Here is a 72,089-nt window from a genome sequence, read left to right on the forward strand (position 1 = left end):
GAGTCGGTGTCCAAGCGTCCTTTCGATTTAGTACATTCTGATGTATGGGGTCCGGCCCCTTTCGCTTCGAAAGGTGGTCATAAATACTATATTATTTTCATAGATGATTTCTCTCGTTACACATGGCTTTATTTCATGACTTCTCGTTCTGAGGTGTTGTCTATTTATAAGCATTTTGCTGCCATGGTTCATACTCAGTTCTCTTCACCCATTCGTGTTTTTCGTGCTGACTCCGCTGGCGAGTATATCTCTAAGATGTTGCGTGGTGTTCTTGCTGAGCAAGGGACTCTCTCTCAATTCCCTTGTCCTGGTGCTCATGCTCAGAATGGTGAGGCTGAGCAAAAGCATCGACATCTTCTTGAGACGGCTCCTGCCTCATTTTTGGGCTGAGGCCGTCTCCACATCCACCTATCTTATCAATATACAGCCTTCCGCTGCTCTACAGGGTGGTGTTCCTTTCGAGCGACTTTTTGATCGTTCTCCCGATTAGTCGATGCTTTGCTCGTTTGGTTGTGTTTGCTATGTTCTTCTTGCCCCTCGCGAACGCACCAAACTGACCGCTCAGTCTGTTGAGTGTGTCTTCTTAGGCTACAGTGATGAGCATAAGGGCTATCGTTGTTGGGATCCTATCGGTCGTCGGATGCGTATCTCTCGAGACGTGACTTTTGATGAGTCACGTCCCTTCTACCCACGCCCATCTTCCTCGACTTTTTTAGTGTAGGATATCTCTTTCCTCACTTTTCCTGACTCACCTATCACCCCCGTCGAGCCTGTACCTCTCCGTTCCACTTCCTCTCCTTCTCCACCTCTAGTTGATTTGCAGCCACCATCCTCCCCGGTCTCCTCGCCTAGCATGTCACCGGGTTCTCCACCTTCATCTCCGGTGACTTCCTCCCCGGTCTCCTCTCCCAGCATGTCACCGGATTCTACACCTTCATCTCCGGTGACTTCTTCGTCGCCACCCCCCGATTCTACCTTGACGATTCCTCCTTCTATTATTCCATCTTTTCCTCAGCATTACACTCGTCGTCCACGACCAGTCGATGCCTCTGTGGACGAGTCGTCATCTTCCTCTCAGCCTACTTATGGCTTGCGTTCTCGTCCTCGTCCGCCTGTTGATCGCTTTGGATTTCCCACCGCTGGTGCTGCTGTTCTTGAGCCGACTTCTTACCGTCAGGCTGTTGTTCATCCTGAATGGCAGTTTGCGATGGCAGAGGAGATTGCTGCTCTTGAACGCACTGGTACCTGGGATCTTGTTTCTCTTCCTCCCGGAGTCCGTCCAATCACTTGTAAGTGGGTCTACAAGGTTAAGACTCGCTCCGATGGTTCTCTTGAGCGTCACAAAGCTCGTCTTGTGGCTCGTGGTTTTCAGCAGGAGCACGGTCGTGATTATGACGAGACTTTTGCTCCTGTGGCCCATATGACCACTGTTCGTACACTTCTTGCCGTTGCCTCTGCACGCCACTGGTCTATATCTCAGCTTGATGTTAAGAATGCCTTTCTTAATGGTGAGCTGCGTGAGGAGGTGTACATGCAGCCACCACCTGGGTATTTTGTTCCTGATGGCATGGTATGTCGTCTTCGTCGCTCTCTCTATGGCCTTAAGCAAGCCCCCCGCGCCTGGTTTGAGCGCTTTGCCTCTGTGATCACTGCTGCTGGTTTTTCAGCAAGTGCTCATGATCCAGCATTGTTTATTCACCTTTCTCCTCGTGGTCGGACTCTTCTTCTTCTCTATGTTGATGACTGAAGGAAATATGCCGTAGAGGCAATAATAAAGTTATTATTTATTTCCTTATATCATGATAAATGTTTATTATTCATGCTAGAATTGTATTAACCGGAAACATAATACATGTGTGAATACATAGACAAACAGAGTGTCACTAGTATGCCTTTACTTGACTAGCTCGTTAATCAAAGATAGTTATGTTTCCTAACCATGGACAAAGAGTTGTTATTTGATTAACGGGATCACATCATTAGGTGAATGATCTGATTAACATGACCCATTCCATTAGCTTAGCACCCGATTGTTTAGCATGTTGCTATTGCTTTCTTCATGACTTATACATGTTCCTATGACTATGAGATTATGCAACTCCCGTTTGCCGAAAGAACACTTTGTGTGCTACCAAACGTCACAACGTAACTGGGTGATTATAAAGGTGTTCTACAGGTGTCTCCAAAGGTACATGTTGGGTTGGCGTATTTCGAGATTAGGATTTGTCACTCCGATTGTCGGAGAGGTATCTCTGGGCCCTCTCGGTAATGCACATCACATAAGCCTTGCAAGCATTGCAACTAATGAGTTAGTTGTGAGATGATGTATTACGAAACGAGTAAAGAGACTTGCCGGTAACGAGATTAAACTAGGTATTGAGATACCGATGATCGAATCTCGGGCAAGTAACATACCGATGACAAAGGGAACAACGTATGTTGTTATGCGGTCTGGCCGATAAAGATCTTCGTAGAATATGTAGGAACCAATATGAGCATCCAGGTTCCGCTATTGGTTATTGACCGGAGACGTGTCTCGGTCATGTCTACATTGTTCTCGAACCGTAGGGTCCGCACGCTTAACGTTACGATGATAGTTCCATTATGAGTTTATGTATTTTGATGTTCTGAAGCTTGTTCGGAGTCCCAGATGTGATCATGGACATGATGAGGAGTCTCAAAATGGTCGAGACATAAAGATCGATATATTGGAAGCCTATATTTGGATATCGGAATCGTTCCGGGTGAAATCGGGATTTTATCGGAGTACCGGGGGGGGGGGGGGGTTATTGGGCCTACATGGGCCCTAAGGGAGAAGAGGAAAGGAGGCAAGAGGTGGCCGCGCCCCCCTCCCCTTCCTAGTCCGAATAGGACAAGGAGAGGGGGCGGTGCCCCCCCTTCCCTTTCCCTCTTCCTCCTCTTTCCCACTTCTCCTTCTCCAACTAGGAAAGAAGGGAGTCCTACTCCCGGTGGGAGTAGGACTCCCCCTTTGCGCGCCCTCCTTGGCCGGCCGGCCCCTCCCCTTGGATCCTTTATATACGGGGGCAGGGGGAACCATAGAACACATAAGTTGATCTTCGTGATCGTTCCTTAGCCGTGTGCGGTGCCCCCCTCCACCATATTCCACCTCGGTCATATTGTAGCGGTGCTTAGGCGAAGCCCTGCGACGGTTGAACATCAAGATCATCACCACGCCGTCGTGCTGACGGAACTCCTCCCCGAAGCTTCGCTGGATCGAAGCCCGGGGAGTGTCATCGAGTTGAACGTGTGCCAAGAACTCGGAGGTGTCGGAGTAACGGTGCTTGGATCGGTTGGACCGGGAAGACGTGCGACTACTTCCTCTACGTTGCGTCAACACTTCCACTGTCGATCTACAAGGGTACGTAGATCACATTCTCCCCTCGTCTCTATGCATCACCATGATCTTGCGTGTGCGTAGGAAATTTTTTGAAATTACTACGTTCCCCAACAGTGGCATCCGAGCCTAAGTTTTATGGTTTGATGTTATATGCACGAGTAGAACACAAGTGAGTTGTGGGCGATATAAGTCATACTGCTTACCAGCATGTCATACTTTGGTTCGGCGGTATTGTTGGATGAAGCGGCCCGGACCGACATTACGCGTACGCTTACGCGAGACTGGTTCCCCAACTTATTTGTGGCACTGCCGTTTAGGTCATATCGATGTAAAGCGCATGAAGAAACTCCATGCTGATGGGCTTTTGGAATCACTTGATTATGAATCAGTTGATGCTTGCGAACCATGCCTCATGGGTAAGATGACTAAGACTCTGTTCTTCGGAACAATGGAGCGAGTAACAGATTTGTTGGAAATCATACATACTGATGATGTGGTCCGATGAATATTGAGGCTCGCGACAGGTATCATTATTTTCTGATCTTCACAGATGATTTGAGAAGATATGAGTATATCTACTTGATGAAACATAAGTCTGAAACATTTGAAAAGTTCAAAAGAATGAAGTGAAAAATCATCGTAACAAGAAAATAAAGTTTCTACGATCTGATCGTAGAGAAGAGTATTTGAGTTACGAGTTTGGCCTTCAGTTAAAAACAATGTGAAATAGTTTCACTACTCACGCCACCTGGAACACCACAATGTAATGGTGTGTCCGAACGTCATAACCGTACTTTATTAGATATGGTGCGATTTATGATGTCTCTGACCGATCTACCACTATCGTTGTGGGGTTATGCATTAGAGACAGCTGCATTCACGTTAAATAGGGCACCATCAAAATCCGTTGAGACGACGCCTTATGAACTATGGTTTGGCAAGAAACCAAAGTTGTCGTTTCTTAAAGTTTGGGGCTGCAATGCTTATGTGAAAAAAGTTTCAACCTGATAAGCTCAAACCCAAATCGGAGAAGTGCGTCTTCATAGGATACCAAAAAGAAAATGTTGGGTACACCTTCTATCACAGATCCGAAGGCAAGATATTCGTTGCTTTGAATGGATCCTTTCTAGAGAAGGAATTTCTCTCGAAAGAAGTGAGTGGGAGGAAAGTAGAACTTGATGAGGTAACTGTACTTGCTCCCTTATTGGAAAGTAGTTCATCACAGAAATCTGTTCCTGTGACTACTAGACCGATTAGTGAGGAAGCTAATGATGATGATCATGTAACTTCAGATCAAGTTACTACCGAACCTCATAGGTAAAACCAGAGTGATATCCGCACCAAAGTGGTACGGTAATCCAGTTCTGGAGGTCATGTTACTTGACCATGACGAGCCTACGAACTATGAGGAAGCGATGATGAGCCCAGATTCCACGAAATGGCTTAAGGCCATGAAATCTGAGATGAGGTCCATGTATGAGAACAAAGTATGGACTTTGGTTGACTTGCCCGATGTTCGGCAAGTCATTGAAATTAAATGGATATTCAAGAGGAAGACGGACGCTGATAGTAGTGTTACTATCTACAAAGCTAGAATTGTCGCAAAAGGTTTTCGATAACTTCAAGGTGTTGACTACGATAAGAGTTTATCACTCGTATCTATGCTTAAGTCTGTCCGAATCATGTTATCAATTGCCACATTTTATGAAATCTGGCAAATGGATAAACAAAGCTGCATTCCTTAATGAATTTCTTAAAGAAGAGTTGTATATGATGCAACCAGAAGGTTTTGTCAATCCTAAAAGTGTTAACAAAATATGCAAGCTCTAGCGATCCATCTGTGGACTGGTGCAAGCATCTCGGATTTGGAATATACGCTTTGATAAGTTGATCAAAGCATATAGTTTTATACAGACTTGCGGTGAAGCCTGCATTTACAAGAAAGTGAGTGGGAGCACTACAGCATTTCTGATAAGTATATGTGTATGACATATTGTTCATCGAAAATAATGTAGAATTATTCTGCAAAGCATAAAGGAGTGTTTGAAAGGATTTTTTTCAAAGAAAACCTCGGTGAAGCTGCTTACATATTGAGCATCAAGATCTATAGAGATAGATCAAGACGCTTGATAAGTTTTTTCAATGAGTACATACCTTGACAAGATTTTGAAGTAGTTCAAAATGGAACAGTCAAAGAAAGAATTCTTGCCTGTGTTACAAGGTGTGAAGTTGAGTAAGACTCAAAGCCCGACCACGGCAGAAAATAGAATGAGAATGAAAGTCATTCCCTATGCCTTGGCCATAGGTTCTATAATGTATGCCATGTTGTGTACCAGACCTATTGTATACCCTACACTACTTTTGGCAAGGGAGTACAATAGTGATCTAGGAGTAGATCACTGGACAGCGGTCAAAATTATCCTTAGTGGAATAAGGATATGTTTCTCGATTATGGAGGTGACAAAAGGTTCGTCGTAAAGGGTTACGTCGATACAAACTTTGACACTGATCTAGATGATTCTAAGTCTCAATCTGGATGCATATTGAAAGTGGGAGCAATTAGCTAGAGTAGCTCCGTGCAGAGCATTGTTGACATAGATATTTGCAAAATACATACGGATCTGAATATGGTAGACCCGTTGACTAAACTTCTCTCACAGGCAAAACATGATCACACCTTAGTACTCTTTGGGTGTTAATCACATAGCAATGTGAACTAGATTATTGACTCTAGTAAACCCTTTGGGTGTTGGTCACATGACGATGTGAACTATGGGTGTTAATCACATGGTGATGTGAATTATTGATGTTAAATCACATGTCGATGTGAACTAGATTATTGACTCTAGTGCAAGTGGGAGACTGAAGGAAATATGCCCTAGAGGCAATAATAAAGTTATTATTTATTTCCTTATATCATGATAAATGTTTATTATTCATGCTAGAATTGTATTAACCGGAAACATAATACATGTGTGAATACATAGACAAACAAAGTGTCACTAGTATGCCTTTACTTGACTAGCTCGTTAATCAAAGATGGTTATGTTTCCTAACCATGGACAAAGAGTTGTTATTTGATTAACGGGATCACATCATTAGGTGAATGATCTGATTGACATGACCCATTCCATTAGCTTAGCACCCGATCGTTTAGTATGTTGCTATTGCTTTCTTCATGACTTATACATGTTCCTATGACTATGAGATTATGCAACTCCCGTTTGCCGGAAGAACACTTTGTGTGCTACCAAACGTCACAACATAACTGGGTGATTATAAAGGTGTTCTACAGGTGTCTCCAAAGGTACATGTTGGGTTGGCGTATTTCGAGATTAGGATTTGTCACTCCGATTGTCGGAGAGGTATCTCTGGGCCCTCTCGGTAATGCACATCACATAAGCCTTGCAAGCATTGCAACTAATGAGTTAGTTGTGAGATGATGTATTACGAAACGAGTAAAGAGACTTGCCGGTAACGAGATTAAACTAGGTATTGAGATACCGATGATCGAATCTCGGGCAAGTAACATACCGATGACAAAGGGAACAACGTATGTTGTTATGCGGTCTGGCCGATAAAGATCTTCGTAGAATATGTAGGAACCAATATGAGCATCCAGGTTCCGCTATTGGTTATTGACCGGAGACGTGTCTCGGTCATGTCTACATTGTTCTCGAACCGTAGGGTCCGCACGCTTAACGTTACGATGACAGTTTCATTATGAGTTTATGTATTTTGATGTACCGAAGCTTGTTCGGAGTCCCGAATGTGATCATGGACATGACGAGGAGTCTCGAAATGGTCAAGACATAAAGATCGATATATTGGAAGCCTATATTTGGATGTCGGAATCGTTCCGGGTGAAATCAGGATTTTACCGGAGTACCGGGGGTTACCGGAACCCCCCCGGGGATTATTGGGCCTACATGGGCCCTAAGGGAGAAGAGGAAAGGAGGCAAGAGGTGGCCGCGCGCCCCTCCCCTCCCTAGTCTGAATAGGACAAGGAGAGGGGGGCGGCGCCCCCCCCCCCTTTCCTTTCCCTCTTCATCCTCTTTCCCACTTCTCCTTCTCCAACTAGGAAAGAAGGGAGTCCTACTCCCGGTGGGAGTAGGACTCCCCCTTGGCGCGCCCTCCTTGGCCGGCCGCCCCCTCCCCTTGGCTCCTTTATATACGGGGGCAGGGGGCACCCTAGAACACATAAGTTGATCTTCGTGATCGTTTCTTAGCCGTGTGCGGTGCCCCCCTCCACCATATTCCACCTCGGTCATATTGTAGCGGTGCTTAGGCGAAGCCCTGCGATGGTTGAACATCAAGATCGTCACCACGTCGTCGTGCTGACGGAACTCCTCCCCGAAGCTTTACTGGATCGGAGCCCGGGGAGCGTCATCGAGCTGAACGTGTGCCAAAAACTCGGAGGTGCCGGAGTAACGGTGCTTGGATCGGTTGGACCGGGAAGACGTACGACTACTTCCTCTACGTTGCGTCAACACTTCCACTGTCGGTCTACAAGGGTACGTAGATCACACTCTCCCCTCGTTGCTATGCATCACCATGATCTTGCGTGTGCGTAGGAAATTTTTTGAAATTACTACGTTCCCCAACAGTGGCATCGGAGCCTAAGTTTTATGGTTTGATGTTATATGCACGAGTAGAACACAAGTGAGTTGTGGGCGATATAAGTCATACTGCTTACCAGCATGTCATACTTTGGTTCAGCGATATTGTTGGATGAAGCGGCCCGGACCGACATTACGCGTACGCTTACGCGAGACTGGTTCTACCGGTGTGCTTTGCACACAGGTGGCTGGCGGGTGTCAGTTTCTCCAACTTTTGTTGAACCGAGTGTGGCTACGCCCGGTCCTTGCGAAGGTTAAAACAACACCAACTTGACAAACTATCGTTGTGGTTTTGATGCGTAGGTAAGATTGGTTCTTGCTTAATCCCGTAACAGCCACGTAAAACTTGCAACAAACAAAGTAGAGGACGTCTAACTTGTTTTTGCAGGGCATGTTGTGATGTGATATGGTCAAGGCATGATGCTAAATTTTATTGTATGAGATGATCATGTTTTGTAACCAAGTTATCGGCAACTGGCAGGAGCCATATGGTTGTCGCTTTATTGTATGCAATGCAATCGCCCTGTAATGCTTTACTTTATCACTAAGCTGTAGCGATAGTCGTAGAAGCATAAGATTGGCGAGACGACAACGATGCTACGATGGAGATCAAGGTGTCGCGCCGGTGACGATGGTGATCATGACGGTGCTTCGGAGATGGAGATCACAAGCACTAGATGATGATGGCCATATCATATCACTTATATTGATTGCATGTGATGTTTATCTTTTATGCATCTTATCTTGCTTTGATTGACGGTAGCATTATAAGATGATCTCTCACTAAATTTCAAGATAAAAAGTGTTCTCCCTGAGTATGCACCGTTGCCAAAGTTCGTCGTGCCCAGACACCATGTGATGATCGGGTGTGATAAGCTCTACGTCCATCTACAACGGGTGCAAGCCAGTTTTGCACACGCAGAATACTCAGGTTAAACTTGACGAGCCTAGCATATGCAGATATGGCCTCGGAACACTGAGACCGAAAGGTCGAGCGTGAATCATATAGTAGATGTGATCAACATAGCGATGTTCACCATTGAAAACTACTCCATTTCACGTGATGATTGGTTATGGTTTAGTTGATTTGGATCACGTGATCACTTAGAAGATTAGAGGGATGTCTATCTAAGTGGGAGTTCTTAAGTAATATGATTAAATTGAACTTAAATTTATCATGAACTTAGTCCTGGTAGTATTTTGCAAATCATGTTGTAGATCAATAGCTCGCGTTGTTGCTTCTCTGTGTTTATTTTGATATGTTCCTAGAGAAAATTGTGTTGAAAGATGTTAGTAGCAATAATGCGGATTGGATCTGTGATCTGAGGTTTATCATCATTGCTACACAGAAAAATTATGTCCTTGATGCACCGCTAGGTGACAGACCTATTGCAGGAGCAGATGCAGACGTTATGAACGCTTGGCTAGCTCAATATGATGACTACTTGATAGTTTAGTGCACCATGCTTAACGGCTTAGAATCGGGACTTCGAAGACGTTTTGAACGTCATGGACCATATGAGATGTTCCAGGAGTTGAAGTTAATATTTCAAGCAAATACCCGAGTTGAGACATATGAAGTTTCCAACAAGTTCTATGGCTAAAAGATGGAGGAGAATCGCTCAACTAGTGAGCATGTGCTCAGATTGTCTGGGTAGTACAATTACTTGAATCAAGTGGGAGTTAATCTTCCAGATAAAATAGTGATTGACAAAATTCTCTAGTCGCCATCACCAAGTTAGTAGAACTTCTGATGAACTATAATATGCAAGGGATAACAGAAACGATTCCCAAGCTCTTCGTGATGCTGAAATCAACGAAGGTAGAAATCGAGAAAAACATCAAGTGTTGATGGTAGACAAGACCACTAGTTTCAAGAAAATGGCAGAGGGAAGAAGGGGAACTTCAAGAAGAACAGCAAGCAAGTTGCTGCTCAAGTGAAGAAGCCCAAGTCTAGTCCTAAGCCTGAGACTAAGTGCTTCTACTGCAAAGGGACTGGTCACTGGAAGTGGAACTACCCCAAGTATTTGGCGGATAAGAAGGATGGCAAGGTGAACAAAGGTATATGTAATATACATGTTATTGATGTGTACCTTACTAGAGCTCGCAGTAGCACCTGGGTATTTGATACTGGTTCTATTGCTAATATTTGCAACTCGAAACAGGGACTACGGATTAAGCGAACACTGGCAAAGGACGAGGTGACGATGCGCTTGGGAAATGGTTCCAAAGTCGATGTGATCGCGGTCGGCACGCTACCTCTACATCTACCTTCGGGATTAGTATTAGACCTAAAATAATTGTTATTTGGTGCCAGTGTTGAGCATGAACATTATATCCGAGATGGTTATTCATTTAAATCAGAGAATAATGGTTGTTCTATTTATATGAGTAATGTCTTTTATGGTCATGCACCCTTGAAGAGTGGTCTATTTTTGATGAATCTCGATAGTAGTGATACACATATTCATAATGTTGAAGCCAAAAGATGCAGAGTTGATAATGATAGTGCAACTTATTTGTGGCACTGCCGTTTAGGTCATATCGATGTAAAGCGCATGAAGAAACTTCATGCTGATGGGCTTTTGGAATCACTTGATTATGAATCAGTTGATGCTTGCGAACCATGCCTCATGGGCAAGATGACTAAGGCTCTGTTCTTCGGAACAATGGAGCGAGTAACAGATTTGTTGGAAATCATACATACTGATGTATGTGGTCCGGTGAATATTGAGGCTCGCGACAGGTATCATTATTTTCTGATCTTCACAGATGATTTGAGCAGATATGAGCGTATCTACTTGATGAAACATAAGTCTGAAACATTTGAAAAGTTCAAAGAATTTCAGAGTGAAGTGAAAAATCATCGTAACAAGAAAATAAAGTTTCTACGATCTGATCGTAGAGAAGAGTATTTGAGTTACGAGTTTGGCCTTCAGTTAAAAACAATGTGAAATAGTTTCACTACTCACGCCACCTGGAACACCACAATGTAATGGTGTGTCCGAACGTCATAACCGTACTTTATTAGATATGGTGCGATTTATGATGTCTCTGACCGATCTACCACTATCATTGTGGAGTTATGCATTAGAGACAGCTGCATTCACGTTAAATAGGGCACCATCAAAATCCGTTGAGACGACGCCTTATGAACTATGGTTTGGCAAGAAACCAAAGTTGTCGTTTCTTAAAGTTTGGGGCTGCAATGCTTATGTGAAAAAAGTTTCAACCTGATAAGCTCAAACCCAAATCGGAGAAGTGCGTCTTCATAGGATACCAAAAAGAAAATGTTGGGTACACCTTCTATCACAGATCCGAAGGCAAGATATTCGTTGCTTTGAATGGATCCTTTCTAGAGAAGGAATTTCTCTCGAAAGAAGTGAGTGGGAGGAAAGTAGAACTTGATGAGGTAACTGTACCTGCTCCCTTATTGGAAAGTAGTTCATCATAGAAATCTATTCCTATGACTACTAGACCGATTAGTGAGGAAGCTAATGATGATGATCATGTAACTTCAGATCAAGTTACTACCGAACCTCGTAGGTAAAACCAGAGTGATATCCGCACCAGAGTGGTACGGTAATCCAGTTCATGAGGTCATGTTACTTGACCATGACGAGCCTATGAACTATGAGGAAGGATGATGAGCCCAGATTCCGCGAAATGGCTTAAGGCCATGAAATCTGAGATGAGATCCATGTATGAGAACAAAGTATGGACTTTGGTTGACTTGCCCGATGTTCGGCAAGTCATTGAAATTAAATGGATCTTCAAAAGGAAGACGGACGCTGATAGTAGTGTTACTATCTACAAAGCTAGAATTGTCGCAAAAGGTTTTCGACAAGTTCAAGGTATTGACTACGATAAGAGTTTATCACTCGTATCTATGCTTAAGTCTGTCTGAATCATGTTATCAATTGCCGCATTTTATGAAATCTGGCAAATGGATAAACAAAGCTGCATTCCTTAATGGATTTCTTAAAGAAGAGTTATATATGATGCAACCAGAAGGTTTTGTCAATCCTAAAAGTGTTAACAAAATATGCAAGCTCCAGCGATCCATCTGTGGACTGGTGCAAGCATCTCGGATTTGGAATATACGCTTTGATAAGTTGATCAAAGCATATAGTTTTATACAGACTTGCGGTGAAGCCTGCATTTACAAGAAAGTGAGTGGAAGCACTACAGCATTTCTGATAAGTATATGTGTATGACATATTGTTGATCGAAAATAATGTAGAATTATTCTGCAAAGCATAAAGGAGTGTTTGAAAGGATTTTTTTCAAAGAAAACCTCGGTGAAGCTGCTTCATATTGAGCATCAAGATCTATAGAGATAGATCAAGACGCTTGATAAGTTTTTTCAATGAGTACATACCTTGACAAGATTTTGAAGTATTTCAAAATGGAACAGTCAAAGAAAGAATTCTTGCCTGTGTTACAAGGCGTGAAGTTGAGTAAGACTCAAAGCCCGACCACGGCAGAAAATAGAATGAGAATGAAAGTCATTCCCTATGCCTTGGCCATAGGTTCTATAATGTATGCCATGCTGTGTACCAGACCTATTGTATACCCTACACTACTTTTCGCAAGGGAGTACAATAGTGATCTAGGAGTAGATCACGGGACAGCGGTCAAAATTATCCTTAGTGGAATAAGGATATGTTTCTCGATTATGGAGGTGACAAAAGGTTCGTCATAAAGGGTTACGTCGATACAAACTTTGACACTGATCCAGATGATTCTAAGTCTCAATCTGGATGCATATTGAAAGTGGGAGCAATTAGGTAGAGTAGCTCCGTGCAGAGCATTGTTGACATAGATATTTGCAAAATACATACAGATCTGAATATGGTAGACCCGTTGACTAAACTTCTCTCACAGGCAAAACATGATCACACCTTAGTACTCTTTGGGTGTTAATCACATAGCAATGTGAACTAGATTATTGACTCTAGTAAACCCTTTGGGTGTTGGTCACATGACGATGTGAACTATGGGTGTTAATCACATGGTGATGTGAATTATTGATGTTAAATCACATGTCGATGTGAACTAGATTATTGACTCTAGTGCAAGTGGGAGACTGAAGGAAATATGCCCTAGAGGCAATAATAAAGTTATTATTTATTTCCTTATATCATGATAAATGTTTATTATTCATGCTAGAATTGCATTAACCGGAAACATAATACATGTGTGAATACATAGACAAACAGAGTGTCACTAGTATGCCTTTACTTGACTAGCTCGTTAATCAAAGATGGTTATGTATCCTAACCATGGACAAAGAGTTGTTATTTGATTAACGGGATCACATCATTAGGTGAATGATCTGATTGACATGAACCATTCCATTAGCTAGCACCCGATCGTTTAGTATGTTGCTATTGCTTTCTTCATGACTTATACATGTTCCTATGACTATGAGATTATGCAACTCCCGTTTGCCGGAAGAACACTTTGTGTGCTACCAAACGTCACAACGTAACTGGGTGATTATAAAGGTGCTCTACAGGTGTCTCCAAAGGTACATGTTGGGTTGGCGTATTTCGAGATTAGGATTTGTCACTCCGATTGTCGAGAGGTATCTCTGGGCCCTCTCGGTAATGCACATCACATAAGCCTTGCAAGCATTGCAACTAATGAGTTAGTTGTGAGATGATGTATTACAAAACAAGTAAAGAGACTTGCCGATAACGAGATTGAACTAGGTATTGAGATACTGACGATCGAATCTCGGGCAAGTAACATACCAATGACAAAGGGAACAACGTAGGTTGTTATGCGGTCTGACCGATAAAGATCTTCGTAGAATATGTAGGAACCAATATGAGCGTCCAGGTTCCGCTATTGGTTATTGACCGGAGACGTGTCTCGGTCATGTCTACATTGTTCTCGAACCGTAGGGTCCGCACGCTTAACGTTACGATGACAGTTTCATTATGAGTTTATGTATTTTGATGTACCGAAGCTTGTTCGGAGTCCCGGATGTGATCATGGACATGACGAGGAGTCTCGAAATGGTCGAGACATAAAGATCGATATATTGGAAGCCTATATTTGGATATCGGAATCGTTCCGGGTGAAATCGGGATTTTACCGGAGTACCGGGGGGTTACCGGAACCCCCCCGGGGGTTATTGGGCCTACATGGGCCCTAAGGGAGAAGAGGAAAGGAGGCAAGAGGTGTCCGCGCGCGCCTCCCATCCCTAGTCTGAATAGGAAAAGGAGAGGGGGGCGGCGCCCCCCCCTTTCCTTTCCCTCTTCCTCCTCTTTCCCACTTCTCCTTCTCCAACTAGGAAAGAAGGGAGTCCTACTCCCGGTGGGAGTAGGACTCCCCCTTGGCGCGCCCTCCTTGGCCGGCCGCCCCCTCCCCTTGGCTCCTTTATATACGGGGGCAGGGGGCACCCTAGAACACATAAGTTGATCTTCGTGATCGTTCCTTAGCCGTGTGCGGTGCCCCCCTCCACCATATTCCACCTCGGTCATATTGTAGCGGTGCTTAGGCGAAGCCCTGCGATGGTTGAACATCAAGATCGTCACCATGCCGTCGTGTTGACGGAACTCCTCCCCGAAGCTTTGCTAGATCGGAGCCCGGGGAGCGTCATCGAGCTGAACGTGTGCCAAGAACTCGGAGGTGCCGGAGTAACGATGCTTGGATCGGTTGGACCGGGAAGACGTACGACTACTTCCTCTATGTTGCGTCAACACTTCCGCTGTCAATCTACAAGGGTACGTAGATCACACTCTCCCCTCGTTGCTATGCATCACCATGATCTTGCGTGTGCGTAGGAATTTTTTTGAAATTACTACGTTCCCCAACAGTGGCATCGGAGCCGAAGTTTTATGGTTTGATGTTATATGCACGAGTAGAACACAAGTGAGTTGTGGGCGATATAAGTCATACTGCTTACCAGCATGTCATACTTTGGTTCAGCGGTATTGTTGGATGAAGCGGCCCGGACCGATATTACGCGTACGCTTACGCGAGACTGGTTCTACCACTGTGCTTTGCACACAGGTGGCTGGCGGGTGTCAGTTTCTCCAACTTTAGTTGAATCGAGTGTGGCTACGCCCGGTCCTTGCGAAGGTTAAAACAACACCAACTTGACAAACTATCGTTGTGGTTTTGATGCGTAGGTAAGATTGGTTCTTGCTTAAGCCCGTAGCAGCCACGTAAAATTTGCAACAAACAAAGTAGAGGACGTCTAACTTGTTTTTGCAGGGCATGTTGTGATGTGATATGGTCAAGGCATGATGCTAAATTTTATTGTATGAGATGATCATGTTTTGTAACCAAGTTATCGGCAACTGGCAGGAGCCCTATGGTTGTCGCTTTATTGTATGCAATGCAATCGCCCTGTAATGCTTTACTTTATCACTAAGCGATAGCGATAGTCGTAGAAGCATAAGATTGGCGAGACGACAACAATGCTACGATGGAGATCAAGGTGTCGCGCCGGTGACAATGGTGATCATGACGGTGCTTTGGAGATGGAGATCACAAGCACAAGATGATAATGGCCATATCATATCACTTATATTGATTGCATGTGATGTTTATCTTTTATGCATCTTATCTTGCTTTGATTGACGGTAGCATTATAAGATGATCTCTCACTAAATTTCAAGATAAAAAGTGTTCTCACTGAGTATGCACCATTGCCAAAGTTCGTCGTGCCCAGACACCACGTGATGATCGGGTGTGATAAGCTCTGCGTCCATCTACAACGGGTGCAAGCCAGTTTTGCACATGCAGAATACTTAGGTTAAACTTGACGAGCCTAGCATATGCAGATATGGCCTCGGAACACTGAGACCGAAAGGTCGAGCGTGAATCATATAGTAGATGTGATCAACAAAGCGATGTTCACCATTGAAAACTACTCCATTTCACGTGATGATCGGTTATGGTTTAGTTGATTTGGATCACGTGGTCACTTAGAAGATTAGAGGGATGTCTATCTAAGTGGGAGTTCTTAAGTAATATGATTAAATTGAACTTAAATTTATCATGAACTTAGTCCTGGTAGTATTTTGCAAATCATGTTGTAGATCAATAGCTCGCGTTGTTGCTTCCCTGTGTTTATTTTGATATGTTCCTAGAGAAAATTGTGTTGAAAGATGTTAGTAGCAATGATGCGGATTGGATCTGTGATCTGAGGTTTATCCTCATTTCTACACAGAAAAATTATGTCCTTGATGCACCGCTAGGTGACAGACCTATTGCAGGAGCAGATGCAGACGTTATGAACGTTTGGCTAGCTCAATATGATGACTACTTGATAGTTTAGGCACCATGCTTAACGGCTTAGAATCGGGACTTCGAAGACGTTTTGAACGTCATGGACCATATGAGATGTTCCAGGAGTTGAAGTTAATATTTCAAGCAAATACCCGAGTTGAGAGATATGAAGTTTCCAACAAGTTCTATGGCTAAAAGATGGAGGAGAATCACTCAACTAGTGAGCATGTGCTCAGATTGTCCGGGTACTACAATTACTTGAATCAAGTGGGAGTTAATCTTCCAGATAAAATAGTGATTGACAAAATTCTCTAGTCGCCATCACCAAGTTAGTAGAACTTCTGATGAACTATAATATGCAAGGGATAACAGAAACGATTCCCAAGCTCTTCGTGATGCTGAAATCAATGAAGGTGGAAATCGAGAAAAACATCAAGTGTTGATGGTAGACAAGACCACTAGTTTCAAGAAAATGGCAGAGGGAAGAAGGGGAACTTCAAGAAGAACAGCAAGCAAGTTGCTGCTCAAGTGAAGAAGCCCAAGTCTGGTCCTAAGCCTGAGACTAAGTGCTTCTACTGCAAAGGGACTGGTCACTGGAAGCGGAACTACCCCAAGTATTTGGCGGATAAGAAGGATGGCAAGGTGAACAAAGGTATATGTAATATACATGTTATTGATGTGTACCTTACTAGAGCTCGCAGTAGCACCTGGGTATTTGATACTGGTTCTGTTGCTAATATTTGCCACTCGAAACAGGGACTACGGATTAAGCGAACACTGGCAAAGGACGAGGTGACGATGCGCTTGGGAAATGGTTCCAAAGTCGATGTGATCGCGGTCGGCATGCTACCTCTACATCTACCTTCGGGATTAGTATTAGACCTAAAATAATTGTTATTTGGTGCCAGCGTTGAGCATGAACATTATATCCGAGATGGTTATTCATTTAAATCAGAGAATAATGGTTGTTCTATTTATATGAGTAATGTCTTTTATGGTCATGCACCCTTGAAGAGTGGTCTATTTTTGATGAATCTCGATAGTAGTGATACACATATTCATAATGTTGAAGCCAAAAGATGCAGAGTTGATAATGATAGTGCAACTTATTTGTGGCACTGCCGTTTAGGTCATATCGATGTAAAGCGCATGAAGAAACTTCATGCTGATGGGCTTTTGGAATCACTTGATTATGAATCAGTTGATGCTTGCGAACCATGCCTCATGGGCAAGATGACTAAGACTCTGTTCTTCGGAACAATGGAGCGAGTAACAGATTTGTTGGAAATCATACATACTGATGTATGTGGTCCGGTGAATATTGAGGCTCGCGACAGGTATCATTATTTTCTGATCTTCACAGATGATTTGAGCAGATATGAGTATATCTACTTGATGAAACATAAGTCTGAAACATTTGAAAAGTTCAAAGAATTTCAGAGTGAAGTGAAAAATCATCGTAACAAGAAAATAAAGTTTCTACGATCTGATCGTAGAGAAGAGTATTTGAGTTACGAGTTTGGCCTTCAGTTAAAAACAATGTGAAATAGTTTCACTACTCACGCCACCTGGAACACCACAATGTAATGGTGTGTCCGAACGTCATAACCGTACTTTATTAGATATGGTGCGATTTATGATGTCTCTGACCGATCTACCACTATCATTGTGGGGTTATGCATTAGAGACAGCTGCATTCACGTTAAATAGGGCACCATCAAAATCCGTTGAGACGACGCCTTATGAACTATGGTTTGGCAAGAAACCAAAGTTGTCGTTTCTTAAAGTTTGGGGCTGCAATGCTTATGTGAAAAAAGTTTCAACCTGATAAGCTCAAACCCAAATTGGAGAAGTGCGTCTTCATAGGATACCAAAAAGAAAATGTTGGGTACACCTTCTATCACAGATCCGAAGGCAAGATATTCGTTGCTTTGAATGGATCCTTTCTAGAGAAGGAATTTCTCTCGAAAGAAGTGAGTGGGAGGAAAGTAGAACTTGATGAGGTAACTGTACCTGCTCCCTTGTTGGAAAGTAGTTCATCATAGAAATCTGTTCCTGTGACTACTAGACCGATTAGTGAGGAAGCTAATGATGATGATCATGTAACTTCAGATCAAGTTACTACCGAACCTCGTAGGTAAAACCAGAGTGATATCCGCACCAGAGTGGTACGGTAATCCAGTTCTGGAGGTCATGTTACTTGACCATGACGAGCCTACGAACTATGAGGAAGCGATGATGAGCCCAGATTCCGCGAAATGGCTTAAGGCCATGAAATCTGAGATGAGATCCATGTATGAGAACAAAGTATGGACTTTGGTTGACTTGCCCGATGTTCGGCAAGTCATTGAAATTAAATGGATCTTCAAGAGGAAGACGGACGCTGATAGTAGTGTTACTATCTACAAAGCTAGAATTGTCGCAAAAGGTTTTCGACAAGTTCAAGGTGTTGACTACGATAAGAGTTTATCACTCGTATCTATGCTTAAGCCTGTCCGAATCATGTTATCAATTGCCGCATTTTATGAAATCTGGCAAATGGATAAACAAAGCTGCATTCCTTAATGGATTTCTTAAAGAAGAGTTGTATATGATGCAACCAGAAGGTTTTGTCAATCCTAAAAGTGTTAACAAAATATGCAAGCTTCAGCGATCCATCTGTGGACTGGTGCAAGCATCTCGGATTTGGAATATACGCTTTGATAAGTTGATCAAAGCATATAGTTTTATACAGACTTGCGGTGAAGCCTGCATTTACAAGAAAGTGAGTGGGAGCACTACAGCATTTCTGATAAGTATATGTGTATGACATATTGTTGATCGAAAATAATGTAGAATTATTCTGCAAAGCATAAAGGAGTGTCTGAAAAGATTTTTTTCAAAGAAAACCTCGGTGAAGCTGCTTACATATTGAGCATCAAGATCTATAGAGATAGATCAAGACGCTTGATAAGTTTTTTCAATGAGTACATACCTTGACAAGATTTTGAAGTAGTTCAAAATGGAACAGTCAAAGAAAGAATTCTTGCCTGTGTTACAAGGTGTGAAGTTGAGTAAGACTCAAAGCCCGACCACGGCAGAAAATAGAATGAGAATGAAAGTCATTCCCTATGCCTTGGCCATAGGTTCTATAATGTATGTCATGTTGTGTACCAGACCTATTGTATACCCTACACTACTTTTGCAAGGGAGTACAATAGTGATCTAGGAGTAGATCACGGGACAGCGGTCAAAATTATCCTTAGTGGAATAAGGATATGTTTCTCGATTATGGAGGTGACAAAAGGTTCGTCGTAAAGGGTTACGTCGATACAAACTTTGACACTGATCCAGATGATTCTAAGTCTCAATCTGGTTGCATATTGAAAGTTGGAGCAATTAGCTAGAGTAGCTCCGTGCAGAGCATTGTTGACATAGATATTTGCAAAATACATACGGATCTGAATATGGTAGACCCATTGACTAAACTTCTCTCACAGGCAAAACATGATCACACCTTAGTACTCTTTGGGTGTTAATCACATAGCAATGTGAACTAGATTATTGACTCTAGTAAACCCTTTGGGTGTTGGTCACATGACGATGTGAACTATGGGTGTTAATCACATGGTGATGTGAATTATTGATGTTAAATCACATGTCGATGTGAACTAGATTATTGACTCTAGTGCAAGTGGGAGACTGAAGGAAATATGCCCTAGAGGCAATAATAAAGTTATTATTTATTTCCTTATATCATGATAAATGTTTATTATTCATGCTAGAATTGTATTAACCGGAAACATAATACATGTGTGAATACATAGACAAACAGAGTGTCACTAGTATGCCTTTACTTGACTAGCTCGTTAATCAAAGATGGTTATGTTTCCTAACCATGGACAAAGAGTTGTTATTTGATTAACGGGATCACATCATTAGGTGAATGATCTGATTGACATGACCCATTCCATTAGCTTAGCACCCGATCGTTTAGTATGTTGCTATTGCTTTCTTCATGACTTATACATGTTCCTATGACTATGAGATTATGCAACTCCCGTTTGCCGGAAGAACACTTTGTGTGCTACCAAACGTCACAACGTAACTGGGTGATTATAAAGGTGCTCTACAGGTGTCTCCAAAGGTACATGTTGGGTTGGCGTATTTCGAGATTAGGATTTGTCACTCCGATTGTCGGAGAGGTATCTCTGGGCCCTCTCAGTAATGCACATCACATAAGCCTTGCAAGCATTGCAACTAATGAGTTAGTTGTGAGATGATGTATTACGAAACGAGTAAAGAGACTTGCCGGTAACGAGATTGAACTAGGTATTGAGATACCGACGATCGAATCTCGGGCAAGTAACATACCGATGACAAAGGGAACAACGTATGTTGTTATGCGGTCTGACCGATAAAGATCTTCGTAGAATATGTAGGAACCAATATGAGCATCCAGGTTCCGCTATTGGTTATTGACCGGAGACGTGTCTCGGTCATGTCTACATTGTTCTCGAACCGTAGGGTCCGCACGCTTAACGTTACGATGACAGTTTCATTATGAGTTTATGTATTTTGATGTACCGAAGCTTGTTCGGAGTCCCGGATGTGATCATGGACATGACGAGGAGTCTCGAAATGGTCAAGACATAAAGATCGATATATTGGAAGCCTATATTTGGATATCGGAATCGTTCCGGGTGAAATCGGGATTTTACCGGAGTACCGGGGGGTTACCGGAACCCCCCCGGGGATTATTGGGCCTACATGGGCCCTAAGGGAGAAGAGGAAAGGAGGCAAGAGGTGGCCGCGCGCCCCTCCCCTCCCTAGTCTGAATAGGACAAGGAGAGGGGGGCGGCGCCCCCCCCCCTTTCCTTTCCCTCTTCATCCTCTTTCCCACTTCTCCTTCTCCAACTAGGAAAGAAGGGAGTCCTACTCCCGGTGGGAGTAGGACTCCCCCTTGGCGCGCCCTCCTTGGCCGGCCACCCCCTCTCCTTGGCTCCTTTATATACGGGGGCAGGGGGCACCCTAGAACACATAAGTTGATCTTCGTGATCGTTTCTTAGCCGTGTGCGGTGCCCCCCTCCACCATATTCCACCTCGGTCATATTGTAGCGGTGCTTAGGCGAAGCCCTGCGACGGTTGAACATCAAGATCGTCACCACGTCGTCGTGCTGACGGAACTCCTCCCCGAAGCTTTGCTGGATCGGAGCCCGGGGAGCGTCATCGAGCTGAACGTGTGCCAAGAACTTGGAGGTGCCGGAGTAACGGTGCTTGGATCGGTTGGACCAGGAAGACGTACGACTACTTCCTCTACGTCACTTCCGCTGTTGGTCTACAAGGGTACGTAGATCACACTCTCCCCTCGTTGCTATGCATCACCATGATCTTGCGTGTGCGTAGGAAATTTTTTGAAATTACTACGTTCCCCAACAATGACATGATCATCACGGGGGATGACCCCGAGTATATTGCCTTTGTAAAGGCCCGTCTTAGTGAGCAGTTTCTTATGTCTGATCTTGGACCTCTTCGCTACTTTCTTGGGATTGAAGTCTCTTCTACCTCTGATGGCTTTTTTATATCCCAGGAAAAGTATATCCAGGATCTTCTTGCTCGTGCTGCTCTTACTGACGAGCGCGTTGTTGAGACTCCTATGGAGCTCAATGTTCACCTCCGTGCTACTGATGGTGATCCTCTCCCTGACCCGACGCGTTATCTTCATCTTGTTGGCAGTCTTGTCTATCTAGCTGTCACGTGTCCGGACATATCTTATCCGGTTCATATTCTGAGTCAGTTTGTCTCTGCTCCCACCTCGGTTCACTATAGTCATCTCCTTCGTGTTCTCCGATATCTTCGAGGCACGATCTCTCACCGTCTATTCTTTCCCCGCTCCAGTTCTTTTCAGCTTCAGGCCTATTCGGATGCTACGTGGGCTAGTGATCCTTCAGATCGCCGTTCACTTTCTGCTTACTGTGTTTTTCTTGGTGGTTCTCTCATTGCCTGGAAGACGAAGAAACAGCTTGCAGTTTCCCGTTCGAGTGCCGAGGCTGAGTTGCGAGCAATGGCTCTTTTGACGGCAGAGGTGACTTGGTTACGGTGGTTACTTCACGATTTTGGTGTTTCTGTCACTACACCGACTCTGCTCTTATCTGACAGTACAGGTGCTATCAGCATTGCGCGTGATCCTGTGAAGCATGAGCTCACCAAGCATATTGGTGTTGATGCTTTCTATGTGCGCGCTGGTGTGCAGGATCAGGTTATTGCTCTTCAGTATGTGCCTTCCGAGTTACAGTTGGCGGATTTCCTGACGAAGGCCCAGACTAGAGCACAACATGGCTTTTATCTCTCCAAACTCAGTGTTGTTCATCCACCATGAGTTTGAGGGGGGTGTTAGAGTTATAATATAAGTCATGTACCCTTTGTATTTATCCTGTTGTATAAGGGGTTTCCTGCATATGTTCCACACCTGTACATGTATATATATCGGCCTATGGCCTCATGGGAATACAAGTTGCATATTCCTAACAGCTTCCATATACAAAAGATCCAAAATGGTTGGACCCTCCCCTGGACCCTGCGCAAGCGGGAGCTACGTGCACCGAGCTGCCCTTTATAGTATGATGCTTGCTTCCATATACTTCTAATTTCAAAATAATTATTGCTTGCTTGAGTGGAGATTCAAACCATCTCCATGTTCCTTACCTATTTTGCACTTTCCACAATGATTCCTTAGCACATACTCCCTCCGTCCCAAAATAAGTGTCTCAACTTTGTACTAACTTTAGTTCGAAGTACAAAGTTGTACTAGAGTTGAGACACTTATCTTGGGATAGAGGTAGTATTTTGTAATGTAACCCAAGATATCCTTTTGTTGTGAACAAAATTGTGGAAAGTGTGCTTAAAGAACAATCGAAACAGAAATGAGAACCTTTCTACTCTAACATTATGGGGAAAATGACCATGAATTTTAATTTCTGCATTAAATATATGCACATATCTGGAAGTTGCATTGCATATATGTGTATCATGTACAGCTAAGTAGAACAAAATAAATTGGTTTTTGAATTTCCAACGTAAAAAATTGATCCACAAAAATGTGTCATTTGGTATGCCATAACTTATCAAATGTATCTTCTCTACAGCATCTTTTTTTTTAAAGAATCTCTACAGCATCTTAATGGAATTTTTTAGGTCATTTAGCCCTACAAGTAAATCCATCTCTAATATTATTGTTAGAGAAGGGAGAATAATTCTAAATACAATGAATTATTCTAGGTGAGATACAAACCAAGTCAGCTGTAACTATCTGACTGAATCCTGCTATTGCCATCCAAATAAAGTCTGTCCTGTCTTAACATGCCTGGCAAAAACAAGGGATGAACGGAAACAAGTGAGCATGTAGTGGAGACAGACAAATAGTAAGTTACTAACCTCTTTGCTCTTCCTGTTCATAATAAGACGGAATCTTTAATTGAAGCTTTAAAAACTTCAATACACAATATATCTGATGCTTGCATGCTTTCCAATTTTTTTGAAAGATTGTTTTGCTTTATATCGGACTCAGAACTGAATGTTCTATTGGATCAGGCAGGTAACATTGTGAGTAGGCCTTCTTACCTGTTTACTTTTCTGATCAGCTGCGTTCATGTAAACAGGATAGCTCCAACTCTTGTTTCAAGAGTGAGTTTCATGCTGAAATTGCATACTTGTAAATATGGGTTACTTCTCAAATCTGAGAAATTTAAAAATCAATCCCCATTGCTGACTGATGGTGTATATATAGTTATGGTATATGAAGATGAACTAGGCAAAAGAAAAATAGCTTTTACCTTTGAAATATCTGTGTACAGAATTTCCAGCTCTAATCTGAAAAATTACAATTGGCAAATTCTGATCATTAATTTTGTCCTTTAAAATCAAAAACCTACTGTCTGCACAAAAAAAGCCATACTACTGTTGTTTGTTTAGTATTCATAATTTAAACATTGACAGAGTAGAAATGATGACTTGTAGCAAGGATGATGTGGGATTATGATGAACAACAATTTACTACTTTTATCTCATGGCACATACAAAATTCCAAACCTTGTAGTCATTTATTCTTCGCTTTCCACATGAGTAATGAAATCAAAATTCAATATCGAATGGATAATTCGAATGCCCGTTACGTTGTGTCATATATTGTAAATGACCTTGTCAGTTGTGATAATCATGAGTTGCAACAGTGTTAGTTGTCAGTTGATATATCATATTTGTGTTTTTATAGCATGATGATTGCTTCCATATATTTATTTCAAAATAATTGTTGCTTGCTGGAGTGGAGATTGAAACCGTCTCCATATTCCTTATCTATTTCTGCAGTTTCCACAATGGTTCCTTGGCACATATTTTGCAATTTAACACAATATATCCTTTTTTGTGAACATAATTGTGGAAAGTGTGCTTAAAGAATGACCGACACAGAGACAGAAATGAGAACCTTTCTAATCTAACATTCGGCAAAAGTATGACCGTCAGTTCTGCCGTTATCTTACTGGAAATGGACCACTGTTTTGATATGTCTTCATGTACTCTATATATGTTCACACAATTAAAGATTTTCGCATTAAATATATGCACATATCTGGAAGTTGCATTGCATATATGTGTATTATGTACAGCTAAGTGGAACAAAATAAATTGTTTTTCGAATTTTCGAGGTCGAAATGTTTAGTTCATTTGGCATGCCATCATTTATCTGAATGTATCTTCTATACAGTATCTTGATGAGAATGTTTAGATCATTTAGCCCTATAAGTAAATCTATCACTAATCATTTTTTGGAGTAGGGAGAAAAAAAATCCAAGAAGGGAGAGTTTTTCTAAATATAATGAATTATTCAAGGTGAGATACAAACCAAGTCATTTGCAACCATCTAACTGGATGCCGCTACTGGCATCCAAATAAAGTCTGCTCTGTCTTAACATGCCTAGATGGGGTATATGGAAACAAGGATGAGCATGTAGTGGAGACAAATAGCATGTCACTAACCTGTATGCTCCTCCTATTCACAATAAGATGGTAACATCCCATTTATTTTAACTCCAATTCTTTTATACACAATATATCTGATGCTTTCATGCTTTTCAATATTTTCGAAAGATTGCTATGCTTTGTCAGACTCAGAACTGAATGTTCCACTGGACCAGGCATGCAACATGTGAGTAGGTCTGCTGTAAACCTGTAACTGTATACTTTCCTGACCAGCCTCGTCCACATAGACGGGATAACTCAAACTCTTGTTTCAAGAGTGAGTAGTATGCTAAAATAGCATAAATTTTTTAATATGGATTAATTGTCAATTCTGAGAAACCTTAAAAATATTAACAGAGTAGAAATGATGCCTTGCAGCAAGGATGGTGTGAGATTGTGATTAACAACAATTTGCTACTCTTATCTCATGACACATACAAAATTCAAAACCTTGTAGTCATTTGCACTTCAGTTTCCACATGAGTACCAAGATCAAAATTCAGTATCGAAGATTTTTATAATTGCAATGTCCATTCTGTTGTGTCATATATTGTAAATGACCTTGTGAATTGTGATAGGACATTTTGCTCGAAAAAAATGTGATAGGACATGAGTTACAACAGTGTTAGTTGTCAATTCATGTATAGTATCATATTTGTCTTAATAGTATTGTGTTTGCTTCCATATATTTCTAATATCAAAACAATTGTTGCTTGCTGGAGTAGAGACTGAAACCGTCTCCATATCCTTATCTATTTCTGAGGTTTCCACAGTGAGCCATTAGTACATATTTTGCAATCTAGCACCATATATCCTTTCTCTGTGAACATAATTGTGGAGCGTGTGCTTAAAGAATGACCAAAACAGATATGAGAACCTTTCTACTCTTACATTCTGGGAAAAGACTTGCGAGTTTTGCGGTTATCTTACTTGAAATGGACCACTATTTTCAGATGTACACTATATGTTCACACAATTTTAAAATTTATGCAGTAAATATATGCACATATCTAGAGGTTGCATTGCATATGTGTATCATGTACAGCTAAGTAGAACAAAATGTGATGCCCATTAGTTTGCTAGACATGTATCATTGGCATGCCATCATTTATTTAAAATGTACTGTATCTTCTATGCAGTATCTTCATGGGAATGTTTGCATCATATTTAGCCTAAAAATAAGTAAACATATCACTAATTTTGAGTATCATGCACCTCATCACAATTTACTGGTCATTTATTTGTGTGAATTCTTAAAAATGGATGGCTGGTATAGTTATATCACCACCCCTTGTGCTCCAGCCAACCGCTGTTTTCAATCGAGTGATATAAATTATAATTATGTAAATCCATTTCTTTGTGACTTAATCTTCTTGCTGGCCTAAATTTCACTGAGTCTCAGTTGGAACACATGGAATTTGATATAAATTTGTTCTATTCCTGATAGAATTTTGGAAAATTCCGTTGTTTTAAACAAGGATGTAATAGTCAGGGAACTCTAAGCCATTTGCTCATTAGGAAAGGCAGGGGTATACTATTTTTGAAAACATAACTATACATTATGAACCCCCGCCCTGCATAAGTTGCTAAGCCCGAATACAACTTCACTTGAGAAGAAAATCAACATTAAAGCCACAAAAAATGCAAAGGAAAATAAACTAAGGCGTACTACAAAGCAGTGGAGGAAATTAAGCTCCGAAGCCAACGGCTATAAATACCTGACCACCCTGTTCGCACCATCCAGAGAAGCAGAGTTTCAAATCACACTGCTGCCTTCTCCCCCCACCATGGCTGCCATGTGGTCTCCAATCATCGCTCTCCTCCTGCTCCTGCTCCCACTCGTGCCATCCTCCTCCTCCGTCATCACCCTCCCGCTCCATGGCAACGTCTACCCTGTCGGGTATGTATGTTTCTCTGATCTTTACATGGCAATTGACAAGCTTTGATCGTCCTTCTCAGACTTGAAGTTTTCTTTCTCCGTATATTTGACACGTTTTTCTGTACCATTGCAGCCACTACTATGTAACGATGAAGATTGGTAAACATCCGAAGCCCTACTTCCTGGACATCGACACCGGCAGCAACCTCACCTGGCTGGAGTGTCACCACCAGCAACTCGGCTGCCAGCACTGCACCCGGGTAACAACACTCAATTCTGTGATATCACATACTATCTTACTACTGTAGCATTTGTGTTTGATGCCAAGTGTTCTGTTCTGTCCAAGGTTATTGGCAAAAAATGTACTGCAATCTTGGCATAATCTTTGTTTTGTGCTTGATTTTTCCAGCATCTAAAACACCCACATTACTCGCCACAACTTAGCAACTTGAAGATGGAATGTCAACACAAGTACTGTGATGCACTACGGAAAGACCTGGCAGGTAATAACCCTCAATGCCCACATCAGAAGCCACATCAATGCCACTACCAAATTCAATACCTTGATGGGACGACAGACGGTGTCATCTCCATTGACACGATCTCTCTCAGGGGAAATGAAAAATCCAGTTTCATTGCCTTCGGGTAAGATACTGACCGTTCACTGTCAGTTCAATGCTTACTGGACTTGGATGTTGATGAATTTTCACCTTTCATTTTGCGCAGATGTGGATACAACCAGCTACCACAGAAAGAAACATCGCCCGTAGATGGCATCCTTGGTCTTGGGATGGGAACGGTAGGTTTTGTCCCACAACTCATGCTGAACAAGATGATCACCAAGAACATCATTGGGCATTGCCTTGGCAAGGATGGAGGGGGCTACCTCTCCTTTGGGGAGCAGTTTGACCTGGAACGCATAACCTGGGCACCCATGAGAAAATACGAGTAAGCACCATTGCTTATCAATTTCAAGAGCTTGTTTATGATCATTAGTTGAAGTTTTGGGTGCCAATTTCAGTTTTTGGTTTTTGCTCCCCTGTTAGCCTTGCATAACTGTAATATCTAATAGTCGAAAGGGATTGTATAGTTAGAAAACTATATCGTTGATACTCCCTCTGTAAACTAATATAAGAGCGTTTAGATTACTAAAGTAGTGTTCTAAACGCTCTTATATTAGTTTGCGGAGGGAGTACTTGTTTTCTTTTCACTTGGTTCTAAACATTTATACAAGACTATTTGTTGCAGACTTTTCTACTCACCTGGTCAAGCAACACTACACCTGAATGGACAGCAGATATACAAGCATGGAGTGAATGCTGTCTTTGACAGTGGTACCTGATAGCATGCTTTGGATCGATATAGGCTAGTGATTCCGGTAAACCTACCTTCTCTCTGAGTCGATGATCCCGCCGAGGTGCCATGGTGGATGGCGACGGCGGTGATGACAGAGAGTGGATGGCGGTGGTAGTGGAGCTTCCCGTGAGCACCGCGCTAACCCTAGATCGGTAGGGAGTATTCGGTGGGGTTGGTGGCAGCGTTCAACCTCGTGAGTCGTGCCCCGGCCCCCACCTCTGTTATATAGTGCGGGTCACAGGGGCCCACCAACCATGGTTTGGTTGGGCGCCCCCGATCAGGGCACGAGTCAAGGGCCCGTTCGACCCGTTGGGTTCGAACGGGATAGAGATCAACCTAACACTCTCCCCCTTGATCTCAACTTTACTTTTAACTTTATACTTTCTAGTTTTTTTGTCTCATCACATATTGGTACATAGAGCATGTTTCATCGTCACAGCTTAATTGCCGTTAGAATCATACAGCTACAACATACGTTATGTTCAGAAGCAAATTCTGTTCCTTTTGGGCCTATCCAGGAATCATAAGGCTTTCCCTTAAACCCATGCCGGCTAAGTGTTCCTTGAACACATTGGGTGGTAAGCCTTTCGTTAGCGGATCCGCAAGCATATCCTTTGTCCTTATATGCTCGAGACTTATAGTTTGATCCTGGATTTTATCTTTCACAACATACTACCTTATCTCTATTGTTTTGGCAGCATTACTCGACTTGTTGTTGTGAGTGTAAAATACTGCGGGTTGGTTGTCGCAGTACATCTTTAGTGGTTTGTGAATACAATCTACCGCTTTCAAGTCGGGTACAAATTTCTTTAGCCATATCGCCTGCCCCGTGGCTTAGAAGCATGCTATGAATTCTGCATACATCGTGGATGATGCAACTATCGACTGTTTGGAGCTTTTCCACGAAATAGCTCCCCCAGCGAGAGTGAAGACGTGTCCTGACGTGGATTTTCTATCATCTCTGTCCCCCGCAAAATCTGTGTCTGAATACCCTTTTATCTCTAGGGAATCACTTCTCCTGTATATTAGCATGTAGTCCTTCGTGCCTTGCGCATAACGCAATGCTTTCTTTACCATCTTCCAGTGCTCCATGCCTGGATTCTCTTGATATCTACCGAGTCCCCCGGTGATAAAAGCTAAGTCAGGGCGAGTGCACACTTGTGCATACTGTAAGTGTTGGAAATATGCCCTAGAGGCAATAATAAATTAGTTATTATTATATTTCCTTGTTCATGATAATCGTTTATTATCCATGCTAGAATTATATTGATAGGAAACTCAGATACATGTGTGGATACATAGACAACACCATGTCCCTAGTAAGCCTCTAGTTGACTAGCTCGTTGATCAATAGATGGTTACGGTTTCCTGACCATGGACATTGGATGTCATTGATAACGGGATCACATCATTAGAAGAATGATGTGATGGACAAGACCCAATCCTAAGCATAGCACAAGATCGTGTAGTTCGCATGCTAAAGCTTTTCTAATGTCAAGTATCATTTCCTTAGACCATGAGATTGTGCAACTCCCGGATACCGTAGGAATACTTTGGGTGTGCCAAACGTCACAACGTAACTGGGTGGCTATAAAGGTGCACTACGGGTATCTCCGAAAGTGTCTGTTGGGTTGGCACGAATCGAGACTGGGATTTGTCACTCCGTGTGACGGAGAGGTATCTCTGGGCCCACTCGGTAGGACATCATCATAATGTGCACAATGTGATCAAGGAGTTGATCACGGGATGATGTGTTACGGAACGAGTAAAGATACTTGCCGGTAACGAGATTGAACAAGGTATCGGGATACCGACGATCGAATCTCGGGCAAGTACAATACCGCTAGACAAAGGGAATTGTATACGGGATTGATCGAATCCTCGACATCGTGGTTCATCCGATGAGATCATCGTGGAACATGTGGGAACCAACATGGGTATCCAGATCCCGTTGTTGGTTATTGACCGGAGGACATCTCGGTCATGTCTGCATGGTTCCCGAACCCGTAGGGTCTACACACTTAAGGTTCGATGACGCTAGGGTTATAAAGGAAGTTTGTATGTGGTTACCGAATGTTGTTCGGAGTCCCGGATGAGATCCCGGACGTCACGAGGAGTTCCGAAATGGTCCGGAGGTAAAGATTTATATATGGGAAGTCCTGTTTTGGTCACCGAAAAAGTTTCAGGTTTTATCGGTAACGTACCGGGACCACCAGGAGGGTCCCGGGGGTCCACCAAGTGGGGCCACCGGCCCCGGAGGGCTGCATGGGCCAAGTGTGGGAGGGGACCAGCCCCAGGTGGGCTGGTGCGCCCCCCCCCCACAAGGGCCCAAGGCGCCTAAGGGGAGGAGGGGGGCAAACCCTAAGGGCAGATGGGCCTTAGGGCCCATGCCTGGTGCACCTCCCTCTCCCCCTCCCCTTGGCCGCCCCACCAGATGGGATCTGGGCTGGCCGCCGCCCCCCCCCCTCTCCCCCTATATATAGTGGAGGCAAAGGAGCAACCCATAGACGAAGTTTCTTCTCTTGTTGGCGCAGCCCTACCTCTCTTTCTCCTCATATCTCGCGGTGCTTGGCGAAGCCCTGCTGGATCACCATGCTCCTCCACCACCACCACGCCGTTGTGCTGCTGCTGGATGGAGTCTTCCTCAACCTCTCCCTCTCTCCTTGCTGGATCAAGGCATGGGAGACGTCACCGGGCTGTACGTGTGTTGAACGCGGAGGTGCCGTCCGTTCGGCACTAGGATCTCCGGTGATTTGGATCACGACGAGTACGACTCCTTTAACCCCGTTCTCTTGAACGCTTCCGCTTAGTGATCTACAAGGGTATGTAGATGCACTCTCCTTCCCCTCGTTGCTGGTTTCTCTATAGATAGATCTTGGTGACACGTAGGAAAATTTTGAATTTCTGCTACGTTCCCCAACAGTGGCATCATGAGCTAGGTCTATGCGTAGTTTCTATGCACGAGTAGAACACAAAGTAGTTGTGGGCGTTGATTTTGTTCAATATGCTTACCGTTACTAGTCCAATCTTGATTCGGCGGCATTGTGGGATGAAGCGGCCCGGACCGACCTTACACGTACTCTTACGTGAGACTGGTTCCACCGATTGACATGCACTAGTTGCATAACGTGGATAGCAGGTGTCTGTCTCTCCCACTTTAGTCGGATCGGATTCGATGAAAAGGGTCCTTATGAAGGGTAAATAGCAATTGGCATATCACGTTGTGGTTTTTGCGTAGGTAAGAAACGTTCTTGCTAGAAACCCATAGCAGCCACGTAAAACATGCAAACAACAATTAGAGGACGTCTAACTTGTTTTTGCAGGGTATGCTATGTGATGTGATATGGCCAAGAAGAATGTGATGAATGATATGTGATGTATGAGATTGATCATGTTCTTGTAATAGGAATCACGACTTGCATGTCGATGAGTATGACAACCGGCAGGAGCCATAGGAGTTGTCTTTATTTATTGTATGACTTGCGTGTCATTGAACAACGCCATGTAATTACTTTACTTTATTGCTAACCGGTAGCCATAGTAGTAGAAGTAATAAGTTGGCGAGACAACTTCATGGAGACACAATGATGGAGATCATGGTGTCATGCCGATGACGATGATGATCATGGAGCCCCGAAGATGGAGATCAAAAGGAGCAATATGATATTGTCCATATCATGTCATTATTTGATTACATGTGATGTTTATCATGTTTATACATCTTATTTGCTTAGAACGACGGTAGCTTAAATAAGATGATCCCTCACTAAAATTTCAAGAGAAGTGTTCTCCCTAACTGTGCACCATTGCGAAAGTTCGTCGTTTTGAAGCACCATGTGATGATCGGGTGTGATAGATTCTTATGTTCGAATACAATGGGTGTTGACGAGCCTAGCATGTACAGACATGGCCTCGGAACACATGCGAAACACTTAGGTTAACTTGACGAGCCTAGCATGTACAGACATGGCCTCGGAACACAAGAGACCGAAAGGTCGAGCATGAGTCGTATGGTAGATACGATCAACATGAAGATGTTCACCGATGATGACTAGTCCGTCTCACGTGATGATCGGACACGGCTTAGTTGACTCGGATCATGTAACCACTTAGATGACTAGAGGGATGTCTATCTGAGTGGGAGTTCATAAGATGAACTTGTTTATCCTGAACATAGTCAAAAGGATTTTGCAAATTATGTCATAGCTCGCGCTTTAGTTCTACTGTTTAGATATGTTCCTAGAGAAAAATTAGTTGAAAGTTGATAGTAGAAATTATGCAGACAGTAGAAGGCTTATGTCCTTAATGCACCGCTCAGTGTGCTGAACCTCGAACGTCGTCTGTGGATGTTGCGAACATCTGACATACACATTTTGATAACTACGTGATAGTTCAGTTAAACGGTTTAGAGTTGAGGCACCGAAGAAGTTTTAAAACGTCACGAAACATATGAGATGTTTCGAGGGCTGAAATTGGGATTTCAGGCTCGTGCCCACGTCAAGAGGTATAAGACCTCCGACGATTTTCTTAGCCTGCAAACTAAGGGAGAAAAGCTCAATTGTTGAGCTTGTGCTCAGATTGTCTGAGTACAACAATCGCTTGAATCGAGTGGGAGTTGATCTTCCAGATGAAATAGTGATGGTTCTCTGAAGTCATTACCACCAAGCTGCTAGAGCTTTGTGATGAACTATAATATATCAGGGACATATATGATGATCCTTGAGATATTCGCGATGTTTGACACCACAAAAGTAGAAATCAAGGAGGAGCATCAATTGTTGATGGTTGGTGAAACCACTAGTTTCAAGAAGGGCAAGGGCAAGAAGGGATACTTCATGAAACGGCAAATCAGCTGCTGTTCTAGTGAAGAAACCCAAAGTTGAACCCAAGCCCGAGACTAAGTGCTTCTGTAATAAGGGGAACAATCACTGAAGCAGAACCACCCTAGATACTTGGTAGATGAGAAGGCTGGCAAGGTCGACAGAAGTATATTGGATATGCATTATAATGTGTACTTTACTAGTACTCCTAGTAGCACCAGGGTATTAGATACCGGTTTGGTTGCTAAGTGTTAGTAACTCGAAACAAAAGGCTACGGAATAAACGGAGACTAGCTAAAAGGTGAGATGACGATATGTGTTGGAAGTATTTCCAAGGTTGATCAAACATCACACGCTCCCTCTACCATCGAGATTGGTGTTTGCGTTGAGCATATACATGATTGGATTATGTCTATCGTGATACGGTTATTCATTTAAGGAGAATAATGGTTACTCTCTTTATTTGAATAATACCATCCCGATCGTAGTGATACACATTTTCATGCCAAAGGTATAAGATAGTAATGATAATACCACACAAATGTGGCACTGCAATTTGAGTCATATTGGTATAAAACGCATGAAGAAGCTCCATGTTGATGGATCTTTGGACTCACTCATTTTTGAAAGGATCGAGACATGCGAACCATGTTTGTTGGTAGATATGCATGAAGAAACTCTATACAGATGGATCGTTTGGACTCACTTGATTTTGAATCACTTGAGACATGCAAATCATACCACATGGGCAAGATGACTGAAAGCCTCGTTTTCAGTAAAATGGAACTAGAAAGCAACTTGTTGGAAGTAATACATTTTGATGTGTGCTGAGACGTGTAGTGGATATCGTTATGTTCTTACTTCACAGATGATTTGAGTAGATGTTGAGTATATTTACTTGATGAATCACGAGTCTGAATTATTGAAAGGTTCAAGTAATTTCAGGGTGAAGGTGAGAGATCATCGTGACAAGAGGATAAAATATCTATGATATGATCATAGAGATGAATATCTGAATTACGAGTTTGGCACAGAATTAAGACATTGTGAAAATTGTTTCGCAACTAATACAGCCTGGAACACCATAATGTGATGGTGTGTCCGAACATCATAACTGCACCCTATTGGATATGATGCATACCATGATGTCTCTTATCGAATTACCACGATAGTTTATGGGTTAGGCATTAGAGACAACCGCATTCACTTTAAATAAGGCACCACGTAATTCCGATGAGATGACATCGTATGAACTATGGTTTAGAGAAACCTAAGCTGTCATTTCTTAAAAGTTTGGGGCTGCGACGCTTATGTGAAAAAGTTTCAGGCTGATAAGCTCGAACCCAAAGCGATAAATGCATCTTCATAGGACACCCAAAACAGTTGGGTATACCTCCTGTCTCAGATTCGAAAGCAATAAGGGATTGTTTCTAGAATCGGGTCCTTTCTCGAGGAAAAGTTTCTCTCGAAAGAATTGAGTGGGAGGATGGTGGAGACTTTATGAGGTTATTGAACCGTCTCTTCAACTAGTGTGTGGCAGGGCATAGGGAGTTGTTCCTGTGCCACCTACACCAATTGAAGTGGAAGCTTATGATAGTGATCATGAAACTTCAGATCAAGTCACTACCAAACCTCGTAGGACGATAAGGATGCGTACTACTTCAGAGTGGTATGTAATCCTGTCTTGGAAGTCATGTTGCTAGACAACAATGAACCTACGAGCTATGGAGAAGCGATGGTGGGCCTGGATTCCAAAATGGCTCGAGGCCATATAATCCGAGAGAGGATCCATATATGAAAACAAAGTGTAGACTTTGGAATAACTACTTGATGGTCGTAAGGCTGTTAGGTGCATATGGATTTTAAAAGGAAGACGGACAATGATGGTAAGTATCACCATTAAGAAATCTCGACTTGTCGTTAAGATGTTTTCCGACAAGTTCAAGGAGTTGACTACGATGAGACTTTCTCACTCGTAGCGATGCTAAGAGTCTGTTGGAATTATATTAGCGATTACTGCATTATTTATAAAATCTTGCAGACAGGATGCCAAAACATTATTTCCTCGACGATTTTCTTGAGGAAAGGTTGTATGTGATACAACCGGAAGGTTTTGTCAATCCTGAAAGATGCTAACAAGTATGCAAAGCTCCAACAATCCTTCTAAGGACTGGAGTAAGCATCTCGGAGTTGGAATGTATGCTTTGATCAGATGATCAAAGTTTTGGGTGTATACAAAGTTTATGAGAAACTTGTATTTCCAAAGAAGTGAGTGGGAGCACTATAGAATTTCCGATGAGTATATGTTGTTAACATATTGTTGATCGGAAATGATGTAGAATTTCTGGAAAGCATGCAGAGTTATTTGAAAAGTGTTTTTCAATGGAAAACCTGGATTAGGCTACTTGAGTATTGAGCATTAAGATCTATAAGGATAGATCAAAACGCTTAATAGTACTTTCAAATGAATACATACCGTGACAAGATTTTGAAGGAGTTCAAAATGGATCGGCAAAGAAGGAGTTCTTGGCTGTGTTATAAGGTGTGAACATTGAGTAAGACTCGAAACCTGACCGCGGCAGAATAGAGAGAAAGGACGAAGGTCGTCCCCTATGCTTTAGACGTAGGCTCTACAGTATGCTATGTTGTGTACCGCACCTGAAGTGTGCCTTGCCATGAGTCAGTCAAGGGGTACAAGAGTGATCCAAGAATGGATCACAGGACAGCGGTCAAAGTTATCCTTAGTAACTAGTGGACTAAGGAATTTTCTCGATTATGGAGGTGGTAAAAGAGTTCGTCGTAAAGGGTTACACCGGTGCAAACTTTAACACTAATCCAGATTATTCTGAGTAGTAAACTGGATTCGTATAGTAGAACAGTTATTTGGAATAGCTCCAAATAGAACGTGGTAGCTGCATCTGGGAGATGACATAGAGATTTGTAAAGCACACACGGATCTGAAAGATTCAGACCCGTTGACTATAACATCTCTCACAAGCATAACATGATCAAACCCAGAACTCATCGAGTGTTAATCACATGGTAATGTGAACTAGATTATTGACTCTAGTAAACTCTTGGGTGTTAGTCACATGGGGATGTGACCTTGAGTGTTAATCACATAGCGATGTGAACTGGATCATTGACTCTAGTGCAAGTGGGAGACTATTGGAAATATGCCCTAGAGGCAATAATAAATTAGTTATTATTATATTTCCTTGTTCATGATAATCGTTTATTATCCATGCTAGAATTATATTGATAGGAAACTCAGATACATGTGTGGATACATAGACAACACCATGTCCCTAGTAAGCCTCTAGTTGACTAGCTCGTTGATCAATATATGGTTACGGTTTCCTGACCATGGACATTGGATGTCATTGATAACGGGATCACATCATTAGAAGAATGATGTGATGGACAAGATCCAATCATAAGCATAGCACAAGATCGTGTAGTTCGCATGCTAAAGCTTTTCTAATGTCAAGTATCATTTCCTTAGACCATGAGATTGTGCAACTCCCGGTTACCGTAGGAATACTTTGGGTGTGCCAAACGTCACAACGTAACTGGGTGGCTATAAAGGTGCACTACGGGTATCTCCGAAAGTGTCTGTTGGGTTGGCACGAATCGAGACTGGGATTTGTCACTCCGTGTGACGGAGAGGTATCTCTGGGCCCACTCGGTAGGACATCATCATAATGTGCACAATGTGATCAAGGATTTGATCATGGGATGATGTGTTACGGAACGAGTAAAGAGACTTGCTGGTAACGAGATTGAACAAGGTATCGGGATACCGATGATCGAATCTCGGGCAAGTACAATACCGCTAGACAAAGGGAATTGTATACGTGATTGATCGAATCCTCGACATCGTGGTTCATCCGATGAGATCATCGTGGAACATGTGGGAACCAACATGGGTATCCAGATCCCGCTGTTGGTTATTGACCGGAGGACGTCTCGGTCATGTCTGCATGGTTCCCGAACCCGTAGGGTCTACACACTTAAGGTTCGATGACGCTAGGGTTATAAAGGAAGTTTGTATGTGGTTACCGAATGTGGTTCGGAGTCCCAGATGAGATCCCGGACATCACGAGGAGTTCCGGAATGGTCCGGAGGTAAAGATTTATATATGGGAAGTCTTGTTTTGGTCACCGGAAAAGTTTCGGGTTTTATCGGTAACGTATCGGGACCACCAGGAGGGTCCCGTGGGTCCACCAAGTGGGGCCACCGGCCCCGGAGGGCTGCATGGGCCAAGTGTGGGAGGGGACCAGCCCCAGGTGGGCTGGTGCGCCCCCCCATAAGGGCCCAAGGCGCCTAAGGGGAGGAGGGGGGCAAACCCTAAGGGCAGATGGGCCTTAGGGCCCATGCCTGGTGCGCCTCCCTCTCCTCCTCCCCTTGGCCGCCCCACCAGATGGGATCTAGGCTGGCCGCCGCCCCTAGGGTGGAACCGTAGGTGGTGGCGCAGCCCCCCTCTCCCCTTATATATAGTGGAGGCAAAGGAGCAGCCCATAGACGAAGTTTCTTCTCTTGTTGGCGCAGCCCTGCCTCTCTTTCTCCTCATATCTCGCGGTGCTTGGCGAAGCCCTGCTGGATCACCATGCTCCTCCACCACCACCACGCCGTTGTGTTGCTGCTGGATGGAGTCTTCCTCAACCTCTCCCTCTCTCCTTGCTGGATCAAGGCATGGGAGACGTCACCGGGTTGTACGTGTGTTGAACGCGGAGGTGCCGTCCGTTCGGCACTAGGATCTCCGGTGATTTGGATCACGACGAGTACGACTCCTTCAACCCCGTTCTCTTGAACGCTTCCGCTTAGCGATCTACAAGGGTATGTAGATGCACTCTCCTTCCCCTCGTTCCTGGTTTCTCTATAGATAGATCTTGGTGACACGTAGGAAAATTTTGAATTTCTGCTACGTTCCCCAACAGTAAGCTGCCAACTGCCGAAGCATATGGTACTGCTTTCATTTGATCGATCTCGTACTGGTTCTTGGGACATTGGAATTTCCCAAAACTATCGCCCTTGACTATAGGAGCAGGTGTGGCTTTACTCGCATGCATATTATACTTTTTAAGAACCTTTTCTAAATATGCTTTCTGCGATAGTCCTAAGACTCCATTGTTCCTATCTCGATGAATTTTATGCCCAAAACATATGATGCTTCACCAAGATCTGTTATGTCAAAATCTGAGGATAAGAACTTCTTTGTTTCTTGTAGTAGACTAACATCACTGCTAGCAAGTAGGATATCATCCACATACAAGATTAGGAAAATATATTTCCTATTTCAAACTTTGCATAAATGCAGTTATCCTCAATTTTTTTCTTTAATCCTAAACTTTTAGTCGTTTGATTAAACTTTAGATACCACTGCCGAGAGGCTTGTCTTAATCCATAAATGGATTTCTTCAGGCGACATCCCATATTTTCCTTGCCTTCCATGATAAAACCCTTAGGTTGTTTCATGTAGACATTTTCTTTTAAATCACCATTCAGAAATGTCGTCTTAACATCCATTTGATGTAACTCTAAATCAAAATGAGCAACTAATGCCATTATGATTCTGAAGGAATCCTTACATGAGACTGGAGAAAATGTCTCATTGTAATCTATCCCTTCTCTTTGTGTAAATCCTTTTGTCACGAGTCATGCTTTATACTTTTCTATATTCCCTTTAGAGTCATACTTAATTTTGTAGACCCATTTACAGCCTACTGTTTTGGCTCCTTTAGGAATTTCCTCTAAGTCCCAAACATCTTTGGAACTCATCGATTTCATCTCGTCTTCCATTGCCTTCATCCACTTCGATGAATGAGGGCTTCTCATGGCTTCTTCATATGAGGTGGGATCTTTTTCCATATGAACCATTTTTGTGTTATAAACTTTAAAGTCAGTAGAAATAACTGACTTTCTAGGTCTTGTAGACCTTCTAAGGGCCTCAATTTCTGGCACATTCTGTGCCTCAACTTCTGGCACTGCTTCTAAAATTTGTTGTTGCACCTCCCTTTCATGCTCAACAACGGGTTCAGTCGGCTCCTGACGGACAAGTTTCGGGTCTACCCCCATAGTTGTCATGGGTGGAGTTGCAACTGGTAGTGAGAAAAATGGCTCTTGAATCATCGGATTAGGTGCATGCACCCTCTTCTCCTCAAGATCAATTTTCCGAGCTACCAAGCTTCCCCTCATCATTTCGTCCTCTAAGAAGACTGCATGTCTCGTTTCTACAAACTTTGTATATCTGTCTGGGCAGTAGAAACGAAAACCCTTTGATCTGTCTGGATAGCCAATGAAGTGGCAACTCACTATTTTGGGATCTAACTTTGCAATGTTTGGATTAAACATTTTGACCTCAGCAGGGCACCCCCACACCCTGAAGTGTTGTAGGGAGGGCACCCTTCCTGTCCATAGCTCGTACGGTGTTTTGGGCACCGACTTGCTTGTCACTCTATTGAGAATGTGAATGACGGTTTTAAGCCCCTCCATCATAATCCCAGTGGCAAGTTGGAATAACTCATCATGCTGCGCACCATATCCATAAGTGTACAGTTGCGCCTTTCAACTACTCCATTCTTTTCTCCCAGAGTGGGATACATTAAAAAACACATGAGTTATCATATCTTTCTCTTGCCAAAATTTCTCCCGCCATACGGGATTTTTGACATAATATCTTTTCCCGCCATGCGGGTAATTCCCTGTAAGGGAATATGAATGCCAGAATTGGCTCTTTTGACTGCATATTCAATCATCAAATTTAGGAATAAATCCGAATGATCTTTGACACACATGCTTGATCCGACGTTGGTCAAATTAAACACACATGTTGCTTGTTTCATCTCAAATCATGTTGACTGAGAAATCTTCTTCATAGAGAGTACATGAAGGACATTCATCAACCAAGACTCTCAATGATCTATCTTTTTTCTTTTGATGTCATTCTTTAGAGAGAACATACTTCCTCATGTTATGACCTTTCCTGGTCATCTTTCGGGTCACAAGTAGCCAGCCATTCGCTTTCATGAATGAAAGCATGAAAAACTTTTATTCTAAGAAAACATAGCCAATAATCAACAATAATGAGCATAAAAATAACCCTACGTTGGTCTGGTTAAAAAATATGCACATTAAACTTTTGTAAAACTTCCTTTTTATACTCTAAATCACCGTTGTGGTAGAATTAGAATAAAACTCATTCTTCAACATTAATTCCATATCACCGTTGGGCGGAAATGGAAATAATGCATATAACTCATAAACAATGTGATGATAGTATTTCTATTAAACAACTTTGCTAAGAAATAATAATCATCATCAACTTTATTGCAGCGGAAAACTAGCAATATACATTTCTCAGTCTTTACCAAATTCTCTGAAAAAAGGTCACTTTGATACAAAATTTATCAGAGATTTGAACTTTTGAACATAAGACTCATAGAATTATAGTACTGTTATCATCAACATTGGTCAGAAAATAACAATACCATATTTTAACTTTAAACAAATATCTTTCTTTTGTCATAGCAGAAACTATCTGCATCTTATTTCACCCGTAGGGGAAAAAAATACTAAGAACATTTCTTCCAATTAAAATTTTCCGTTGGTTCCAATTTAATTGGATGATAAAACTTTTACTTTGCAACAGAAGCTTTACAATATTCTATTCAAAAACAATTCTCTACTCTTTTACTTTCTAAGAAATTTTAACCGGTTGGTTCAAAAATGCATTAGAGAAGCAATAATTTAATCTTTTACTTTAGTTCTATTCACTTTTTAAAAGAGCACCTTTAATTTAAATAATAAAACATGATCATGCTATTAACAACGTTGGTCATAAAAATAACATAATCATATTCATCACTTTAATAATCACTTTAACATGCTCTTAAAAACTAATACTATATAAACTTTTATTTTCTTTGTAAAAGAGCACTGATTATTTACGCAGCGGAAAAACATGAATAAAAATTCATGAACTTTTTACATTTTATAGAAACTTTTATGTTACTAAAACAAAATTCATGAACTTTATTATGTCCTTTATAAAATTCATGAACTTTTCTTTTTCTGAAAATTTTACTTTTCTATTTCCAGATACTTTTCTACTTTTTGTATATCTTTTCTATTTTCTAAACACAATTTTCGTTGGAAAAATTGCATAGAAAAACTATTTAGAATCTGCCCAGAAAACTGGACAGAAAACTATATATATATATATAAAAATGCAGCTGGCCTGTGGCCTGCTCACGCGCACTCTGCGCGTCAGCGCGTCGCGCCTGGCCAAAAACGGCCCGGCCCAGCGCCCGCCAGCGGCTGCAGCCGGCCTTCTCCACTTTCGGCCCATCGGCCCAGTTCGGAATTAGGGTTTTCATCGTGGCCGTTCATTGCGATCGGACGGCCATCCACGCTTTTCTCCCGAACAAAACGGTGAGCGAGGGAGAGTCGAGCGCAGCCTCGGTCAAACCCTCTTTCCCCCCGCGCCGCTCGCACGTTTCTGCGCCCGCCCCCGTTCGTCTCTCTCTCTTCGAGGGTTGCGGGCCTCGCCGGCCGCCGGCGACGTGTGACGCACCACCGCGGCGCGCGAGTCCCTTCTCTTTTTTCCTTGCTCTCGCGGTCTCGTGCAGGTCGCCTGACCACCGCGCCGCGTCCTTCCGCCGGCGACGGCGTCGAGCGCCACCTCGCCGCGCCAGGGCGCCGGCGCCGGCGTCGACGGCAACCGCGCCGCGCGGTCTTTTCCTTCTCCTTCCTGTTCTCCCCGTCCACCGCGAGCCAGTGGCAGAGAGAGACGCGAAGTCTAGCCCTCCTCTGCTCCCCTGAATATGACGACGGTGGATCACCCGACGGCGGCGCCGTGGTCAGCCCCTTCGCCGGTAGCGCGTTTTCCCTTGCGGGAAGCGCGCCGCCGTCGAATGGATTGGTTGCGTTGCCCTTTGCCCCGACGGGGTCTGTTCTTTAGGCAGCGGCGAAGGCGTGGTGCCCCCCCTGCCCGTGTTCTTCTTCCGAATGACTCGGCATGCCGATGCCCATCCGGATCGAGAGGAACGGCGCGGCCATGACAGCGGCGCTACTTTCTCCATTGAGGAATTTTTCTTTGCCCTATCTAGGGTTCGTTGGGGGGAGGGGGATCTGTCTTTCTCTGTATATTCTTTTTACTGAAAATCTTAGCCTAGCATGGCCTGATACCATTGATAGCATGCTTTGGATCGATATAGGCTAGTGATTCCGGTAAACCTACCTTCTCTCTGAGTCGATGATCCCGCCGAGGTGCCATGGTGGATGGCGACGGCGGTGATGACAGAGAGTGGATGGCGGTGGTAGTGGAGCTTCCCGTGAGCATCGCGCTAACCCTAGATCGGTAGGGAATATTCGGTGGGGTTGGTGGCAGCGTTCAACCTCGTAAGTCGTGCCCCGGCCCCCACCTCTGTTATATAGCGCGGGTCACAGGTGCCCACCAACCATGGTTTGGTTGGGCGCCCCCAATCAGGGCGCGAGTCAAGGGCCCGTTCGACCTGTTGGGTTCGAACGGGATAGAGATCAACCTAACAGTACCACCTACACCTACATACCTGCCCGGATATACAATCCCTTTGTTCATACGGTATTTATTGAACCGCACTGCATCATGGTGCCCATGCATTTGGATAGAGACATGTAACATGCAAGTCGTGGCATTTGGATCTTGCAGGTGCAAGATATGATCGGCAGTTCACATAGGGAGGTGCATGATGATGACCTGCCACAGTGCTGGAAATTCAAATCTATTGACGAGGTTAAGAGGTTGTTCAAGCCACTTTCATTGCAGTTTCACAACAAAATTGCCATGCATATCCCTGCTATGAACTACCTCATCCACACGGTAAACGTTTGATGACTCGATTGACTGCAAAGAGTGAAACGGCAAATTACAGAAGCTAACACGTCCTTGCAAATTTATGCCAGAGAAGCAATAATTGGTGCTTGGCCATCCTCAACGGAACGCAGATCCCTGATGGAGACCGACGGATCTTAATTGGAGGTCTGAACTTGACAAACATGTTCCATTTTCTGAAACTAGTGCATCAGGCATACATGCTTGTAATGATCTCCATTTTGATCTTTTGTTTTGCAGACGCTACAATGCGGGATATGCTTGTGATATACGACAATCAGCATGGTATGCTGGGATGGGTTAACAACCAACAGTGCACCAGGCCTCATCCTGCTTCGCGTCTCTGAGTAAGTTTGCATGGAGATACATCTTGGTAAAAGATAGATGGGCTTGGGAGTAGGCAAGGGGTCATAACTCTTAGCAAGAATGAAGTGATGATGTTGATAGGTCTTGTATGATCCTCTTGCTCATAATAAAATGGAGTTCTTTGGTGCATTCCTGCTTGTGTATGTTTATCTGAACAATCTAAAGCTTTTTTTTACGGGAACCTGAACAATCTAAAGCTGACATGCCAACCTAGTTTTACAAGGAGGTAAAGCAGAAAAGCGGAAAAGCTTACATATTTACACATTCCTGACTTTTTCTTGAACAGTTTCTTCCAACCGGAGAGCATAGCTACGTTCAGTTTTCTTACATTTTTTGCTGCCATGTGCGGCTGTACCCCCTTTGTGCCCTTGCACTCTTGTATTTTCAGTGAAATCTCCGTTTCAGGTGGGGTGCTTCCCCACATTTACCGTTTAAGAAAAAAAACAGTTATAGAATAGCTCATCGCCAGAATTATTCTCTGCAAGCAGCTGAAATTCACAGAAAGAGAAACTGAATAAAGAGGACATGAGTGAGAACGAACAGTTAGGAGTGAGCAATCGAACGGCTCGGAGGGTGACCTGTCGATTGCATCTATCAATCGAACCACCTTCATCCCCCAGACTCCTGAAATCTCACAAAATAGATAGAGGGACGGACGAATAAATGTAGGAAGAGAGATAGTGATAATGATAGATTTTCATCATATTAAATCTTATGAATTAAACAATCATATTTAAAAAAAAACGGAATCCTAATCCTCCAAAATTCATATGAAAACTGTTCGTAAACATGATAATATTTAAAATTGCGTTATTCTAAAATCTCAAGAAGCCACTAACATGGTAAGTACCAAAAATTGAGCCATTTGAAGTCACGTGATCGGATTTTTTGCCACCTCATGTAGCTTTATTTTTCTTATTATTTGTTTTCTAGCAACCAGGCAGGCAAAACAGGCTCGCTCCATCTGTATGATGCAGCTTGCTTCAAATTGAATCTCCATCACCCCTTATTATATGGAGCTAACCCAACATTAACATAGACAACCATCAGCTTGGTACGGGCATCCAAAACAATAAGGTGCACTTGCTGGGCGACCAATGAGCGATGCCATCTGTCTAGGAACGATATTGAGGAGGAAAAAAAGGCAGCGATTAAGGAAGAAAGAAAGGGCGATGCCTGTTGCCTTTCCCACGAAGGCTTAACCCACACACGCAACCCTCTTTGTCGTTTCCTCCCTGCCGATTTGCCGCCGCCTCCGCCTCCGCCAAATCCACATCGCCGACGTGCCCCGTTGCCGGAACGAGACAGGGGGGATGGGAGCCGAACGAGGGCGGCGCGGCTTTCCGTGGCCGCGGTGGGCGGAGGGCGAGGGCGAGATGGGAGGCGGGACGAGGGCGGCGTGGCGTTCCGTGGCCGCGGTGGCCGGTGGGAGAGGGAGAGAGGGGAGGCCGGACGAGGGAAGCGTGGTGTTCCGTGGCCAGAGTTCGCCAGGAGAGGGTCCAGGCTGCTCTGCGAGGTTCTTATCCGGCGACAACGCGACAGAGTTTCGCTATCAACAAGCTCCTCTCACACCCATCTTCTTCTCCCCTTGGTTCGGTTCAATTCAATTTGGATGCTGCGTTGCTATTACTCGCACAAGTCTGATTTGTTTTCTCACGCAGGTCGTCAACGCCTGTAGCTGGCTGCGACCAAGCATGGGCCGGCTACCTCTAGATGGGCACGGGCTGCTCCACGCACGGACGGCAAGCACGGCGACCATGGCCAAGGTGCTATGGCCCCTCTTTTCTTCCGCATTCCCCTCTCCCTCTCCCCCTGCTCGATTCCGCAGATTTGGTTGACTAACTGTTCATGGTACGAACTGCAACCTATATGTGCATCTCCGAACTAATACATGTCTGACATTCACATATTTGAAAATCTCCTATAGGAGGAGGGCATGATGTGGGATTTGAGGGAGCGTATGAAGAGCAAAATGATGAAAATCTTCTAAATTTTTTCTGATGCTTAAACTTGGACCTTGTTCATGCATTTACTTTTCAATATGAGGGCTTCCAAGGATGAAGAGGTGGATAAATTAGTTGCTTTAGTTACTACATACTGTATTTGATAGCCTGTTCCAGCTTGCTTCACAGCCAAGCCCTACACATAGAAAAGCTATCGTCATATGATTTTCTTCACATGCATGTTTGTAAAGTTTACCAACATTAGGTAGGAGATTGTTTTCTTTTTTCCTATTTAGGGCCCACGTTTTTTTTCGGGCAGCTAGCCCTTGAATTCTTAGTAACGACTTATACGACCCTGTCTCTGTAGTAACCACATCCTGGCCGCTGCAGCCGCTAATTTTTTGGTAATGCAATTTTTGGTCGACTCTTACAGGCCTAGGAAAGGCCGAAACTAGGAGTTCATCATGGTTTAATGAATATATACATATTGAATTCATTTCTGTTGTTTCATTCCTGTGTAGTAGTGGAGTTTTCTTGATTAGTATAAAAAGATATAGACACTGTTTATTGTCCATGTGGGTCATAGCGCTGTAAGATTTTTCCGTTTTTCATCTAATAATAGTTACTAGATTTATATTCTAGACGACGACATGTGCTTAACTGCCTGTGAATGGAAATGGACTGTGGAGTTCATTGGTGCATCTCGATTACTTCTACAGCATACTTAGCTGTTCATTAATGAGATCTTCAAATGTTCACTTGATGCATTCTGAATATCTGATTGAGTAGTTCATTTTTTGTGAGAAGATTGAGTAGTTCACTGGCTGAACCCTTGCACTCATTGATAGAAAAGTTCAGTCTGTGAAATGTGTCTGACAAAAAATGCAGTCTGACAGGTCTCTGCTATGTAAGCTGGAAGCTGGCATCTTAATGTTTGTTATCCCCATCCTTCTTGGACACCTGGTAAACTAGATACCTGAGATTTAGCACCGTACCTCAAGCATACCAAGACAGGATGGTGGATGCAAAGATTCACCTATATATCTCTTGCATTTGCTTCCTGAACTTATGGAGTATGCTTTAATGGACAATGGTGCAAAATTGGGCTTCTGAAGAGTGTGGATGGCACTCTTCACCATGATCGCCGCAGGGAAATTCAAGCAGTATTATTTAATTGGGCCTCTTAGGAGTGTGGATAGTTCAAAATCCGTTGTTCTCTTCATAATTTAAGCTTACAAAAGTGCATTCTTTGTCATGTTATTCCTTATTATTATTATTATTATTATTATTATTCAACTAACAAAAGTTTCAGACTTTGAGTTCTTCTTAGTTTTCAGATTGTTCTCTCTTACATTTTTTTTTGACGAATTGTTCTCTCTTACATTATCTAATGCATGTCTTTTTTATTACCTTCAATCTCGATAAAGGAAACTCATGGGTGAATCGTCAGTACATTTTAGATTGCTGACCCAACCTTCTCCTCTCGGATCCATGCTCTTGGATACATGAGTACTGATGTTTGGACCACCTATTAAAGATTTAGGTGATGTGTTAAGGTATGCTTTGTCCACACACCAGAAAACTGGGGATGTCACCGAAAATCTCAAGGTTAGTAGTATCAGCACCTTGGATTCAGTTGAATGATTCGAGCTTTCAAGCTGGTAGCAGAGATCTAAATTTTCTTAGAAAAGTAGAAAACAACTATATGTTTTCTCATGTTTAGGTATTCTGCTTTGCTAATTTTCGAGTTGCCTGGTTTTTGCTGGTCTAGAATCCTAATAGTTTTAACCCTTTGCTAATTGTAGAATTATATGTTAAGAAGCAGAGTTATGCGAGCACCATTGGTTTGTGCAAGCGTTGCCGCCTCAACCGGCCGGTCCAAGCTCCAACCCACCAGCAAGACGTTATGGTTTCGTTTGACTCCTGCACCAAGAGGCCGGATGAAACCCACCACCAACACAACGCTGTTTCACCTGTCGAGCCCATTTTTAATTGCCGCAGATCTGACCAGGTACCATGATTTCTCTCCTCTATAAGCATCACCTCTTTCAAACTTACCAAATCCGCATATTTAGTTCCACAGATCTAATTCATACTGCACACTTTTGAAGTATCCTATACAGTGTGTATGTAAATGAGGCTAGAGGTATATATCCTACCGTGAACTAAGAATCTATGGTAAAAATACATGCTCATGGTACTGCAGGTTCTTGTAGTCTACTTGAAATGTTTGTCATAATCTGATTTCGTTTCGAATGTTTATGTGTTGCTTTTCTCCAATTCCTCAACTGGTATTGTACGATTAGTTCAAGAATCATCTCATGAACATAATAGCAGCACCAGTAAGATGTGCTTGAGAGGTTCTTACAACCCCTGTACACCAGCTACTTTTTTATTTTTATTGGGTAATGGACAAAACTTTGGCCAGCTGATGTTTGTAACCAGTTAATTTGTTGGGTACTTTACATGGCATTTTTCTATTAATATATGTTCTTGTTGCAATTTCTGAAACCAAGCTCAAATAATCTTAAATGAGTGCAAGTTGGGAAAATATGAAGGAGAACCTGGGTACCAGCGCACCCTATATGCAAAAAAAATAGTAATTCAAAAAAAGTTTAAAAAATTCCGAATATTTTTTGGTATTAAACATGATCAAATATTGTAGTCATACAAAAAGATTGGTCAGAGAATGACTTCCGTTGTAGCAAAAAAACGCTATATATAAGTACTATACATGCTATATTATCGTCATAAACTTGTCTTTTTTGCCCTGAAGTTAATGTGAATCATTTTTTGTCCAAACTGTTTATATGAGTACAATACCTGATCATGTTTGATTCCAAAAAAAGATTTGGAATTTTCTGATTTTTTAATTACTATTTTTTTGGCACATATAGGGTGCGCGGGTACCCGAGAGCACCAAGTTCCCGTCCGTGCAAGTTGGTACTACTTTGTAGTTAGACTTTCCATTCCAGCCACCTTATAGTCTTATTCTTTATTGTCATTGTCATGCTGCAGTAAGACACATAGAATAAAAGGTTCAGTCATCACGACTGATAGTACATTCAGTTGTTGAGGATCTCGCATGTTGTCCCATTAAAAGGTTCAGTCATCACGACTTTCTTCAAACGATATACCTGTATATGTTGTCTTAAATGAACTACTAGGTTAGCTATGAATGGGCTTTCCAGTTGGTCATGTACATATGGCTAGGCGGATTAGCATGTGATTTCTGCTTTAGATAGGAGCTGTATTGTTGCCACAGAAGCTACACAGTGAAATATACATTTTACTCACATTGGATGCTATTTGTAGTACTTCAAGCAAGTTGTCAGTTTGTAGTTTGCTGGAAATGATTTCATCTTCCACAAAAGGACATAAAGTACAAAAATCTTACTAGCATTTATGTTCTGGTTCATATCCACATACTAACTCATCACTACATAGAGTACAAAAGTAAGCAGGTTTATCTTGCTTTCGGTAAATGAAAGCTAGCCTTACCGTGAACCGTTTCACCTTTGGAGGACGCAAACATACATGATTTCACGTTTTGTACAAGGCACATTTATATCCATTTGCACTACTAAAGTTCCTGGTGACATACATACATCTTGCTGTTTTGGAAACTGCTTCTTCTTGGGAATAATGTTGGATCTTTCCTGAGATGGTTTGTTGTATTAATGCCTTGAAATCATTAGGCCAGTAATAAGGTTGCATTTCATCACACTCAGGTTACATTCTAATTTGTGCTATTACAGGTTCAGAAGGTCGGTGAAACCTGAAGGATCTAGGGATCAACACCTCTTGGTGCAAACAACCTTTCACTTATGATATTTGTTTTCTGTTGAAACTGCAAATTTTCATTCCAGGGCTAAATGCCTAAATGTTGATATCTGCATGCTTGTAAATTTACATCATGAATTATATTTATGCTGCTACTTTTCTCCCATAATTTGTATCTCTTTCGTCCAAAGCGTGATAATGTGCACTGCATTTGTACTGCTCTATCTTATTGTTAAGTTTGCATCTGACATTGCTTTCATAGTCTATATTTTGGCTCTGATTTGAAGCATATCATTGCTTGCATGCACCTGTACGACATATATCGCCTAAAACTAATCGGAAGGGGCACATTCTCACCTGGCACCGCCCATCTACCTCTCAAGAGGCCCGCAATGGCGGGCCCCAACCACTAGTGTAGCTTTAGACCGGGAGCTCCTGCTCGACACCTGTGAGCATCAAATTGAGGAGCTTTCGTTGAAGGCAGGCGAAAAATGGGCCTGCCCATTCTTCCTGCAAGTTGTCTTTCTTTTTTCGGTTGTTTTTTGTATTGAAACTTCAAAAAAATATGATTCTTAAAATGTGAACAATTTTAGAGTGAACAAAATTTGGAAAAGTTACCATTTTTTTTGGAAATAAGACATTTTTTGTAATCACGAACAAGCTTCTAATTCCCAAAATATGTGATTGTTTTTTAAAAAGTGATTCTTTTAAAAACGTGAACACTTTTCACAATATGAACATTTTTAAAAAATTGTAAACAAAGTTGAAAAAAAGTGAACAAAATTTTAAAAAACATGAACTTCTTTGAAATTTTGAATTGTTTTGAGTTGTGAACATATTTTTTAAATGAATTTTTGCAAAACATGTGCAGTTTATGAAAATATGAAAAAGAAAATAAAAACTATGAATATTTTTTAAAATTGTGAACAAAATTTTGAAACTAGAATATTTTTTAATTGCAAACAATATTTAAAAAATAAAAAGAAGAATAAAAATGAAATAAAAAGGAAACACAAAATAGAAAAAAATAAGAGAAAAACAATGGAAAAAAAAGAAATAGAAGCAACTCGTTAAGTGCGCCGGCCCAAGGGGGCAAGGCCCATAGCGTGGCCAAGCCCCATGAAAGAAAGAAAAGTTTTTCTGTCACTTATAGGTGGATTGCGGGTTCATTACACAAAATGTCTTGGGTTTTCCGTAAAATAGCATAACAGACGGGCAGAAGCGGTTCCTATTTTATTAGTAGGGATATATATAGAGGTATAAATATAAATTAATTCCTAATATGCACAAGAGGGATGTCGCGTCAACAAGTAGAGTTTGGTGCTTTGTGGCGATCGAATTCAAAAAATAGTGAAACGAGCTACCCGTGTTTAATCAGTGTACGACATATGGTCATGAACTCATATGACGCTCGGTTAATTAGTGTACAGCACATGGTCATGATCACATTTTTAAAAAAACTCACGAACATTTTTAAACTTTTGCATGACTGGACTCAACATGGGCTCATGATTCCCATCGCAAAGTACAAATGGCATATCCTAGCAGCCGGATCCCCTGTCACGGCACCCGAGGCGGAGGTGGTGGCGGGCCCCAGCGGCGGCACGCAGCGCCTCGTCGCCGTCGATCGTGAGCAAGCATTAAAGAAAGTGGTACCTACGTACATGGTCGCTACCTTGGCGAGCAAGAACCCCCGTGTGCCAACGGATTCCACCGTCGGTAGTGCACTCTGATTCAGAGTCGAGTCGACATGTCGTTTAATTTATATCCCTATGCCTGACTGCCTGTGCTTCTGTGATGATAGTACACAAACTTGTACTAGCAGTAATCTTTATGCCAACTTGGTTAAAAAACTCAAATGATTCCCCGCATCTCACTTGTCGCAGATATGGATGTATCTAGATGTATTTTAGTTCGTATTTTAGTTCTAGATACATTCATTTTTTCGACAAATAATTTGGAACGAAGGGAGTAGTAATCACCAAAGCATCGCATTCCTGGCATGCAAGGCTGCTGTGGTGAGCTCATTATGAACTGTGGCGAGGACGGGGCGTCGACCCGTTGGCTGTGCAGCTGAGGTTGCTGCCAACCCATCCGAGTTCGAGCCCTGACACGGGCGCATGGTGCTCACGGAGTTTCTCTTATAAAGAAAAGCCAATAAGGGTTAACTCTTGGGTTGGTCTTATTTTTTTATTTATGAACTGTGGCAAGAACAGAGCATGGTCGCATTGCTTTCATCCAGAATTATTTGTCGCGAAAAATGGATAAAAATAAATGTATATAAAACTAAAATACGTCTAGATATATCTATTCCTCCGATGAGTAATTTCGGATGGAGTGAGTACTACGTAGTACGTTGCTGTCTGCAGATAATTTTTTCACGGGTGAACTGATGGTCGAGCAAGTGCTGGCACGGTCCATCGTGACATGCTTTTTTCATGCAGGAATGTCTTGATATCGGAACTTTGTGCTTGCATCAAAGGGTTATAGGCCGCTATCCAAAGAATAGAGATTTCCATACATCTGGAGGTGGATTCTTTTGCAACAGTTAACATGATCAATGATAAGAATATGGACAGATCAAACTTTGCTTCCTTGTGGGAGAGATCAAGCATATGAGGAGTCTTCGTAGAACTTGTGTTTCCCATGTTACTCGTAGCCAAAATACTGTTAGTAATTTTTTGGCTAAGTATGCTAGAACCGAAGATAGGACTGTCCTTTGGTTGAACTCTGGTTTTTCAGAGGTAGATGATCTTTGTTTATTTTTTTCCTTTTTTTTCTTTTCTTTTCTCTTTTTTCTTTTTTTCTTTTTTTGTCGCTTCCTCTCCCTCGTGTTGTCCTCTCGAGAGCGACCAACCTCCCCGTCCGTCTCCTCCCCTTCTCGATTCCTCTCCTCGCTGCCGTCGGAGACGGGCGCCGGGTCCCTCGTGCAACCGCCGATGAGGGTGGCGGCGAGGCCCTCGGCCGCGACGTCGCTCGGGCTCGGGCCTAGGGTTTGAGGCGGCGGCCTCTTCTGGTGAGGGCGGCGTCGTCCTGGTGGCGGGCGGCGCTCGCCGGAGTTGAGGGCCGCGTCTACTCGGCCGCGCGGGCGGCGAGTTGGTGGTGGATGCGGGCGCCGCGTGGAGGGATCCCCTGCTGCTCTCCTTTGCCAGATCTGAAGACGGCGCCCCCGTGCTACTGCTTCCTTCTCGTCAGTCCGGTCGGATCCGGTGGCGGACTGCGCGGATGTGGGGTTGGGAGCTCTGGATCGGAGTAATTTCTTGGCCGGCTGCGGCGGCCACGACGCCGGCGGCGCTCCAGGCGTTGTTTCCTTCTTAAAGGCGGCTTCGAGATCTAGCTCCTCCCCCTCGTCCTCCCCCTGCACCCGGGTGAAAACCCACAACTTTGGTCGGGCGGCGGCGGTGCCCGGCTCCGTCACCTTCTTGAAGGCGCCACTTTGGGTCCGCGGGGAGGTGGGACAGCTGCAGCGCGTTCTTGTCGTTCCTGATGGCGGCGGTTCTCTCTTTAGTGGTGTCGCTTGGGCATGGCGGTCGGCTGGTCCGGCTCTCGTGGTGATTGTGGTGCCCAACTCTTCGCCGTGTCTTTCTGGGGTGCTCCGGTCCCGTTCAGAGAGGCTGGCGGTGGAGCGGCTTCATCTTGCACGGAGTTTTGATGAAGATGTCAAGTCATGCCTGACCGACAGGTGCTACACTTTGTCATGCCTGGTCGGCAGGTGCTACGCACGGCAGATTTTCCAAAGACTTTAAGCTGTGTCGGCTGGTGGTACCTGACAGCATGGTGCCGATGTGTATTAGTGGCGACCGCGACGTGCTCAGCTGTTTGCGTGCAGGGAGAAGGTGCCGTTGGGCGCCGTGGTGGCGTCGACGATAGCTGGACTGAGCAAGGTTGATGCATCAGTACAGTTCTGAAGATGAAGCGGTGACAGTTGGCGGCGGCGGCCTCTGAGTGCACGTCGGACCGGTGAGACCCATACCCGGCAGGCGTCCTGAATGGAACCTCAGGTCTTACATATTAGGTTTGGCTGCGATATCTGTTTGGTATTAGGCCCAGGCTATCCGCGCCTTCATCAACTGGATAGAGTTGCTTAGACGGCAGCTTTAATCTTACTGTTGTATTATTTTATAAGATCTTGTGAAAATAATTAATAAAGTGGCCGTATGCATTGCGCAGATACAGAGGTCGGGGTCATCCTCCTTTTAAAAAAAAACAGGAAAAAAAAAAGATTGTACGCAGGACATTGTCGTAGATGGTCGGCTCCGCTGGGCACGAGCACGCAACTCGGCTCCGCATTGGTACGGAGGACTCTGCACCCACCACCCACCTGCTTTGCTACCGGATCAGGAAGGGAAAGCCGGCCTCACGATTGTGTCGTCCCATAGTCTATCCATCATCTAATTTTCCTTTCTTTAGATTTTTCTCGGTTTGTGCAGCTACCAGCGCTAGCAACAACTCATCTACTACCCCTATAAAAGCATGTGAGGACCAAGAACCAAATCATCCTATCCATCAAAACCTGCAATCCGATGGTCTACATCCCTCCAGCCTACTAAACGTGTTTTATGCTTTAATTATCCATCATGCCATTGGGTTAATCTACTACCACTATAATCACACGATCCCCACCGCACGGTTCGTAAGTCTTTCCTCTCAGCCTGCCGTGATCGATCCCAAAAAATCGCCCGCTCGCCTACGCACGTCCCCAGTCAACCAACCCCCGCACGCACGCTCCTCCACTCCCCCGCCGGACCAATAGCCCACCACCGCTCGCTCCGCTTGGCCTCCGCCGCCGCCGCCGCACAACTCGGCCTTAGTCGTCGCTGATCCTCCGCCCGCTGCTCCACTCTGCCGCCGTCCGCCGATGGCCTTCTCCCAAAGGCACTGACGGCCGAGGATTCTTTGGGAGGGGCGGCAGCCGGCAGCCGGCAGGGGACGCGGAACAACCCGGAAGACATCCGCTCTCACACGCTCATCGTCTCGCTAGCCTACCCGATGGCTGCCGGTGAGCGTCTTCGCGACGGCCGCGGCGAGAGCTGCGTCGACGTGACGATCCAGTGGTAACATTGTTCTATTTTCTGAGCTCTTGAACATTTGCCTGCACAAAAAAATCTATAATACTTGCCTTCTCAGTCCAGTGGTAGTTGTATACATCATTTATTCAATCCTAAACTTCTGAATGGGCAACATGGATTAGATGCGAAAACGGCTAATTCACATGTTTGTCATCTCCATGTTAAACACTGAAGAAATGTGGGTTCTATCTTTTCAGATTAGCAAGGTGAGAATAGCTATATTGCTTCTCCGTTCTTTCTTTTTTTCTCACGCAACAGAAAAACTGAATGTATTTCTTTTGTACTTTATGTTTCTTAATCACCTACTTACTCACCTAGTTTTCCTGGATTCAAGAGTATGACTGTTGGTTGTTGTACACTGAAGGTTGAAACAATTTACTGTTTGCCACTAAGGAAGTTGCGGGTCTGATGTAAGCAAGCAAGTTTGTTCTTATCTGTTCCTACAAAAGAATGTGATGTGACAGAATAAAGTATAGTCAATGCAATGTACTCATATGTACAACTGTATAAATTATTCTGCTTTTACATGATGAGCCATTCTTCTGAGAAACTACACCTATAAGCATACGTCTTTGTACAGTTTTAGTCTGGTGTTGACAACAAGCCAGGTAACGGAGACATGTAGCACATGGATTTTATCTGGTGTTGACAACAAGCCAGGTAATTTTAGTACCATTTCTGTAGGAATGAAAAGACAGGCATTTCTATTTTTCTGTTTTTACAGCACATAATATTACATTCGTGGATGAACCAATCTAGGGAAATCCGATTGCGTCTTTGGTTCCTTTATACTTTTGCTTAGATTTTCAGTAGTTCAGAAAGCAAGTAGTGTGATGGTCAACACCGCCTCTTCGACGGAATGTCAGCATGTATTGCCTTATACCGGTTTGTTCCTGAATTATAACATTAGGTGTCATCTCTTATAGGTCCTCACAAACTCTCTCACTAAGGCAAGGTCTTCATTTTTCTTTAGTGTTCGCCAGTGTGGCCATAGTGCAGCACAAATCCAACATGGAGAAGTATGTTTTTCTTCACATACCTTGTGGGGTAAAAATGGGTTGTCTTCCTATCAAATGTTGGTTCTTGCCGTCCTTGGGGTTTTGATTTCAAATATTTCCCCCCTTCCGTTCCAGTTGTTAAAGTGACATATATCATGCTCGTGCGAGGCTACATGGTCACATGATGGAAACAATTTATAGCCAGTAAAATTTGCTCTTGTTGTTTCAAAATTACACTTATTCATACTGAATATAGAGTGTTGTGATTGTGGTGTTGAATTTGCAAAGGTGCAAAAACAAGAACAAGGAGGCCTATGGCTAATGCTTGCACTCACATTTTTCTCACTGGTTTTCACTCCATACTTGGGTATGTTTTGCTTATGGATAGTGGATCGATCCAATTAAAGACTTGATGATAAATTCTACCATTGTTTGCTTGATTAGTATTTTCTTAGTACAGAGCAAAAGAATGTTGTTTTTTGGTCACCTACAATAAAATTTCTTCCTTTAACCAACATATCATTTATTATTATTCTCTATGAAACACGAAAAATGCAAAGATTTGCTGAAATTTCAGCTTTGCAAAACCCATGATCCAATCTATTGCTAACCTTGTCCTTCCAAATAGAAAAACACAAGGGATTGAGATGGCTGCTGCAGATGCTTCTTGTAAACATTAGATGATGATTTTGTAAGCGGCTATTTTGAAAAATATTTTCTCAGACTACACAGTAGTCTTGTTTTTGAACTGGCTCAGGTATGTATTTCATATGTGTGCTGGACGCATAAAGTTGCAAGTTTCTTCTTCTTACAAAGGGAAATATCAAGCATTCTTACCAAAGCCTTTGAAAAATAGTCTTGTATGGGACTAAACAAAGATTCATGCTGTTGGGAAACGTAGTAATTTCAAAAAAATTCCTACGCACACGCAAGATCATGGTGATGCACAGCAACGAGAGGGGAGAGTGTTGTCTACGTACCCACGCAGACCGACTGCGGAAGCGTTGACACAACGTAGAGTAAGTAGTCGTACGTCTTCCCGATCCGACCGATCCAAGCACCGTTACTCCGGCACCTCCGAGTTCTTAGCACACGTACAACTCGATGACGATCCCCCGGCTCCGATCCAGTAAAGCGTCGGGGAGGAGTTCCGTCAGCACGATGGCGTGGTGACGATCTTGATGTTCTACCGTCGCAGGGCTTCGCCTAAGCACTGCTACAATATAATCGAGGTGGAATATGGTGGCAGGGGGCACCGCACACGGCTAAGGAACGATCTCAATGATCAACTTGTGTGTCTAGGGGTGCCCTCTGCCTCCGTATATAAAGGAGCCAAGGGGAGGGGGCCGGCTGGCCAAGGAGGGCGCGCCAAGGGAGTCCTACTCCCTCTGGGAGTAGGATTCCTTCCCCCAATCCTAGTTGGAGTAGGATTCGCTGAGGGGGAAAGAGAGAGAGGGGGGCCGGCCACCTCTCCTTGTCCTAATAGGACTAGGGGAGGGGGGAGGCGTGCGGTCCATATTGGGCTGCCCCTTCTCCTTTCCACTAAAGCCCATTAAGGCCCATACAGCTCCCGGGGGGTTCCGGTAACCTCCCGGTACTCCGGTAAAATACCGATTTCACCCAGAACACTTCCGATATCCAAACATAGGCTTCCAATATATCAATCTTTATGTCTCGACCATTTCGAGACTCCTCGTAATGTCCGTGATCACATCCGGGACTCCGAACTAACTACGGTACATCAAAATGCATAAACTCATAATAACTGTCATCGTAACGTTAAGCGTGCGGACCCTATGGTTCGAGAATAATGCAGACATGACCGAGACACATCTCCGGTCAATAACCAATAGCGGGACCTGGATGCCCATATTGGCTCCTACATATTCTACGAAGATCTTTATCGGTCAGACCGCATAACAACATACGTTGTTCCCTTTGTCATCGGTATGTTACTTGCCCGAGATTCGATAGTCGGTATCCAATACCTAGTTCAATCTCGTTACCGGCAAGTCTCTTTACTCGTTCTGTAATACATCATCCCGCAACTGACTCATTAGTTGCATTGCTTGCAAGGCTTAAGTGATGTGCATTACCGAGAGGGCCCAGAGATACCTCTCCGACAATCGGAGTGACAAATCCTAATCTCGAAATACGCCAACCCAACATGTACCCTTGGAGACACCTGTAGAGCTCCTTTATAATCACCCAGTTACGTTGTGACGTTTGGTAGCACACAAAGTGTTCCTCCGGCAAACGGGAGTTGCATAATCTCATAGTCATAGGAACATGTATAAGTCATGAAGAAAGCAATAGCAACATACTAAACGATCGGGTGCTCAGCTAATGGAATGGGTCATGTCAATCAGATCATTCATCTAATGATGTGATCCCGTTAATCAAATAACAACTCTTTGTTCATGGTTAGGAAACATAACTATCTTTGATTAGGCATACTAGTGACACTCTGTTTGTCTATGTATTCACACATGTATTATGTTTCCGGTTAATACAATTCTAGCATGAATAATAAACATTTATCATGATATAAGGAAATAAATAATAACTTTATTATTGCCTCTAGGGCATATTTCCTTCAGTCTCCCACTTGCACTAGAGTCAATAATCTAGTTCATATCGCCATGTGATTCAACACTAATAGTTCACATCACCATGTGATTAACTGAAGGAAATATGCCCTAGAGGCAATAATAAAGTTATTATTTATTTCCTTATAATCATGATAAATGTTTATTATTCATGCTAGAATTGTATTTACCGGAAACATAATACATGTGTGAATACATAGACAAACAAAGTGTCACTAGTATGCCTCTACTTGACTAGCTCGTTAATCAAAGATGGTTATGTTTCCTAACCATGAACAATGAGTTGTTATTTGATTAATGAGGTCACATCATTAGTAGAATGATCTGATTGACATGACCCATTCCATTAGCTTAGCACCCGATCGTTTAGTATGTTGCTATTGCTTTCTTCATGACTTATACATGTTCCTATGACTATGAGATTATGCAACTCCCATTTACCGGAGGAACACTTTGGGTACTACCAAACGTCACAACGTAACTGGGTGATTATAAAGGAGTACTACAGGTGTCTCCAATGGTCGATGTTGGGTTGGCGTATTTCGAGATTAGGATTTGTCACTCCGATTGTCGGAGAGGTATCTCTGGGCCCTCTCGGTAATACACATCACATAAGCCTTGCAAGCATTACAACTAATATGTTAGTTGTGAGATGATGTATTACGGAACGAGTAAAGAGACTTGCCAGTAACGAGATTGAACTAGGTATTGGATACCGACGATTGAATCTCGGGCAAGTAACATACCGATGACAAAGGGAACAACGTATGTTGTTATGCGGTCTGACCGATAAAGATCTTCGTAGAATATGTAGGAGCCAATATGGGCATCCAGGTCCCGCTATTGGTTATTGACCGGAGACGTGTCTCGATCATGTCTACATTGTTCTCGAACCCGTAGGGTCCGCACGCTTAAGGTTACGATGACAGTTATATTATGAGTTTATGCATTTTGATGTACCGAAGGTTGTTCGGAGTCCCGGATGTGATCACGGACATGACGAGGAGTCTCGAAATGGTCGAGACGTAAAGATTGATATATTGGAAGCCTATATTTGGATATCGGAAGTGTTCCGGGTGAAATCGGGATTTTACCGGAATACCGGGAGGGTTACCGGAACCCCCCGGGAGCTATTTGGGCCATAGTGGGCCTTAGTGGAAAAGAGAAGGGGCTGCCCTAGTTGGGCTGCGCGCCCCCCTTCCCCTAGTCCTATTAGGACTAGGAGAGGTGGCCGGCCCCCTCCTCCTCTTTTCCCCTCCGAGGAATCCTAGTTGGACTAGGATTGGAGGGGGAATCCTACTCCCAGAGGGAGTAGGACTCTCCTGCGCCTCCCCCCTTGGCCGGCCAGCCTCCCCTCCTCTCCTCCTTTATATACGGAGGCAGGGGCACCTCTAAACACACAAGTTGACACAAGTTGATCCACGTGATCGATTCCTTAGCCGTGTGCGGTGCCCCCTGCCACCATATTCCTCGATAAATACTGTAGCGGAGTTTAGGCGAAGCCCTGCTGCTGTAGTTCATCAAGATCGTCACCACGCCGTCGTGCTGACGAAACTCTTCCCCGACACTTTGCTGGATCGGAGTCCGGGGATCGTCATCGAGCTGAACGTGTGCTCGAACTCGGAGGTGCCGTAGATTCGGTGCTTGATCGGTTGGATCGAGAAGACGTACGACTACTTCCTCTACGTCGTGTCATCGCTTCCGCAGTCGGTCTGCGTTGGGTACGTAGACAATACTCTCCCCTCGTTGCTATGCATCACATGATCTTGCGTGTGCGTAGGAAATTTTTTGAAATTACTACGTAACCCAACAGTGGCATCCGAGCCTAGGTTATTGATGTTGATGTTATTTGCACGAGTAGAACACAAGTGAGTTGTGGACGATACAAGTCATACTGCCTTCCAGCATGTCATATTTTGGTTCGGCGGTATTGTTGGACGAGACGACCCAGACCAACCTTACGCGTACGCTTACGCGAGACCGGTTCCCTCGACGTGCTTTGCACAGAGATGGCTTGCGGGCGACTGTCTCTCCAACTTTAGTTGAACCAAGTATGGCTACGCCCGGTCCTTGCGAAGGTTAAAATGGAGTCTATTTGACAAACTATCGTTGTGGTTTTGATGCGTAGGTAAGATTGGTTCTTACTTAAGCCCGTAGCAGCCACGTAAAACAAGCAACAACAAGGTAGAGGACGTCTAACTTGTTTTTGCAGGGCATGTTGTGATGTGATATGGTCAAAGCATGATGCTGAATTTTATTGTATGAGATGATCATGTTTTGTAACCGAGTTATCGGCAACTGGCAGGAGCCATATGGTTGTCGCTTTATTGTATGCAATGCAATCGCGATGTAATGCTTTACTTTATTACTAAACGGTAGTGATAGTCGTGGAAGCATAAGATTGGCGAGACGACAACGATGCTACGATGGAGATCAAGGTGTCGCGCCGGTGACGATGGTGATCATGAAGGTGCTTCGGAGATGGAGATCACAAGCACAAGATGATGATGACCATATCATATCACTTATATTGATTGCATGTGATGTTTATCTTTTTATGCATCTTATCTTGCTTTGATTGACGGTAGCATTATAAGATGATCTCTCACTAAATTATCAAGGAGTGTTCTCCCTGAGTATGCACCGTTGCCAAAGTTCGTCGTGCCCAGACACCACGTGATGATCGGGTGTGATAAGCTCTACGTCCATCTACAACGGGTGCAAGCCAGTTTTGCACACGCAGAATACTCAGGTTAAACTTGACGAGCCTAGCATATGCAGATATGGCCTCGGAACACGGAGACCGAAAGGTCGAGCGTGAATCATATAGTAGATATGATCAACATAACGATGTTCACCATTGAAAACTACTCCATCTCACGTGATGATCGGTCATGGTTTAGTTGATTTGGATCACGTAATCACTTAGAGGATTAGAGGGATGTCTATCTAAGTGGGAGTTCTTAAATAATATGATTAATTGAACTTAAATTTATCATGAACTTAGTACCTGATAGTATCTTGCTTGTTTATGTTGATTGTAGATAGATGGCTCGTGCTGTTGTTCCGTTGAATTTTAATGCGTTCCTTGAGAAAGCAAAGTTGAAAGATGATGGTAGCAATTACACGGACTGGGTCCGTAACTTGAGGATTATCCTCATGGCTGCATAGAAAAATTACGTCCTGGAAGCACCGCTGGGTGCCAGGCCTGCTGCTGGAGCAACACCAGATGTTATGAACGTCTGGCAGAGCAAAGCTGATGACTACTCAATAGTTCAGTGTGCCATGCATTACGGCTTAGAATCGGGACTTCAACGACGTTTTGAACGTCATGGAGCATATGCGATGTTCCAGGAGTTGAAGTTAATATTTCAAGCAAATGCCCGAATTGAGAGATATGAAGTCTCCAATAAGTTCTATAGCTGCAAGATGGAGGAGAACAGTTCTGTCAGTGAGCATATACTCAAAATGTCTGGGTATAATAATCACTTGATTCAATTGGGAGTTAATCTTCCGGATGATTGCATCATTGACAGAATTCTCCAATCACTGCCACCAAGCTACAAGGGCTTCGTGATGAACTATAATATGCAAGGGATGAACAAGACTATTCCCGAGCTCTTCGCAATGCTGAAAGCTGCGGAGGTAGAAATCAAGAAGGAGCATCAAGTGTTGATGGTTAACAAGACCACTAGTTTCAAGAAAAAGGGCAAAGGGAAGAAAAAGGGGAACTTCAAGAAGAACGGCAAGCAAGTTGCTGCTCAAGAGAAGAAACCCAAGTCTGGACCTAAGCCTGAAACTGAGTGCTTCTACTGCAAGCAGACTGGTCACTGGAAGCGGAACTGCCCCAAGTATTTGGCGGATAAGAAGGATGGCAAGGTGAACAAAGGTATATGTGATATACATGTTATTGATGTGTACCTTACTAGAGCTCGCAGTAGCACCTGGGTATTTGATACTGGTTCTGTTGCTAATATTTGCAACTCGAAACAGGGACTACAGAATAAGCGGGCACTGGCAAAGGACGAGGTGACGATGCGCGTGGGAAACGGTTCCAAAGTCGATGTGATCGCAGTCGGCACGCTACCTCTACATCTACCTTCGGGATTAATATTAGACCTAAATAATTGTTATTTGGTGCCAGCGTTGAGCATGAACATTATATCTGGATCTTGTTTAATGCGAGACGGTTATTCATTTAAATCAGAGAATAATGGTTGTTCTATTTATATGAGTAATATCTTTTATGGTCATGCACCCTTGAAGAGTGGTCTATTCTTATTGAATCTCGATAGTAGTAATACACATATTCATAATGTTGAAGCCAAAAGATGCAGAGTTGATAACGAAAGTGCAACTTATTTGTGGCACTGTCGTTTAGGTCATATCGGTATAAAGCGCATGAAGAAACTCCATGCTGATGGACTTTTGGAACCACTTGATTATGAATCACTTGGTACTTGCGAACCGTGCCTTATGGGCAAGATGACTAAAACACCGTTCTCCGGTACGATGGAGAGAGCAACAGATTTGTTGGAAATCATACATACCGATGTATGTGGCCCGATGAATATTGAGGCTCGTGGCGGATATCGTTATTTTCTCACCTTCACAGATGATTTAAGCACATATGGGTATATCTACTTAATGAAACATAAGTCTGAAACATTTGAAAAGTTCAAAGAATTTCAGAGTGAAGTTGAAAATCATCGTAACAAGAAAATAAAGTTTCTACGATCTGATCGTGGAGGAGAATATTTGAGTTACGAGTTTGGTATACATTTGAAAAACTGTGGAATAGTTTCGCAACTCACGCCACCCGGAACACCACAGCGTAATGGTGTGTCTGAACGTCGTAATCGTACTTTACTAGATATGGTGCGATCTATGATGTCTCTTACTGATTTACCGCTATCTTTTTTGGGATATGCTTTAGAGATGGCCGCATTCACGTTAAATAGGGCACCATCAAAATCCGTTGAGATGACGCCTTATGAACTGTGGTTTGGCAAGAAACCAAAGTTGTCGTTTCTTAAAGTTTGGGGCTGCGATGCTTATGTGAAAAAGCTTCAACCTGATAAGCTCGAACCCAAATCGGAGAAATGTGTCTTCATAGGATACCCAAAGGAAACTGTTGGGTACACCTTCTATCACAGATCCGAAGGCAAGACATTCGTTGCTAAGAACGGATCATTTCTAGAGAAGGAGTTTCTCTCGAAAGAAGTGAGTGGGAGGAAAGTAGAACTTGACGAGGTAACTGTACCTGCTCCCTTACTGGAAAGTAGTTCATCACAGAAAACTGTTTCAGTGACACCTACACCAGTTAGTGAGGAAGCCAATGATAATGATCATGAAACTTCAGATCAAGATACTGCTGAACCTCGTGGATCAACCAGAGTAAGATCCGCACCAGAGTGGTACGGTAATCCTGTTCTGGAGGTCATGCTACTAGATCATGATGAACCTACGAACTATGAAGAAGCGATGGTGAGCCCAGATTCCGCAAAGTGGCTTGAAGCCATGAAATCTGAGATGGGATCCATGTATGAGAACAAAGTATGGACTTTGGTTGACTTGCCCGATGATCGGCAAGCAATTGAGAATAAATGGATCTTTAAGAAGAAGACTGACGCTGATGGTAATGTTACTGTCTACAAAGCTCGACTTGTTGCAAAAGGTTTTCGGCAAGTTCAAGGAATTGACTACGATGAGACCTTCTCACCCGTAGCGATGCTTAAGTCCGTCCGAATCATGTTAGCAATTGCCGCATTTTATGATTATGAAATTTGGCAAATGGACGTCAAAACTGCATTCCTGAATGGATTTCTGGAAGAAGAGTTGTATATGATGCAACCAGAAGGTTTTGTCGATCCAAGGGGAGCTAACAAAGTGTGCAAGCTCCAGCGATCCATTTATGGACTGGTGCAAGCCTCTCGGAGTTGGAATAAACGTTTTGATAGTGTGATCAAAGCATTTGGTTTTATACAGACTTTCAGAGAAGCCTGTATTTACAAGAAAGTGAGTGGGAGCTCTGTAGCATTTCTGATATTATATGTGGATGACATATTACTGATTGGAAATGATATAGAATTTCTGGATAGCATAAAGGGATACTTGAATAAAAGTTTTTCAATGAAAGACCTCGGTGAAGCTGCTTACATATTAGGCATTAAGATCTATAGAGATAGATCAAAACGCTTAATTGGACTTTCACAAAGCACATACCTTGACAAAATTTTGAAGAAGTTCAAAATGGATCAAGCAAAGAAAGGGTTCTTGCCTGTGTTACAAGGTGTGAAATTGAGTAAGACTCAATGCCCGACCACTGCAGTAGATAGAGAGAATATGAAAGATGTTCCCTATGCATCAGCCATAGGCTCTATCATGTATGCAATGCTGTGTACCAGACCTGATGTGTGCCTTGCTATAAGTTTAGCAGGGAGGTACCAAAGTAATCCAGGAGTGGATCACTGGACAGCGGTCAAGAACATCCTGAAATACCTGAAAAGGACTAAGGATATGTTTCTCGTATATGGAGGTGACAAAGAGCTCATCGTAAAAGGTTACGTTGATGCAAGCTTTGACACTGATCCGGACGATTCTAAATCGCAAACCGGATACGTGTTTACATTAAACAATGGAGCTGTCAGTTGGTGCAGTTCTAAACAAAGCGTCGTAGCGGGATCTACATGTGAAGCGGAATACATAGCTGCTTCGGAAGCAGCAAATGAAGGAGTCTGGATGAAGGAGTTCATATCCGATCTAGGTGTCATACCTAGTGCATCGGGTCCAATGAAAATCTTTTGTGACAATACTGGTGCAATTGCCTTGGCAAAGGAATCCAGATTTCACAAAAAGGACTAAACACATCAAGAGACGCTTCAACTCCATCCGGGATCTAGTCCAGGTGGGAGACATAGAGATTTGCAAGATACATACGGATCTGAATGTTGCAGACCCGTTGACTAAGCCTCTTCCACGAGCAAAACATGATCAACACCAAAGCTCCATGGGTGTTAGAATCATTACAGTGTAATCTAGATTATTGACTCTAGTGCAAGTGGGAGACTGAAGGAAATATGCCCTAGAGGCAATAATAAAGTTATTATTTATTTCCTTATAATCATGATAAATGTTTATTATTCATGCTAGAATTGTATTTACCGGAAACATAATACATGTGTGAATACATAGACAAACAAAGTGTCACTAGTATGCCTCTACTTGACTAGCTCGTTAATCAAAGATGGTTATGTTTCCTAACCATGAACAATGAGTTGTTATTTGATTAACGAGGTCACATCATTAGTAGAATGATCTGATTGACATGACCCATTCCATTAGCTTAGCACCCGATCATTTAGTATGTTGCTATTGCTTTCTTCATGACTTATACATGTTCCTATGACTATGAGATTATGCAACTCCCATTTACCGGAGGAACACTTTGGGTACTACCAAACGTCACAACGTAACTGGGTGATTATAAAGGAGTACTACAGGTGTCTCCAATGGTCGATGTTGGGTTGGCGTATTTCGAGATTAGGATTTGTCACTCCGATTGTCGGAGAGGTATCTCTGGGCCCTCTCGGTAATACACATCACATAAGCCTTGCAAGCATTACAACTAATATGTTAGTTGTGAGATGATGTATTACGGAACGAGTAAAGAGACTTGCCAGTAACGAGATTGAACTAGGTATTGGATACCGACGATTGAATCTCGGGCAAGTAACATACCGATGACAAAGGGAACAACGTATGTTGTTATGCGGTCTGACCGATAAAGATCTTCGTAGAATATGTAGGAGCCAATATGGGCATCCAGGTCCCGCTATTGGTTATTGACCGGAGACGTGTCTCGGTCATGTCTACATTGTTCTCGAACCCGTAGGGTCCGCACGCTTAAGGTTACGATGACAGTTATATTATGAGTTTATGCATTTTGATGTACCGAAGGTTGTTCGGAGTCCCGGATGTGATCACGGACATGACGAGGAGTCTCGAAATGGTCGAGACGTAAAGATTGATATATTGGAAGCCTATATTTGGATATCGGAAGTGTTCCGGGTGAAATCGGGATTTTACCGGAATACCGGGAGGGTTACCGGAACCCCCCGGGAGCTATTTGGGCCATAGTGGGCCTTAGTGGAAAAGAGAAGGGGCTGCCCTACTTGGGCTGTGCGCCCCCCCTTCCCCTAGTCCTATTAGGACTAGGAGAGGTGGCCGGCCCCCTCCTCCTCTTTTCCCCTCCGAGGAATCCTAGTTGGACTAGGATTGGAGGGGGAATCCTACTCCCAGAGGGAGTAGGACTCTCCTGCGCCTCCCCCCTTGGCCGGCCAGCCTCCCCTCCTCTCCTCCTTTATATACGGAGGCAGGGGCACCTCTAAACACACAAGTTGACACAAGTTGATCCACGTGATCGATTCCTTAGCTGTGTGCGGTGCCCCCTGCCACCATATTCCTCGATAAATACTGTAGCGGAGTTTAGGCGAAGCCCTGCTGCTGTAGTTCATCAAGATCGTCACCACGCCGTCGTGCTGACGAAACTCTTCCCCGACACTTTGCTGGATCGGAGTCCGGGGATCGTCATCGAGCTGAACGTGTGCTCGAACTCGGAGGTGCCGTAGATTCGGTGCTTGATCGGTTGGATCGAGAAGACGTACGACTACTTCCTCTACGTCGTGTCATCGCTTCCGCAGTCGGTCTGCGTTGGGTACGTAGACAATACTCTCCCCTCGTTGCTATGCATCACATGATCTTGCGTGTGCGTAGGAATTTTTTTGAAATTACTACGTAACCCAACAGTGGCATCCGAGCCTAGGTTATTGATGTTGATGTTATTTGCACGAGTAGAACACAAGTGAGTTGTGGACGATACAAGTCATACTGCCTACCTGCATGTCATATTTTGGTTCGGCGGTATTGTTGGACGAGACGACCCAGACCAACCTTACGCGTACGCTTACGCGAGACCGGTTCCCTCGACGTGCTTTGCACAGAGATGGCTTGCGGGCGATTGTCTCTCCAACTTTAGTTGAACCAAGTATGGCTACGCCCGGTCCTTGCGAAGGTTAAAACGGAGTCTATTTGACAAACTATCGTTGTGGTTTTGATGCGTAGGTAAGATTGGTTCTTACTTAAGCCCGTAGCAGCCACGTAAAACAAGCAACAACAAAGTAGAGGACGTCTAACTTGTTTTTGCAGGGCATGTTGTGATGTGATATGGTCAAAGCATGATGCTGAATTTTATTGTATGAGATGATCATGTTTTGTAACCGAGTTATCGGCAACTGGCAGGAGCCATATGGTTGTCGCTTTATTGTATGCAATGCAATCGCGATGTAATGCTTTACTTTATTACTAAATGGTAGTGATAGTCGTGGAAGCATAAGATTGGCGAGACGACAATGATGCTACGATGGAGATCAAGGTGTCGCGCCGGTGACGATGGTGATCATGAAGGTGCTTCGGAGATGGAGATCACAAGCACAAGATGATGATGACCATATCATATCACTTATATTGATTGCATGTGATGTTTATCTTTTTATGCATCTTATCTTGCTTTGATTGACGGTAGCATTATAAGATGATCTCTCACTAAATTATCAAGGAGTGTTCTCCCTGAGTATGCACCGTTGCCAAAGTTCGTCATGCCCAGACACCACGTGATGATCGGGTGTGATAAGCTCTACGTCCATCTACAACGGGTGCAAGCCAGTTTTGCACACGCAGAATACTCAGGTTAAACTTGACGAGCCTAGCATATGCAGATATGGCCTCGGAACACGGAGACCGAAAGGTCGAGCGTGAATCATATAGTAGATATGATCAACATAACGATGTTCACCATTGAAAACTACTCCATCTCACGTGATGATCGGTCATGGTTTAGTTGATTTGGATCACGTAATCACTTAGAGGATTAGAGGGATGTCTATCTAAGTGGGAGTTCTTAAATAATATGATTAATTGAGAAATATTTTACGACGTAACTTTTTACGACGAACCTTTTTGTTCACCTCCATAATTGAGAAATATTTCCTTATTCCACTAAGGATAATTTTGACCGCTGTCCAGTGATCTACTCTTAGATCACTATTGTACTCCATTGCTTAACACAGTGTAGGGTATACAATAGATCTGGTACACAGCATGGCATACTTTATAGAACCTATGGCCGAGGCATAGGGAATGACTTTGATTCTCTTTTTATCTTCTGCCGTGGTCGGGATTTGAGTCTTACTCAACTTCACACCTTGTAATACAGGCAAGAACTCTTTCTTTGACTGCTCCATTTTGAACTACTTCAAAATCTTGTCAAGGTATGTACTTATTGAAAAAACTTATCAAGCGTCTTGATCTATCTCTATAGATCTTGATGCTCAATATGTAAGCAGCTTCACCGAAGTCTTTCTTTGAAAAACTCCTTTCAAACACTCCTTTATGCTTTACAGAATAATTCTACATTATTTCCGATCAACAATGTGTCATACACATATACTTATCAGAAATGTTGTAGTGCTCCCACTCACTTTCTTGTAAATACAGGCTTCACCGCAAGTCTGTATAAAACTATATGCTTTGATCAACTTATCAAAACGTATATTCCAACTCCGAGATGCTTGCACCAGTCCATAGATGGATCGCTGGAGCTTGCATATTTTGTTAGCACCTTTAGGATTGACAAAACCTCCTGGTTGTATCATATACAACTCTTCTTTAAATCCATTAAGGAATGTAGTTTTGTTTATCCATTTGCCAGATTTCATAAAATTGCGGCAATTGCTAACATGATTTGGACAGACTTAAGCATCGCTACGAGTGAGAAAATTTCAACGTAGTCAACACCTTGAACTTTGTCAAAAAACATTTTTCGACAAGTCTAGCTTTGTAGATAGTAACACTACTATCAGCGTCCGTCTTCCTCTTGAAGATCCATTTATTTTCTATTGCTTGCCGATCATCGGGCAAGTCAACCAAAGTCCATACTTTGTTCTCATACATGGATCCCATCTCAGATTTCATGGCCTCAAGCCATTTTGTGGAATCTGGGCTCACCATCGCTTCTTCATAGTTCGCAAGTTCGTCATGATCTAGCACCATGACTTCCAGAACAGGATTACCATACCACTCTGGTGCGGATCTCACTCTGGTTTACCTACGAGATTCGGTAGTAACTTGATCTGAAGTTACATGATCATCATCATTAGCTTCCTCACTAATTGGTGTAGTAGTCACAAGAACAGATTTCTGTGATGAACTACTTTCCAATAAGGGAGCAGGTACAGTTACCTCATCAAGTTCTACTTTCCTCCCACTCACTTCTTTCAGGAGAAACTCCTTCTCTAGAAAAACTCCGAATTTAGCAACAGAAGTCTTGCCTTCGGATTTGTGATAGAAGGTGTACCCAATAGTCTCCTTTGGGTATCCTATGAAGACATATTTCTCCGATTTGGGTTGGAGCTTATCAGGATGAAACTTTTTCATATAAGCATCACTATCCCAAACTTTAAGAAACGACAACTTTGGTTTCTTGCCAAACCACAGTTCAGATTGTGTCGTCTCAACGGACTTAGATGGTGCCCTTTTAAACGTGAATGCAGCTGTCTTTAATGCATAACCCCAAAACGATAGTGGTAGATCGGTAGGAGACATCATAGATCACACCATATCTAATAAAGTACGGTTATGATGTTCGGACACACCATTATGTTGTGGTATTCCAGGTGGCGTGAGTAGTGAAACTATTTCACATTTGTTTTAACTGAAGACCAAACTCGTAACTCAAATATTTGTCTCCGCGATCAGATCGTAGAAACTTTATTTTCTTGTTACGATGATTCTCCACTTCACTCTAAAATTCTTTGAGCTTTTCAAATATTTCAGACTTGTGTTTCATTAAGTAGATAAACCCATATCTGCTCAAATCATCTGTGAAGGTCAGAAAATAATGTTACCTGCCACGAGCCTTAATACTCATCGGATCTCATACATCAGTATGTATTATTTCCAATAAGTCACTTGCTCGCTCCATAGTTCCGGAGAACGACATTTTAGTCATCTTGCCCATGAGGCATGGTTTGCAAGCATCAACTGATTCATAATCAAGTGATTCCAAAAATCCATTAGCATGGAGTTTCTTCATGCGCTTTACACCAATATGACCTAAACGGCAGTGCCACAAATAAGTTGCACTATCATTATTAACTTTGCATCTTTTGGTTTCAATATTATGATTATGTGTATCACTACAATCGAGATCCAACGAACTATTTTCATTGGGTGTGTAACCATATAAGGTTTTATTCATGTAAACAGAACAACAATTTATTCTCTTACTTAAATGAATAACCGTATTACAATAAACATGATCAAATCATATTCATGCTCAACGCAAACACCAAATAACACTTATTCAGGTTCAACACTAATCCCGAAAGTATAGGGAGTGTGCGATGATGATCATATCAATCTTGAAACCACTTCCAACACACATCGTCACTTCACCGTTAACTAGTCTCTGTTTATTCTGCAACTCCCGTTTCGAGTTACTAATCTTAGCAACTGAACTAGTATCAAATACTGAGGGGTTGCTATAAACACTAGTAAAGTACACATCAATAACATGTATATCAAATATACTTATGTTCACTTTGCCATCCTTCTTATCTGCCAATCACTTGGGGTAGTTCCGCTTCCAGTGACCAGTCCCTTTGCAGTAGAAACACTTAGTCTCAGGCTTAGGACCAGACTTGGGCTTCTTCACTTGAGCAGCAACTTGCTTGCTGTTCTTCTTGAAGTTCCCCTTCTTCCCTCTGCCCTTTTCTTGAAACTAGTGGTCTTGTCTATCATCAACACTTGATGTTTTTTCTCGATTTTTACCTTCGTCAATTTCCGCATTACGAAGAGCTTGGGAATCGTTTCCGTTATCCCTTGCATATCTTAGTTCATCACGAAGTTCTACTAACTTGGTGATGGTGACTAGAGATTTCTGTCAATCACTATCTTATCTGGAAGATTAACTCCCACTTGATTCAAGCGATTGTAGTACTCAGACAATCTGGGCACATGCTCACTAGTTGAGCGATTCTCCTCCATCTTTTAGCTATAGAACTTGTTGGAGACTTCATATCTCTCAACTCGGGTATTTGCTTGAAATATTAACTTCAACTCCAGGAACATCTCATATGGTCCATGACGTTCAAAACGTCTTTGAAGTCCCGATTCTAAGCCGTTAAGCATGGCGCACTAAACTATCAAGTAGTCATCATATTGAGCCAGCCAAACGTTCATAACGTCTGCATCTGCTCCTGCAATAGGTCTGTCACCTAGTGGTGCATCAAGGACATAATTCTTCTGTGCAGCAATGAGGATAAACCTCAGATCACGGATCCAATCCGCATCATTGCTACTAACATCTTTCAACACAATTTTCTCTAGGAACATATCAAAATAAACACAGGGAAGCAACAACGCGAGCTATTGATCTACAACATAATTTGCAAAATACTATCAGGACTAAGTTCATGATAGATTAAAGTTTAATTAATCATATTACTTAAAGAACTCCCACTTAGATAGACATCCCTCTAATCCTCTAAGTGATTACGTGATCCAAATCAACTAAACCATGTCCGATCATCATGTGAGATGGAGTAGTTTCATTGGTGAACATCACTATGTTGATCATATCTACTATATGATTCACGCTCGACCTTTCGGTCTTCGTGTTCCGAGGCCATATCTGCATATGCTAGGCTCGTCAAGTATAACCCGAGTATTCTGCATGTGCAAAACTGGCTTGCACCCGTTGTAGATGGACGTAGAGCTTATCACACCCGATCATCACGTGGTGTCTGGGCACGACGAACTTTGGCAACGGTGCATACTCAGGGAGAACACTTCTTGATAATTTAATGAGAGATCATCTTATAATGCTACCGTCAATCAAAGCAAAATAAGATGTATAAAAGATAAACATCATATGCAATCAAAATATGTGACATGATATGGCCATCATCATCTTGCGCATTTGATCTCCATCTCCAAAGTACTGTCATGATCTCTATCATCACCAGCATGACACCATGATCTCCATCATCTTGATCTATATCAATGTGTCATCACACGGTCGTCTCGCCAACTATTGCTCTTGCAACTATTAC

The 72,089-nt window shown here is 43.1% G+C and overlaps 2 protein-coding genes across 2 annotated transcripts; both read left to right on the forward strand.

Moving 5' to 3' along the window:
• Positions 1-27,008: 27,008 nt before the first annotated feature.
• Positions 27,009-48,782, forward strand: LOC123086688 (aspartic proteinase Asp1). The gene is made up of 10 exons (XM_044508466.1): positions 27,009-27,121; positions 27,234-27,360; positions 27,510-27,745; positions 27,827-28,048; positions 28,349-28,441; positions 42,835-42,880; positions 42,968-43,138; positions 43,222-43,297; positions 43,391-43,497; positions 45,178-48,782. Exons 1-9 carry the CDS (start codon positions 27,009-27,011, stop codon positions 43,495-43,497), a joined length of 1,191 nt encoding a protein of 396 aa, XP_044364401.1. The 3' UTR covers positions 45,178-48,782.
• Positions 45,178-49,985, forward strand: LOC123086689 (uncharacterized). The gene is made up of 4 exons (XM_044508467.1): positions 45,178-47,067; positions 47,265-47,470; positions 48,357-48,402; positions 49,218-49,985. Exons 1-4 carry the CDS (start codon positions 46,975-46,977, stop codon positions 49,239-49,241), a joined length of 369 nt encoding a protein of 122 aa, XP_044364402.1. The 5' UTR covers positions 45,178-46,974; the 3' UTR covers positions 49,242-49,985.
• The last annotated feature ends 22,104 nt before the right edge of the window (positions 49,986-72,089 follow it).

The sequence above is a fragment of the Triticum aestivum genome, chromosome 4A, assembly GCF_018294505.1.
Source record: "Triticum aestivum cultivar Chinese Spring chromosome 4A, IWGSC CS RefSeq v2.1, whole genome shotgun sequence".
NCBI classification, from domain to species: Eukaryota; Viridiplantae; Streptophyta; class Magnoliopsida; order Poales; family Poaceae; genus Triticum; species Triticum aestivum.

What these genes read in the sequence shown, in the direction of transcription:
- LOC123086688 (XM_044508466.1), top strand. Translation starts at nt 27,009, where the DNA reads ATGGCTGCCATGTGGTCTCCAATCATCGCTCTCCTCCTGCTCCTGCTC. An exon ending in GCTGCCAGCACTGCACCCGG is followed by an intron (nt 27,361 to 27,509) that starts GTAACAACACTC and finishes TGATTTTTCCAG; the next exon opens with CATCTAAAACACCCACATTA. An exon ending in TCCAGTTTCATTGCCTTCGG is followed by an intron (nt 27,746 to 27,826) that starts GTAAGATACTGA and finishes CATTTTGCGCAG; the next exon opens with ATGTGGATACAACCAGCTAC.
- LOC123086689 (XM_044508467.1), top strand. Translation starts at nt 46,975, where the DNA reads ATGTTTGGACCACCTATTAAAGATTTAGGTGATGTGTTAAGGTATGCT. An exon ending in ATGTCACCGAAAATCTCAAG is followed by an intron (nt 47,068 to 47,264) that starts GTTAGTAGTATC and finishes TGCTAATTGTAG; the next exon opens with AATTATATGTTAAGAAGCAG. An exon ending in GTTCCCGTCCGTGCAAGTTG is followed by an intron (nt 48,403 to 49,217) that starts GTACTACTTTGT and finishes GTGCTATTACAG; the next exon opens with GTTCAGAAGGTCGGTGAAAC.